This window comes from Triticum aestivum, chromosome 3A (assembly GCF_018294505.1).
Source record: "Triticum aestivum cultivar Chinese Spring chromosome 3A, IWGSC CS RefSeq v2.1, whole genome shotgun sequence".
Taxonomy (NCBI): domain Eukaryota; kingdom Viridiplantae; phylum Streptophyta; class Magnoliopsida; order Poales; family Poaceae; genus Triticum; species Triticum aestivum.
The window spans coordinates 91,450,773-91,522,512 of record NC_057800.1 but is presented as its reverse complement, the minus strand read 5'-3'; the positions used below and the strand labels follow the sequence as shown (position 1 = coordinate 91,522,512).

Genomic DNA, 71,740 nt, shown 5'->3' with positions numbered 1-71,740 from the left:
AGGACGAACCCACCACGACAGCAGGGGGTGCGTCCGAGACAACCTTGCCGGACCCGGCAACTGTTCTCCAGAGCAGCCCCCAGCGTAAGCATATGGTTCGCTTTCCGCTGTTAGGCGCGCATGGATACTCTTTCTTTGCTGACATTTGACTGTTGGTTTGTGTAGGAGCAGAGCAGCCTCACCAGGAGCGCCCGAAGGCCGCCCCCGAAATGCCAAGGGAGAGTCCTCCGGCAAGGGAGTGTTCTCCGGCAAGGGACAGCACCGGCGTCCCCCCGGCGGCGGAGACTATGACTGCCGAACCCAGTACAGGTAATCTTCTCTTCAAAGCTTCCCTTGGGTTCTTCTTCTTTTTGGGTATTTGCTTGACTTTTCTCACTTTTCCGGCCATCAGACCCATCTGCTGCGGAGCCGATGGAGAACGAGGTTGCTGCCGACGACGCCGCTGCCACTGAAGAAGCAGCCGGCGCTGATGACCCCGCCGGCGACGAGGCCGCCAAAGCTGCCGCCGCAGCAGCTGGCGAGGGGTCTGGCGATCGCACTGACAGCCCTGACGCCGCAGGAGCGCCAGGTGCTTTGTCGATCGCCGACCCGTCCGCCGCTGCCGCAGTGCGAAACTCCGAAGAGCCCCAGCCAGGCTTCTACTTGAAGGCCGGCGATGGCATCTTCATCAACCTCCCCTGGGCGTCAAGCTCCAGGGCGCCGGTCGAGGGAGAGAACTTTGATGGAGAGGTGCTCGCCTCCGCTGGGCTGACGCTAGTTGATGCGCCGAGCAGCAGCAGCGGCGAGCTTGAGGAGGAGCGGCTGCTGCGGAAGCTGTTGTCGCTCTATCGCGCGTGGCAAGCCAAGCTGGAATCCCGCGAGGCGCTTGTCGCGAAGGCGGGAGCAGACATCGAGAATCGCGCGGAGGAGCTTCGCGGTCTCAACCAGGAAGCTCTCCGGTCCCTGGCAGAGGAGCGGGAGCAACTCGCCGAAGAGCAGAAGGCCTTCCTCCTCGAGAAGGCCGAAGTTGAAGGGCAACAGCGGCTTGCCGCTGAGAAGCTGTCTGCGCAGGAGGGCGAGCTGGTGCAGCGGAAAGTTGACCTCGACAGCCACGAGGAGGAGCTTGCCGTGCGTGAACAAAAATTCGGCGGAGCCCTTAAGCAAGCAGAGGATGCTGCCGCAGTTGCCGAGGCCGCCAAGAAGGAGCTGGAGACGAAGGTGGCGCGGCTGGAGGCCGATCTCAAGGCGAGTGGTGAAGAGCTTGCCGCGCTCAAGCGTGAGCGGGAGAAGGACGCCCACAGCAACTCAGAGCTGCAAGTTCATCTCGCCGAGAAGGGCAAAGAGCTTAGCGCCACCAAGGACTCCAACGCAGATCTTGAGTTGAAGTTGACCACTTTGACCAAGAGGCTGGACGGCGCCAGGGAGCAGGAGGTGGCCTTGAAGGAGGAGATCAAGGCCGACAAGGCGCTGCTGGCGAGTGCTGCCGCCGCCCAGAATGCTTTTAGGGAGAATGTGGAGCACTGAACGGAGGGTCTCGTGAATGCTGCCGCAGATATCGTCAGGGAGCTGGCGCAGCTAGGGGTGGAGGATCTCGGGTATCCCTCTGATGAGAACCTCCAACCCAGCGCCAAGCTCACCTTGTTCTTCAGAGGTGTGGCGACGGCCCTCCAGCGGCTCCGGGAGAAGATCCCAAAGCAGCTGGCCGACGAGTCGCGCAAGATCTGCGCGGGAGCTCTTCAAAAGGTGTTGGTGAAGGTGGCCTTCCGCAACCCGGGCCTCAACCTCACCAACGTCCTCAAGACCCTGCCGCCGGATGCTAATCTGGAGGCGCTCAAGACCCTTGTCGCACCCATTGTGGACAAGGTGAGCGGGATCAAGAGGATTGAGGGCGATCGCGTAGACTAGGCCGCCCGTTTTCTTCTTTTCTTGTCACTGTTGGTCATGTTATGAGAACAATCTGTTAGAGCCGCGACAAGCTACCTTGTAATATAACTCTATTCCGGGTAATGATTGCAGTGTTATTCCCTTTACTTGATTCCTCCCTTTGTATGTTTTTGCCCTACGCTTTTAGGGAACTTGCCGGTGCAGGCACCATAGCCGCGAGCGCTGAGTGCGGGACGTCAGCAGCCTGCTGGCGGTGCCGCTACCGACAAGAAACCTTGTCGCAACTAGTCGCAGCTCACTTAAGTTGTTGAGCGGACTCGAAACAAAGTAAGGGCGCAACTAGCTACGAGTTGGTTCCTCCGCGCACAGGTTTTCCATACAAAGTGCGGTCGTTCAAGGGAGATAACTTAAAAAATAAAAAATCTAATTGCTCAAACTTTGGCAACTTAGCTTTTCTGTTGTTTGCTTCCCGGTAAGGCGAAACTTTCTTGAACGACGCCTGGTCCATACCATTATCTTCTCCTCCCCCCCCCCCCCGGCAAACTTGTGGGAGAGGGAACCTTCCTCTCCTTGAGAAAAAAGAAAGAGGAGAAAATAAAGATATGGAGCCTTACGGCTCGTCATTGCTTACCGGGGAGTAGGTGCTGCACAAAGTGTCAGATCACATATGCAAAAAATAGAAAGCATGAAATTGACAAGATGTGCGGAGCATATGAGCTTTACTTATGCACGGGGTTTGCGCCCCGCTTTGTACAAAGGATTACATGCAACAGCGGCAAGACTTGTACAAAAGGTGGTTGCCGGAACAGGTTCCGGCAACCGCGCCTTACGGGTAAAACTTACGAAGATGCTCAATGTTCCAGGAATTGCTCACCGGAATGCTATCTTCGGTCTCAAGGCGGACAGCGCCAGGCCTAGTGACTCGTTTCACCCGGTAAGGGCCTTCCCACTTCGGCGTCAACTTGTTGGAATTCTTGGCGGACTGAACACGCCGAAGAACAAGGTCGCCTTCCTCGAGACTTCTGGCGTTAACTTTGCGGCTATGGTAGTGGCGCAAAGCTTGCTGGTAGCGAGCAGCTCGTACAGCAGCCTGAAGACGGTCTTCCTCAAGGAGTAGCGCGTCATCTTGTCACAGCTGCTCTTGCTCAAGCTCATCATAAGCGAGCACTCGAGGTGACCCGTATACGAGTTCTGTGGGGATAACTGCCTCTGCTCCATAGACTAGAGCGAAAGGTGTCTGGCCAGTGGCTCGATTTGGCATTGTCCTGATCGACCAAAGAACCACCGGCAGCTCCTCGATCCAGTTTCTTCCGCACTTGTGCAGCCTGTCGAAAGTCCTGGTCTTGAGCCCACGCAGCACTTCAGCATTTGCCCTCTCCGATTGACCGTTGCTTCTCGGGTGAGCAACAGAAGCGAAGCAGACCTTGGCGCCAATGTCTTGGACGTACTACATGAAGGTGCGGCTCGTGAATTGCGTACCGTTGTCGGTGATTATCCTGTTAGGGATCCCGAAGCGGCAAACAATCGACCTGAAGAACTTGACTACTAACTGTGTTGTCACCTTCCTCACTGCTTCCACTTCCGGCCACTTTGTGAACTTGTCGATTGCAACGTACAAGTACTCAAAGCCCCCGACTGCTCGGGGAAAGGGGCCGAGGATGTCGAGCCCCTAGACCGAAAATGGCCAGGATAAAGGGATCGTCTGGAGAGCTTGAGCTGGTTGGTGTATCTGCTTGGAATGGAACTGGCACGCTTCACACTTGGTTACTTGTGCAGTTGCATCCTGGAGGGTTGTCGGCCAAAAGAAACCTTGCCGGAATGCTTTCCCGGCAAGTGCTCTTGCGCCAATGTGGTGACCACATATGCCTCCATGTATCTCTGCCAACAGCTTTTGTCCGTCTTCCCGGTGAATACACTTCAATTTCACACCGTTGAGTCTTCTTCTGTATAGTGTGTTGTCGACAAACTGGTACATACTTGACTGTCGGGCTACTCTTTCCGCTTCTTCTTGCTCTTCGGGAAGTTCTCCTGTCTGAAGGAAACGGACAATCTGCTGTGTCCACGCTGGAGCTTGTGGCTCGACAACAAGGACTAAAGGCAAAGCTGCTGCTACGGGAACATCCGCTTCTACGGTGAGAACCTGCGGCTCTGCCGGAGCTTGACGTTCCCCGGCAAGCTTGCCGGAGCAAAACTTGACGGGAGCTTCTGCTTCAACGGAACAAACCCTAGGGCTTGCCAGAGCAGATTGCTCCTCAGCGCAAGGCAAATCTGTTGCTGCGGGAACGTCCGCTTCTACGGCGAGAACCTGCGGCTCTGCCGGAGCTTGACGTTCCCCGGCAAGCTTGCTGGAGCAAAACTTGTCGGGAGCTTCTGCTTCAACGGAACAAACCCTAGGGCTTGCCGGAGCAGATTGATCCTCAGCGCAAGGCAAATCTGTTGCTGCGGGAACGTCCGCTTCTACAGCGAGAACCTGCGGCTCTGCCGGAGCTTGACGTTCCCCAGCAAGCTTGCCGGAGCAAAACTTGTCGGGAGCTTCTGCTTCAACAGAACAAACCCTAGGGTTTGCCGGAGCAGACTGCTCCTCAGAGCTCTTGGCGTTGATCTTGGGGACCTTCTTGGCGGCGGTTTTGGGAAGCTCTGCCGGAAAATAGGCACCAGAAATCAACTTCCTCTTCTTGCTCTGTCCAGTTGATGGCGTTACAAACGGTTGAGTCAGCTTGAGCACAAAGATCCCTGGTTCCACAGGTAACTTAAGTGCGGCGCACTTTGATAGGCCATCGGCAATGGCGTTCTGAGCTCTTGGAACATGCTCCATCTGTAGGCCGTCAAAGTGCTCTTCTAGCTTTCTCACTTCGTCGACGTAGGTTTCCATCAACGGACTCTGATAGCTCTTGTTCACTTGGCGGACAACAAGCTGCGAGTCACCCCTGACAATGAGCTTCTTGATCCCAAGGTCTGCCGCGATCCTGAGACCGGCAAGCAAGCCTTCATACTCTGCAGTATTGTTTGTTGCTTGCTCCTTGGGAAAGTGCATCTGGACTACGTACTTGAGGTGCTCTCCGGTGGGTGCGACAAGCAGCACGCCAGCGCCGGCGCCTTGCGGAGAAAAGGCACCATCAAAGTACATCAGCCACTCTTTGCTTGCTTCCTCGACGGGGATGCTCGTTTCTGGAATTTCTTCATCTAGTGTTGGCGTCCATTCTGCTATGAATTCTGCCAATGCTCTGCTTTGGATAGTTGAAGTACTCTCAAACTTGAGGCCAAAGCTTGACAGTTCCAGTGCCCACTCAACAATCCTGCCTGTCGCTTCTGGATTCTGTAGTATCCTCTTCAGCGGAAAACGAGTGACAACTGTGATCTCATGTGCTTGGAAGTAATGGCGCAGCTTTCTCGAGGCCATGAGAAGGCCATGAGAAGGTTTCCTAAGCGGAAAGTCGTAGGTTCGTCCCCTACCTGGCGCGCCAAAGATTTCGGGGGACTAATCCACGAGCACCTATGGGACCGGTGGGCCGAGTCCCTTTCGGTTCGGCGGGGGCGAGGGTCGCACGAAGAGCGGATCGAGGCGAAGCACACGAGCAGTTTACCCAGGTTCGGGCTGCACGGATGCGTAAAACCCTACTCCTGCTTTGTGGTTTGTATTGAGTTCTTGCTCGGGAGCGCGGAGTGCTACAGTACACCCCAGCAGCTAACGAGACCGAGCGTGAGTGTTCTCTCTCTTTTCTCCTTTACGTTGCGCATGGGCCTCCTTTTATATGCTCAAGGGGTCACCGACAGGCGGCAACGTAGACAAGGGTAAAAATGGAAAGGTGTTGCGGTTGGTAAAGCTACCTGCTACAGTGTATCATACCTAACCCTGACGGCAGGGGACAAGGGAATTAAATGCCCGTCTGTGTCGCCTAAATAGTGCAAAAGGGACCGTCAGGGACACCACCGCTCGCCACGATGGCAATCTTGTCAGCGCCGCTTGCCACCGCGCGCCGCTGGCTGCACAGCCTCCCGCCACGTACGCCTGGAAGGGTCCCAGAGCGACACGTTGGTGGATGTGCTGGAGCGCGGGCACAGAGTGGTGGCTTGCCGCGGCAAGCGCCTTGCCGCGGTCGTTGTCTTGTCGCGTCTGGGAGCTTGTCGCTCACCGGGCCCTGCCGGGACGCGTGGCGCGTCGCGGCAAGTTCCTTGAGATGCCTTGGTTGGCCTTCCCGGCAAGCTCCTCTTGCCGGGGTCTTGGATGCCTTGGTTGGCCTTCCTGGCAAGCTCCTCTTGTCGGGGTCTTGGATACTTTGTCCTTGAATGGCTCCAAAGGAACCACGGAGGACCTTGGCGGTCACCCGGCAAGCCTTGCCGCGGGATGCTGCGACTGCCCGTGCACAAGTTCGGGATACTAGGGTACCCCTACTCTAGTACACCAACACCAACGCCTCAGACGGCGAGTCTCTTTCGGCCGCAATCCTGTGCTGCTCTCTCTATAAAAGGCACAAGGATCGTTTACAAATATGACTAACATGCAGTCAACTGATTAGAAACTAAAATTACCAGCAGTCTCATGAACTCCGTCGTGACCGCGTTCTTCTCAAAAACCTTCTTCACTAGGTCCCAACGGTGCCGGGCTCTGAGGATGTCATGCTCCTGCGGAACAGTGAACTCCGCCAAGGGGTCTGGGATGCCCAGACTCGCGGCTTCCGCGTCCTCCTTGGCCCATATGGACCTCTTCCCGACATAACCACGGCTTCCGAGGTGGTGGCACCCAATGTTCTTCTGTTGAAGCCCCTTCATGTACTTCAAGTTTTTTTGGCAGCTTCATCCTCGCAAGCCGCCTTGAATATTTGAAAGTGCTCTGCCGTGATTGTCGGATTGTCCTTTACAATCTTGGATTAGGGTTCCTTTTCGTTGACGATCCGATATTTCACCCTTGATTTCCTGGCGGCCAACGCGTCGCTAAACTTGCTCATGGCGTGTTTGTTTATCTTCTTCATTGTCGGGTCATTATCTGGATCTTTATAATACTTTTCATCTCGGCCCGGGAACAAGAATATCTGGTGCAGCTTCTTTAGGAGGGAGGGCCTCATATTATCTATCTTGTTTAGTTTCTCATCGTTGATGGTGGCGGTTGTTCGTATGATGCAGCCTATTTGATTGCCTTAGCACGCGCGTGCTTCCTCGGGCGCGTTTGGCTCAAATTTGCCGTCGTCCACCTCCATGACCACCAGTCTAGTAGTCCTGAGCTTGTTAGGAAGTTGTCGCCTCTTTTCTTTTGATTCTATACCGGCTCCGCTAGTCTCGGTGTTGGTCTCAGTCTCAGCGCCGATCTCGATGCCGGTCTCAGTCTCAGTGCCGGTCTCGATGCCGGTCTCAGTCTCAACGCCGGTCTCAGTCTCAGCGCCGGTCTCAGTCTCAGTGTCGGTCTCGATGTCGGTCTCAGTCTCCGATGTGATAGGTGGACCCAGCAACATCAACTGTTGATCATCGGCTTCTGAAAGGATCGAGAAGAGGTGTCTAGAGGGGGGTGATTAGACACTAAGTGCCAAAAGTTGCAGTTTTTAATATTCTTAAGTTTAAGTGGAGTTTAAGCACAAGTTTAACAAACACAATACATATCAAGCAAGCATGCAATGAGTATATGAGCAGCGGAAAGTAAAGCATGCAACTTGCAAGAATGTAAAGAGAAGGGTTTGGAGAATTCAAACGCAATTGGAGACACGGATGTTTTTGTCTGATAGGTGGTGCTATCGTACATCCACGTTGATGGAGACTTCAACCCACGGAGGTTAGCGGTTGCGCGAGTCCACGGAGGGCTCCACCCACGAAGGGTCCACGAAGAAGCAGCCTTGTCTATTCCATCATGGCCGTCGCCCACGAAGGACTTGCCTCACTAGCGGTAGATCTTCATGAAGTAGGCGATCTCCTTGCCCTTACAAACTCCTTGGTTCAACTCCACAATCTTGTTAGAGGCTCCCAAGTGACACCTAGCCAATCTAGGAGACACCACTCTCCAAGAAGTAACAAATGATGTGTTGATGATGAACTCCTTGCTCTTGTGCTTCAAATGATAGTCTCCCCAACACTCAACTCTCTCTCACAGGATTTGGTTTTGGTGGAAAGAAGATTTGAGTGGAAACCAACTTGGGGAAGGCTAGAGATCAAGATTCATATGGTTGGAATGGAATATCTTGACCTCAACACAAGTGTAGGTGGTTCTCTCTCAGAAAATGTGTATTGGAAGTGTAGGTATGTTCTGATGGATCTCTCCACGAATGAAGAGTGGGTGGAGGGGTATATATAGCCTCCACACAAAATCTAACCGTTACACACAATTTGCCAAACTCGGTGGGACCGAATGGTTAAACTCGGTTGGACCGATTCAGCAAGCCTAGTGACCGTTAGGATTTTCGGTGGGACTGAGATGCAAATCGGTAGGACCGATATGGTTAGGGTTAGGGCATAACTTAATCTCGGTGTGACCGATTACACAAACTCGGTGGGACCGATTTTGGTAATAAGCTAACCAGAGAGTTGGTCAGGCAAACTCGGTGAGACCGATTACACAAACTCGGTGGGACCGATTTTGGTAATAAGCTAACCAGAGGGTCTGCATTGTAATATCGGTAGTACCGATTGCTCAAACTTGGTGAGACCGATTTTGGTAATGGACATACACAGAGAGATTACAATCCCATCTCGGTGAGACCGAGATCCCTATCGGTGAAACCGATTTGCTAGGGTTTGTGGCAGTGGCTATGACATTTGAAACTCGGTGGCGCCGGATAGAAAAAATCGGTGGGGCCGAGTTTGACTTTTGGTTTAGGTCATATGTGGATGTGGGAAGGTAGTTGAGGATTTTGGAGCATATCACTAAGCATTTTGAGCAAGCAAGCCATTAAGCAACACCTCATCCCCTCTTGATAGTATTGGCTTTTCCTATAGACTCAATGTGATCTTGGATCCCTAAAATAGAAAATGTAGAGTCTTGATCTTGAAGCTTGAGCCAATCCTTTGTCCTTAGCATCTTGAAGGGGTTCCACATCCTCTAATCCATGCCACTCCATTGTTGAACTTATCTTAAACATACTAGGTAAAAGTGTTACTCCAACAAGAGATATGTTGACATTAATTACCAAAACCACCCAGGGAGCACTTGTGCTTTCAATCTCCCCCTTTTTGGTAATTGATGACAACATACATCAAAGCTTTAGATAAAGATATAGAGAATAGCAAGTAAAGCTTTGGAAAGACATGTAACATGCATAGGCTCCCCCTACATGTATGCAATCATGTGAATATTGAATATAGGAGCATGTGAATGCGTAGACATGACAGAGTAAGCAATGTGTTACATGTATCTTGGCTATATGCATCAGAGCAAATGATGTGAATGTGAGAAATGTACCTTCATGCTCATGAGTCCTTCTTGCAAACAGTGTGTACATCAGCAAGAATTTCTCATTCACATGACTATGATGCATATACTTACCTTGTGGTATTGAGTTGGCTTAGGATGGGATGAACCTGCGCAAACAAGGTTAAATAACACAGATACACCTACTGACCAGAGCAAGCAAGAGAAACCACAAGAGAACCAAGACTGGGATGACATGTAGAGTGAGTACTAAGTACCACACTGGATATAGACATGTCCCCAAAGGTAAAGATATGCAATAAAATTAGAGATTTCCTTCCCTTAGATATCTTGCTCCCCCTGAATTTGCATGGGATATTGGGAGAAGATATGGAACAGAAAATCAGAGCAACAAAAAAGAAAACAACAGAGCTTGAGCTAAAGCAAGCAACCAAACATGTCTTTCCCCTCTTAAAGACATGTGACATCTCTCCTCTTGAACACCAAGCATGTGGGGTCTTTGATGATATTACTTTCTCCTAGTTGAGAAACTCTCTCCCCCTAAGTATTGTCTCTTTCTCCCCCTATAGGAAGGATTAAGATTTGATGTGATCTCTCTCTCCCCCTTTGACATCAATTTCCAAGAAGGGCTCTTCTGGACATGTGATACAAATGGGTTGGTCCTCGAGTCACAGAGCAAAGCAGCATGCCTAATATGATGCTGGTAGAGGACAAGAATCACTGAGTGGAGCTGGAGCAAACAGAAATCAGGAATAAGTGGCAAGTTCGTTTTCCTGTGGTGGAATCGGTGATTCCGAGTTGTGTGCTTCGGTTGCACCGAAAGATTTTGGTTGGGCCGAAGAGAACAAACCGGTGTGACCGAGTTCATTAGAGTGAAACCACTTGTCACCTCAGCTCACTAGACAAGTAAAATCTCACAAGGATATGCAAGGAATTTACTGGAAGATTTGCAATGAATTGGATGCAGAAAATGCAGAACAAAAAAGGAAAGAAAAGAAACTAAAAGTTCTAGATGAAGTTTTTTTTTTGAAAGGGGAAACAAATATGCAAGAGACAAAAGCACGGAGAGACACACGAGAACTTCATCTAGAGATGGTCGGCGATAAAGTCACCTATGTTAGAGTATATTGACTTAGGAGTCACATGAGTGCACTTGATCATAGGTCATACTCATCATTTAAGTTCAAAATGGGGTTATCATTTTTCGTTTAAGCCTTTTGATGTATTCACATCTTGTCGAGTTGCTTTGACTCATGACTTGGAGTAAAGCTTCTCTAAGATGGAATAACATACCTTGGGTGGTGGTGTTGATCTTGCTCATGTGGTTGAACTTGTGCGGGTTGCTCAAGGTTGATGTAGTTCATCAAGGGTTGGGAGCACCACTTGGAGTTTGAGTTCATCTACCTACATGGGTTAGCTTTGCAAGGAAGAGCACTTGTGTATCCAAAATGACAATCATGAGACTCAACATAGAATTTGCCAAAGGATGTGTTTGAATGGTTTCGTGCTTCCTTGTCTTCAACCACCATTGTGTAGAGACTTGGTGATGTAGAGATTGCTCAAGATGTGAGTGAGTTGCAATCTCATAGATTTAGATTCAACCAAGTACCTACACGGGTTAGATAACATGCAAGGTACAAATATATCCAAGACATATGAATAGCATCATAAGAGAAATATCGAGGATTAGTCATAGGCTCATGCCCCGCATGTATCAAATGGAGTTCCTACTCCAAGTTTGAAGCGTCAATGATGTTCAATTCACCTCTCAACCTGCAAAACACTTTCTCATCAAGTGGTTTAGTGAATATATCCGCCAATTGCTTATCGGTACGAACATGCTTAAGGTTAATGTCCCCTTTTGCAACATGATCTCGAATGAAATGATGACGAACTTCAATATGCTTAGTTCGAGAATGTTGCACGGGATTGTGAGCAATCTTAATAGAACTTTCATTGTCACATAGCAATGGAACATGTTTCACATATATCCCATAATCTTTAAGAGTTTGGGTCATCCAAAGTAATTGAGCACAACATGAACCAGCGACAATGTATTCCGCTTTGGCGGTGGATAAGGATACCGAGTTTTGTTTCTTAGAAGACCAAGACACAAGAGATCTACCAAGGAATTGACAAGTACTCGAAGTGGATTTTCTATCAACCTTGTCTCCTGCATAGTCCGAATCGGAGTAGCCAACAAGATCAAAAGAGGACCTCTTAGGATACCAAATGCCAAAATTTGGTGTATGGATTAGGTATCTCACTATCCTTTTCACAGCCTTAAGATGACACTCTTTAGGAGCAGCTTGATATCGTGCACACATGCACACACTTAGCATAATATCGGGACGAGAGGCACATAGATATAACAATGAACCAATCATAGAGCGATAAACCTTTTGATCAACCGGTTCACCATCTTTGGTCAAATCAAGATGTCCACTAGTAGGCATGGGTGTAGTCATACCTTTGCATTCTTGTATATTGAACTTCTTGAATAAGTCCTTGGTGTACTTCGTTTGAGAGACAAAGGTACCTTCCTTAGTTTGCTTGATTTGCAAACCGAGAAAGAATTTGAGTTCACTCATCATAGACATCTCAAACTTCTCCGACATTAGCTTTCCAAACTTCTCACTAAAATGAGGGTTAGTTGAACCAAATATGATATCATCAACATAAATTTGGCACACAAATAGTTCTCCATTAACCCTTTTAGTAAAAAGAGTAGAATCAATTTTACCAATTTCAAAGCCTTTTTCAATAAGGAACTTGGTCAAGCATTTATACCATGCTCTAGGAGCTTGTTTAAGACCATAAAGGGCTTTGTGAAGTTTGTAAACATGATTAGGTTTCTTAGGATTGACGAAGCCAGGAGGTTGCTTAACATAAACTTCCTCCTCGATTTTGCCATTTAGAAAAGCACTTTTAATGTCCATTTGGTACAAGGTGATATCATGGTGATTAGCATAAGCAAGTAAGATGCGAATGGACTCAAGTCTAGCAACGGGAGCATATGTCTCACCATAGTCCATACCTTCAACTTGTGTGTAGCCTTGGGCGACAAGACGTGCTTTGTTGTAAACCACTTGTCCATCTTCATCTTGCTTGTTGCGAAACACCCATTTGGTACCAATGATGTTGTGGTTGTTGTCGGGCTTCTCGACCAATGTCCACACTTGATTTCTCTCAAACTTGTGTAGCTCTTCATGCATAGTGTTTATCCAGTCCGGATTCTCCAATGCTTCTTCAACCTTCATAGGTTCGATGCTAGAGATGAATGAGTAATGTTCACAAAAGTTAGCTAAACGAGTTTTAGAGCGAGTGATTCTCCCGGTTTGGATATCATTGTAGATTTGCTCGATGGGATGATCCTTAGCAATTCTTGCTCGAACTCGTGAAAGCTTTTGCTTGGGTCGGGGTGGAACATCCTCTTCATCTTATGCTTCTTCTTGGCCTTCTTCATTGTTGACGTTGTCATTCTCTTGTCGTGGTGGAGAAGGAGGTTGTTGATGTTCATCTTGGTGTGTCCCACTTGTGGATGCTTCCATATCAACTCTTGGTTCACCTTGTAGCGAGGTAGAAGCTTCCACTTGGACGGACGAGGTACTCTCCTTCACTTCCGTTGGACGAATCTTGCCAATGGACAAGTCTTGAATTGCTTCCGAAGGGTCTTTGTCTCCTACATCAATTGGCAATTGCTCTACTTGCGAGCCATTAGATTCATCAAACTTCACATCTACCATCTCTTCAACCTTTCAGGTGAAATTGTTGTAGACACGGTAAGTGTGAGAGTTTGAGCCATAACCAAGTAGGAAACCTTCATGAGATTTAGGAGCAAATTTAGAACGACGATGCTTATTAAGAATGCAGCACTTTGAGCCAAATACTCGAAAGTATCCAACTTGGGGTTTGTTACCGGTGAGGAGCTCGTATGCCATCTTGCCGAGTAGCTTGTGAAGATACAAGCGATTTGTTGCATGACAAGCTGTCTCAACCACTTCCGCCCAAAAGTGCTTTGGCGTTTTGTACTCATCAAGCATCGTTCTTGCCATCTCGATAAGAGTCTAGTTCTTCCTTTCAACAACTCCATTTTGTTGAGGTGTGTACGTAGCTGAGAACTCGTGTGAAATCCCTTCTTCGTCAAGAAAGGTGTCCACATTTGCGTTCTTGAACTCCGTTCCGTTGTCGCTCTGAACCTTCTTGATCTTCACGTCAAACTGATTTTGGGCCTTCCTAGCAAAGTTTTTGAAGATCTTTTGGACCTGCAATTTGTCATCAAGAAAGAACACCCACGTAAATCTTGAAAAATCATCAACTATGACTAGACCAAATGAGTTACCACCGAGACTCTTGTAGGCATTTGGACCAAAGAGATCCATGTGAAGTAGCTCGAGTGGTCTTCTTGTGGTCATGATGTTCTTTGCGCGGTGACTTCCTCCAACTTGTTTCCCTGCTTGACAAGCACTACAAAGTCTATCCTTGTCAAATATGACATCTTTTATTCCAAGGATATGATCACCTTTAATAAGCTTATCAAGATTTCGCATACCAACATGACCTAGTCTTCTATGCCACAACCAGCCTTTAGAAGATTTGGTAATTAAGAAAGTTCTACGCTGAGCCTTTTTAGTGAAATAAACAATGTAAAGATCTCCTCTGCGTATACCGGTAAAGACCATTTTATGATTGTCTCTACGAAACACTTGGCAATCTACTTCAGTGAATAAGACATTGAAACCGAAATCCGCAAGTCTACAAACTGAAAGTAAATTGTATCTAAGGGATTCAACGAGCATGACATTTTATATGGAGCTATCATTTGAGATGGCCACCTTACCAAGGCCAACCACCTTACCCTTTGAATTATCACCAAAAGTGACATATTTTTGAGGGTCGTCATTTTCAGCAAGCTCACGCAACATATCTTTATCTCCGGTCATATGATCAGTACATCCACTATCAAGGACCCATTCCTTTCCTCCAGCCATGTAGCCGCGAAGATTTGCCATAAGACCAAAATGCCTCATTGCATCGTCAAGATCATAGTCACTATCATCATCTTCATCATAGTATCCATGTTCAACATCATCTTGTGATTGATCAATTCCTAGAGAGGGTAATTCATTAGATAAATGATCATCACAATGTTTACCTTTATGAATTCTAATAGCTTCAGATATGATATCGCTAATGATTCCAACATTTCCTTTAGCACGCATGAGATTGTTAAGCTCAAATAGACAATCACCAAAGCTAGGATCACTAGAGTTCATCTTACTCAAGGCAATAGACTTATGGAGAATTTCGTCTAATTTTTTCAAGGAATAATCTGGAAATCGTTCCTCAAGAAATCTCCATATGGTGTAGGCACATTTGAGAGTAGGCAAACATCTAATCAAGTTTCTAGGCAAGCCTCTAATGATGAGCTCAATAGTTCTAAGATTGTGAATCATGTCAATATCTTCATCTAGGGTAGGGTGCAAAGGATCAACATGAGGTGCACAAGGGCTAGTAATGTACTTGTTCAAATGATATTCATGGAAAATCTCAAGCATTTCATTTTTCCACTCATGAAAATACTCTCCATCAAGAATAGACACTCTATGTCTAAGACTCCCCAAAGTAGACACATCCATCTTCCTCCAATGGTGTTTAAACCAAGGCAATGGAGACCAAAGCTCTGATACCAATTGAAAGGATCGAGAAGAGGTGTCTAGAGGGGGGTGATTAGACACTAAGTGCCAAAAGTTGCAGTTTTTAATATTCTTAAGTTTAAGTGGAGTTTAAGCACAAGTTTAACAAACACAATACATATCAAGCAAGCATGCAATGAGTATATGAGCAGCGGAAAGTAAAGCATGCAACTTGCAAGAATGTAAAGAGAAGGGTTTGGAGAATTCAAACGCAATTGGAGACACGGATGTTTTTGTCGTGGTTCCGATAGGTGGTGCTATCGTACATCCACGTTGATGGAGACTTCAACCCACGGAAGGTAACGGTTGCGTGAGTCCACAGAGGGCTCCACCCACGAAGGGTCCACGAAGAAGCAACCTTGTCTATTCCATCACAGCCGTCGCCCACGAAGGACTTGCCTCACTAGCGGTAGATCTTCACGAAGTAGGCGATCTCCTTTCCCTTACAAACTCCTTGGTTCAACTCCACAATCTTGTTGGAGGCTCCCAAGTGAAACCTAGCCAATCTAGGAGATACCACTCTCCAAGAAGTAACAAATGGTGTGTTGATGATGAACTCCTTGCTCTTGTGCTTCAAATGATAGTCTCCCCAACACTCAACTCTCTTTCACAGGATTTGGATTTGGTGGAAAGAAGATTTGAGTGGAAAGCAACTTGGGGAAGGCTAGAGATCAAGATTCATATGGTTGGAATGGAATATCTTGACCTCAACACAAGTGTAGGTGGTTCTCTCTCAGAAAATGTGTATTGGAAGTGTAGGTATGTTCTGATGGCTCTCTCCACGAATGAAGAGTGGGTGGAGGGGTATATATAGCCTCCACACAAAATCTAACCGTTACACACAATTTGCCAAACTTGGTCAGAGCGAATGGTTAAACTCGGTCGGACCGATTCAGCAAGCCTAGTGGCCGTTAGGATTTTCGGTGGGACTGAGATGCAACTCGGTAGGACCGATATGGTTAGGGTTAGGGCATAACGTAATCTCGGTGTGACCGATTACACAAACTCGGTGGGACCGATTTTGGTAATAAGCTAACCAGAGAGTTGGTCAAGCAAACTCGGTGAGACCGATTACACAAACTCGGTGGGACCGATTTTAGTAATAAGCTAACCAGAGGGTCTGCATTGTAATCTCGGTAGTACCGATTGCTCAAACTCGGTGAGACCGATTTTGGTAATGGACATACACAGAGAGATTACAATCCCATCTCGGTGAGACCGAGATCCCTATCGGTGAAACCGATTTGCTAGGGTTTGTGGCAGTGGCTATGACATTTGAAACTCGGTGGCGCCGGATAGAAAGAATCGGTGGGGCCGAGTTTGACTTTTGGTTTAGGTCATATGTGGATGTGGGAAGGTAGTTGGGGATTTTGGAGCATATCACTAAGTATTTTGAGCAAGCAAGCCATTAAGTAACACCTCATCCCCTCTTGATAGTATTGGCTTTTCCTATAGACTCAATGTGATATTGGATCACTAAAATAGAAAATGTAGAGTCTTGATCTTGAAGCTTGAGCCAATCCTTTGTCCTTAGCATCTTGAAGGGGTTCCACATCCTCTAGTCCATGCCACTCCATTGTTGAACTTATCTGAAACATACTAGGTAAAAGTGTTAGTCCAACAAGAGATATGTTGACATTAATTACCAAAAACCACCCAGGGAGCACTTGTCCTTTCAACTTCCCTCAAAAATTCCTCTACCGCCAGGTAAACGTTGTCGCGGTCACCAGAACCCTGTCCTTCATCGTTGCTAGCCATGTTTCCTATGGTTAAATCTAGTCAATCAATTCTAGACATAATAAAATGAATAATGACATAAAAAAGGCCTATGCTTTGCAGTAGCGTTGACTCCTTCCCGGTGCGGCAAATCTCGGGCACTCGATATGTCCTAGTTTGTAGCACAAGTCATGCCGAGATTCACGGAAAATTTCGGCATGACTTTTGCTAAAAAGTGGACAAATCGAGAACCTGAAATTTGCCGGAACAGAAATGAATCAACATTCCGGCATAACATAGGCCACTCGGCTTCATTCCCTGGAAACAACAAAGCCACTTCGGCACAATCGAAACATGTGCAAACACAATTGAGGAATTTGCATATATCCTGACCACTTCAAATTTGCATCTCCTAGTGTTTGACACTTCAAGAAAATCTACACAAATCTCATGCTCTCTCAAACAAAATTCAAAAACCAAATATAGATTATATTTAGTTAACTACTGAACTAAACTTTACTCTAAACTAAACCCTACTTCCCTAATTAACATCTAGTTAAACAAACTCAATTCAAAAACTAAACCCTATTGAACTAATTAACATCTACATTATCTACTACTTAACATCTATTATTACCCTAACTAAAAAACATCTACTATTAACCATACTGCCCTAGTTAACTAGTACCATCACTACTACTAATTAACATCTACTACTACTACTAAAAATCATTATCTATGAACCCTAGTACTAATTAACATCTACTACTACTGCTAATTAACATAGCAGAGGAAGAAAAAGCAGAGAGAGGGGGTGGAGGCTTACAAAGAGGGGAGAGACGGTGGTGAGGAGGTGCTCGGCGACGGAGGTAGGGGCAGCAAGGGCAGCCTAGGGATCGGAAGGCGACGGTCCTGGGCGGGCTCGGGCGGCGGCGGTGAGGTCGAGGGCGGCAACGGTGAGGTCGAGAGCGGCGCCGGTGAGGGCAGGCTCGGGCTCGGGCGGCAGCGGTGAGGGCAGGCTCGGGCTCGGGCGGCAGCGGTGAGGGCAGGCTCGGGCTCGGGCGGCGGCGACAACCCATGGGTGGTTAAGTCGAACTAGCAGTAGCACTTTTTCGGAAACACACTATAGCTAACTTAGCTATATCGCTTTTTCGGAAACACACTATAGCTAAGTTAGCTATAGCGCATTTTAGCAAAACACGCTACTGCTATAGGAAGCAGTTATTTCTTTTGTTTATCCTTACATTTCATTTTTTTCATTTATCTGTTTCCTACTTCTTCATTTTCATTTACTTTTCTATTTTTTATTTTTCTTTTCTTTCTTAGCAGTAGCGCTCTACGCAGGAAACGCGCTGCAACAACGACCATAGTGGTAGCGCGCTTTGCGCGGAACCGCTACTACTATTCCTAGCCTACCGCCAACACGATGGGATTTATAGTGGTAGCGCTTTTTGTTGCACACGCGCTACTGCTATAGTTGTAGCTATAGCATGCTTTCCTGGAACGCGCTACTATAAAGTAGCAATAGAGCCCTATTTTAACCAGCGCTACTGCTATACCTCTGTGTATAGGCTTTTCCCTAGTAGTGTCAAGTGGATGACTTAAGGTTTATCAATCCATGGGAGGCGTAGGATGAAGATGGTCTCTCTCAAACAACCCTGCAACCAAATAACAAAGAGTCTCTTGTGTCCCCAACACACCCAATACAATGGTAAATTGTATAGGTGCACTAGTTCGGTGAAGAGATGGTGATACAAGTGCAGTATGGATGGTAGATAAAGGTTTTTGTAATCTGAAAATATAAAAACAGCAAGGTAACTAATGACAAAAGTAAGCGAAAATGGTATTGCAATGCTTCGAAACAAGGCCTAGGGTCCATACTTTCACTAGTGCAAGTTCTCTCAACAATAATAACATAATTGGATCATATAACAATCCCTCAACATGCAACAAAGAGTCACTCCAAAGTCACTAATAGCGGAGAACAAACGAAGAGATTATTGTAGGGTACGAAACCACCTCAAAGTTATCCTTTCTGATCGATCTATTCAAGAGTCTGTAGTAAAATAACACGAAGCTATTCTTTTCGTTCAATCTATCCTAGAGTTCGTACTAGAATAACACCTTAAGACACAAATCAACCAAAACCCTAATGTCACCTAGGTACTCCAATACCACCTCAAGTATCTGTGGGTATGAGTATACGATATGCATCACAGAATCTCATATTCATCTATTCAACCAACACAAAGAACTTCAAAGAGTTCCTCAAAGTTTCTACCAGAGAGTCAAGACGAAAACGTGGGCCAACCCCTATGCATAAGTTCACGAGGTCACGGAACTCGCAAGTTGATCACCAAAACATACATCAAGTGGATCACGTGATATCCCATTGTCACCACAGATAAGCACATGCAAGACATACATCAAGTGTTCTCAAATCCTTAAAGACTCAATCCGATAAGATAACTTCAAAGGGAAAACTCAATTTATCACAAGAAAGTAGAGGGGGACAAACATCATAAGATCCAACTATAATAGCAAAGCTTGCGATACATCAAGATCGTTCCGAATCAAGAACACGAGAGAGAGAGAGAGAGAGAGAGAGAGAGAGAGAGAGAGATCAAACACATAGCTACTGGTACATACCCTCAGCCCCGAGGGTGAACTACTCCCTCCTCGTCATGGAGAGCGCCGGCATGATGAAGATGGCCACCGGAGAGGGATTCCCCCCTCCGGCAGGGTGCTGGAACGGGTCTAGATTGGTTTTCGGTGGATACAGAGGTTTGCGGCGGCGGAACTCCCGATCTAGGTTATGTTCTGGAAGTTTGGGTATATATAATAGGTGTTGGCGTCGGGAACAAGTCAGGGGGCCTCCGAGGCAGCCACGAGGTAGGGGGCGTGCCCAGGGGGTAGGGCGCGCGCCCCACCCTCGTGGGTGCCTCGGGACTCTTCTGGCCCATCTCTGATACTCCATGGGCTTGTTCTGGTCCAAAAATAATCTCCGTGAAATTTCAGGTCATTGGACTTTGTTTGGTTTTCCTTTTCTGCGATACTCAAAAACAAGGAAAAAACAGAAATTGGCACTGGGCTCTAGGTTAATAGGTTAGTCCCAAAAATCATATAAAATACATATAAAACATCCTAGATGGATAATATAATAGCATGGAATTATCAAAATTTATAGATACGTTGGAGACGTATCAGCATCCTATAGGATTGCACCCATAAGGACGATCAGTTATCTCCCAAGTTTCATACGCCAAGATGGAATTCATATCACTACGAACTGCTTCCTTCCAATAGTCAGCATCGTCAGATGCATAGGCCTCTGAAATAGAACTAGGAGTGTCATATATGAGATACACAAGAAAATCGTCACAAAAGGACTTTGAAGTCCTCTATCTCTTGCTCCTAGTAGGAACTTTATTGTTCTCCTCCACAGGATTTTCAAAGTGTTCCATCGAAATGGCAGGTTCGGTAATTGTAATTGGTTCCTGATTCGATGAACTAGGCATCTCCTGATTAGATGAGGTAGCCATATCCTTCGTTGGAAACATATCTTCAAAGAAAGTCGCATCATTCGACTCCATGATCGTACCGACATGTATGTCAGGTACCTCAGATTTTACAACCAAGAATCTATAACTAATGCTATGAAAAGCATATCCCAGGAAAACACAATCCACGGTCTTTGGTCCAAGCTTGCGCTTCTTTGGAATTGGCACATTGACTTTCGCCAAACAACCCAGCTTCATAGATAAGAGAGTTTTAATCTTTTCTTCTCCCATTTCTCAAATGGAGTTATCTCTTTATTCTTTGTGGGAACTCGGTTTAGGACATGACATGCAGTCAATATCGCCTCCCCCCACCATGCCTTGGAGAGACCTGATGTGTCTAACATGGCATTAACCAAATCTGTTAGAGTATGGTTCTTTCTTTCGGCCACCCCATTTGACTGAGGTGACTAGGGAGGCGTCCTCTCATGGATTATACCATGTTCCACACAAAAAGCATCAAATTCATTGGAAAAATACTCTCCACCACGGTCGGACCTAAGCCTCTTGATTTTCCGATCAAGTTGATTTTCCACTTCAGCTTTATAGATCTTGGAAAAGTTCAAAGCCGCATCCTTATATTTCAGAAGATAAACACGACAGTATCTAGTGGAGTCGTCAATTAACATCATGAAATATTTCTTTCCACATTTTGTCAAAACACCATTCATTTCACATAGATCTGAATGTATGAGTTCTAGTGGTGCAAGATTTCTCATTTCTGCAATCGTGTGAGACTTACGAGGTTGCTTAGCTTGCACACAAACTTGCCACTTAGATCCCTTGACAGCGGTGAAACTAGGGATTAAGTTCAATTTGGCTAGTCGTGACATGCAACCAAAGTTAACATGACAAAGACGTGAATGCCACACATTTGATTTACTATTGTTCCAAATATGATTAACAACTTTATTGCAAACGCCTGATAAGGATAAACGAAACAGGCCTCCTGACTCATAGCCTTTACCAAAAAAGGCTCCATACTAGGATATTACAAATTTATTCGATTCAAAGACAAGCTTGTAGCCATCTCTACACAGAAGAGATCTGCTAACAAGATTTTTATTGACGGAGGGGACATAATGCACGTTCTTCAACCGCACGATCTTCCCCGGAGTAAACTTCAGATCGACCATGCCAACACCATGAACAGAAGCACTTGAACCATTGCCCATTGATACGTTTCCAACGTATCAATAATTTTTGATTGCTCCATGCTATATTATCTACTGTTTTGGGCAATATTGGGCTTTATTATCCACTTTTATATTATTTTTGGGACTAACCTATTAACCAGAGGCCCAGCCCAGATTTGCTGTTTTATGCCTATTTTAGTATTTTGAAGAAAAGGAATATCAGACGGAGTCGAAACGGAATGAAATCAACTGGAGAAGTTATTTTTGGAAGGAAACACACCTGATGAACTTGGACCCCACGTCAGGGGAGACACGAGGTGCTCATGAGGGTGGGGGCGCCCCTCTAGGGCGCGCCCCCTGTCTCGTGGGACCCCCGTGGCTCCTCCGACATCCTCCCTGCACCCATATATACCCACGTGACCTAAAACTTCCAGAACGCAACATAGATCGGGAGTTCCGCCGCCAGAAGCCTCCGTAGCCACAACCAATCTAGACCCGTTCCAGCACCCTGCCGGAGGGGGGAACCCTCACCGGTGGCCATCTTCATCATCCCGGTTCTCTCCATGACGAGGAGGGAGTAGTTCTCCCTCGGGGCTGAGGGTATGTACCAGTAGCTATGTGTTTGATCTCTCTCTCATGTTCTTGAGATGATACGATCTTGATGTATCGCGAGCTTTGCTACTATATTTGGATCCTATGATGTTTCTTCCCCCCTCTACTCTCTTGTAATAAATCGAGTTTCCCCTTTGAAGTAATCTTATCGGATTGAGTCTTTAAAGACTTGAGAACACTTGATGTATGTCTTGCCGTGGATATTTGTGGTGTCAATGGGATCCGCGTGCCACTTGATGTATGTTAAGGTGACCAACTTGCGGGTTCATGAACCTATGCATAGGGGTTGGCACACGTTTTCGTCGTGATTCTCTGGTAGATCTTTGGGGCACTCTTTGAGGTCCTTTGTGTTGGTTGAATAGATGAATCTGAGATTGTGTGACGCATATCGTATAATCATACTCACGGATACTTGAGGTGACATTGGAGTATCTAGGTGACATTAGGGTTTTGGTTGATTTGTGTCTTAAGGTGTTATTCTAGTACGAACTCTAGGGCTGTTTGTGACACTTATAGGAATAGCCCAACGGATTGATTGGAAAGAATAACTTTGAGGTGGTTTCGTACCCTACCATAATCTCTTTGTTCGTTCTCCGCTATTAGTGACTTTGGAGTGACTCTTTGTTGCATGTTAAGGGATAGTTATGTGATCCAATTATGTTATCATTGTTGAGGGAACTTACACTAGTGAAAGTATGAACCCTAGGCCTTATTTCCACGCATTGCAATACCATTTACGCTCACTTTTATCACTTGCTACCTTGCTGTTTTTATTATTTCAGATTACAAAAACTATTATATATCATCCATATACCACTTGTTTCACCATCTCTTCGCCGAACTAGTGCACCTATACAATTTACCATTGTATTGGGTGTGTTGGGGACACAAGAGACTCTTTATTATTTGGTTGCAGGGTTGCTTGAGAGAGACCATCTTCATCCTACGCCTCCTACGGATTGATAAACCTTAGGTCATCCACTTGAGGGAAATTTTCTACTGTCCTACAAACCTCTGCACTTGGAGGCCCAACAACGTCTACAAGAAGAAGGTTGTGTAGTACACATCAAGCCCTTTTCTGGCGCAGTTGCCGGGGAGGTGAGTGCTTGAAGGTATATCTTTAGATCTTGCAATCGAGTCTTTTAGTTTCTTGTTTTATCACTAGTTTTGTTTATAAAATAAAATTACAAAAAAATGGAATTAAGTTTGTCTCATATGCTTCACCTTTTTAATATCTTTCGTAAGTATGATGGAAAGGATAATTGTGCTCAAGTGCTAGAAGAAGAAATCTATAAAATGTTTGGCACTAAATATTTGAATGATGAGCATGATTTCAATGTTGTTAGTATGAATTCTTTGAATATCCATGATGCTAATGATGATTGCACTAGTTATGATGAAAATGCCTCCTATAAACATGTCAATTTTTGTGGAGTAGATTGGGTTTGCAAGCACACACCAAATAGGGAAGATAGATATTGCAAGAGGCATAAGTGTTTAGAAACTAAATTGTTGCAAGAAGAGCTAGATGAATGTGCTGAAAGATTCAATATTTTTTGTGCTCCTTGTGAACTTTGCAATGAACATGGTCATTTAAAGCTGCAATGCTATTTGTTTCATGATCAAGTCGTGTCCAAATATTGTGATAATTTGATTACCCTTGAGCATCATAAAGAGCTTAGCCTTCTTTTGGGTTATGAAGAAATGAAACGTATAACTAAGGATATTCCAAAATTTGCCCTTGATAAAGTTCTTGATTTTGATCTAGAAAAAATTTATATGTATTGTGCGGTGAATTGCATTGATAATCCTTATATTGCCAACTACATAAAGAAAAGAAAACAATTAGAATATGAAGAGAATACTAATGAAAGGGAAGAGACTTCCCGATATCCTCCTATTATTTCTTATGATGAATCAGGCAATGAGGAGGAGCCTCCTATTCAACCAATCTCATTAATAAGGAGCTCCAAAAATAGGATTGAACCCACACATGATGTGGTGAAGAAGAAGAAAAGAAAAAGGAAGAGAGGTAAAAAGGTATCTCTCCCAAATAAAGTTGCTCCTATTACTATTGTGACTCATGAAAATATAATTGTAGAAGATAATGATACTTCTTATGATCTTGAAAATCTTTTTGGCACTTGCTTAGAAGAATATAATAATTGCTATACTATTGGTGCTATCCATACTATTAATTATGAGAGTGATTATGCTTATGATATGAAAAGGCCCAAGCTTGGGGAAGCTATGTTTGATGAGGATGACATATTTGAAAATATATTTTCTGCAATTAATGTTTGTCCCAAGCTTGGGGAAGCTATGATTAATGAAGATGATATTTTTAGTCTCCCAAGTTTTGATATGCATGTTTATAATGATGATAGCATGCCTCCTACTTATGATAATTATTGTGATGATACATATGCTATAAAAAGTAGTGATTATATTTATAAAACTTGCCATGATTATGATCACCCCTTCTCTGAACATTACTCTTTTAATGTGGAACCAATTTATAGTATCCAAGTCTTTTATGATACTTCCACTATCCCGAATGAGAAGAATTTTGCTTATATGGAGAGTAATAAAATTTCTATGCTTGTAGATCATGAAAAGAATGCTTTAGGTGCTGGTTATATTGTTGAATTCATTCTTGATGCTACTGAAAATTATTATGAGGGAGGAACATATGCTTGTAGGAATTGTAATAATATCAAGTTTCCTCTCTATGTGCTTAAAATTTTGAAGTTGTGCTTGTTTTACCTTCCTATGCAAGTTGATCATTGTTCCCACAAGTTGTTTGCTCACAAAATCCCTATGCATAGGAAGTGTGTTATACTTAATGTGCTAGTAATATTCTTCATGATGATCTCTTTATGTTTGAATTCTTATCCTTTATGTGAGCATCATTGAAATCATCAAGCCTAGCTAGGGGCATTAAACGATAGCGCTTGTTGGGAGGCAACCCAACTTTATTTTTATTCCTTGATTTTTGTTCCAGTTTAGTAATAAATAATTCATGTAGCCTCTGTTTAGATGTGGTTTTATGTGTTTAATTAGTGTTTGTTCCAAGTAGAACCTTTGGGAAGACTTGGGGGAAGTCTTGTTGATCATGCTGTCAAAAACAGAAACTTTACCGCTCACGAGAATTGCTGCCATTTTTTATTGGAGAGTGCTATTTAGTTAATTATTTTCGCAGATGATTAATAGATAAATTCCTCAGGTCCAGCAATTTATTTGAGAATTTTATGAGTTCCAGAAGTATACATTTGATCCAGATTACTACAGACTGTTCTGTTTTTGACAGATTCTGTTTTTCATGTGTTGTTTACTTATTTTGATGAATCTATGGCTAGTAAAATTGTTTATAAACCATAGAGAAGTTGGAATACAGTAGGTTTAAAACCAATATAAATAAATAATGAGTTCATTACAGTACCTTGAAGTGGTGATTTATTTTCTTATACTAACGGAGCTCACGAGTTTTCTACTTTAAGTTTTGTGTTGTGAAGTTTTCAAGTTTTGGGTAAGGATTCGATGGACTATGGAATAAGGAATGGCAAGAGCCTAAGCTTGGGGATGCCCAAGGCACCCCAAGGTAATATTCAAGGATAACCAAGCGTCTAAGCTTGGGGATGCCCCGGGTGGCATCCCCTCTTTCGTCTTCGTTCATCGGTAACTTTACTTGGAGCTATATTTTTATTCGCCACATGATATGTGTTTTGCTTGGAGCGTCATGTCATTTTCTTTTGCTTTGCTTGCTGTCTGAATAAAATACCAAGATCTGAAATTATTAAATGTTAGAGAGTCTTCACATAGTTGCATAATTATTCAACTACTCATTGATCTTCACTTATATCTTTCGGAGTAGTTTGTCGTTTGCTCTAGTGCTTCACTTATATCTTTTAGAGCATGGTGGTAGTTTTATTTTGAAGAAATAGATGAACTATCATGCTTCACTTATATTATTTTGAGAGTCTTAAATAGCATGGTAATTTGCTTAAAATCCTAATATGCTAGGTATTCAAGAATAATAAAATTCTCTTAGAGTGTGTTGAATACTATGAGAAGTTTGATGCTTGATGATTGTTTTGAGATATAGAGATGGTGATATTAGAGTCATGCTAGTTGAGTGGTTATGAATTTGAGAAATACTTGTGTTGAAGTTTGTGATTCCCGTAGCATGCACGTATGGTGAACCGTTATGTGATGAAGTCGGAGCATGATTTATTTATTGATTGTCCTCCTTATGAGTGGCGGTCGGGGACGAGCGATGGTCTTTTCCTACCAATCTATCCCCCTAGGAGCATGCGCGTAGTACTTTGTTTCGATAACTAATAGATTTTTGCAATAAGTATGTGAGTTCTTTATGACTAATGTTGAGTCCATGGATTATACGCACTCTCACCCTTCCATCATTGCTAGCCTCTCTAGTACCGCGCAAATTTCGCTGGTACCATAAACCCACCATATACCTTCCTCAAAACAGCCACCATACCTACCTATTATGGCATTTCCATAGCCATTCCGAGATATATTACCATGCAACTTTCCACCGTTCCGTTTATGACACACTCCATCATTGTCATATTGCTTAGCATGATCATGTAGTTGACATCGTATTTGTGGCAAAGCCACCATTCATAATTCTTTCATACATGTCACTCATGAGTCATTGCATATCCCGGTACACCGCCAGAGGCATTCATATAGAGTCATATCTTCTTCTAAGTATCGAGTTGTAATTCTTGAGTTGTAAGTAAATAAAAGTGTGATGATCATCATTATTAGAGCATTGTCCTAGTGAGGAAAGGATGATGGAGACTATGATTCCCCCACAAGTCGGGATGATACTCCGGATGAAAATAAATAAATAAATAAAAGAGTCCAAAGAAGCCCAAATAAAAAAAGAGAAAAGAGGCCATAAAAAGAGAAGGCCCAAATAAAAAAATGAGAGAAAAAGAGAGAAGGGACAATGCTACTATCCTTTTACCACACTTGTGCTTCAAAGTAGCACCATGATCTTCATGATAGAGAGTCTCCTATGTTGTCACTTTCATATACTAGTGGGAATCTTTCATTATAGAACTTGGCTTGTATATTCCAATGATGTGCTTCCTCAAAATGCCCTAGGTCTTCGTGAGCAAGCGAGTTGGATGCACACCCACTAGTTCCTTTTGTTGAGCTTTCATATACTTATAGCTCTAGTGCATCCGTTGCATGGCAATCCCTACTCACTCACATTGATATCTATTGATGGGCATCTCCATAGCCCGTTGATACGCCTAGTTGATGTGAGACTATCTTCTCCTTTTTTGTCTTCTCCACAACCACCACTCTATTCCACATATAGTGCTATATCCATGGCTCACGCTCATGTATTGCGTGAAGATTGAAAAAGTTTGAGAACATCAAAAGTATGAAACAATTGATTGGCTTGTCATCGGGGTTGTGCATGATTTAAATATTTTGTGTGGTGAAGATAGAGCATAGCCAGACTATATGATTTTGTAGGGATAACCTTCTTTGGCCATGTTATTTTGAGAAGACATAATTGCTTTGTTAGTATGGTTGAAGTATTATTGTTTCTATGTCAATATGAACTTTTGTCTTGAATCTTTCAGATCTGAATATTCATATCACAAGTAAGAAGAATTACATTGAAATTATGCCAACTAGCATTCCACATCAAAAATTATCTTTTTATCATTTACCTACTCGAGGACGAGCAGGAATTAAGCTTGGGGATGCTTGATACGTCTCCAACGTATCTATATTTTTTGATTGCTCCATGCTATATTATCTACTGTTTTGGGCAATATTGGGCTTTATAATCCACTTTTATATTATTTTTGGGACTAACCTATTAACCGGAGGCCCAGCCTAGATTTTCTGTTTTATGCCTATTTCGGTATTTTGAAGAAAAGGAATATCAGACGGAGTCGAAACGGAACGAAATCAACTGGAGAAGTTATTTTTGGAAGGAAACACACCTGATGGACTTGCACCCCACGTCAGGGGAGACACGAGGTGCTCACGAGGGTGCCCCCCTAGGGCGCGCCCCCCTGTCTCGTGGGACCCCTGTGGCTCCTCCGACGTCCTCCCTACACCCATATATACCCACGTGACCTAAAACTTCCAGAATGCAACATAGATCGGGAGTTCCGCCGCCAGAAGCCTCCGTAGCCACCAAAAACCAATCTAGACCCGTTTCGGCACCCTGCCGGAGGGGGGAACCCTCACCGGTGGCCATCTTCATCATCCCGGTGCTCTCCATGACGAGGAGAGAGTAGTTCTCCCTCGGGGCTGAGGGTATGTACCAGTAGCTATGTGTTTGATCTCTCTCTCTCTCGTGTTCTTGAGATGATATGATCTTGATGTATCGCGAGCTTTGCTATTATATTTGGATCCTATGATGTTTCTTCCCCCCTCTACTCTCTTGTAATGAATTGAGTTTCCCCTTTGAAGTAATCTTATCGGATTGAGTCTTTAAAGACTTGAGAACACTTGATGTATGTCTTGCCGTGGATATCTGTGGTGACAACGGGATACCGCGTGCCACTTGATGTATGTTAAGGTGACCAACTTGTGGGTTCATGAACCTATGCATAGGGGTTGGCACACGTTTTCGTCGTGATTCTCCGGTAGATCTTTGGGGCACTCTTTGAGGTTCTTTGTGTTGGTTGAATAGATGAATCTGAGATTGTGTGACACATATCGTATAATCATACCCACGGATACTTGAGGTGACATTGGAGTATCTAGGTGACATTAGGTTTTTGGTTGATTTGTGTCTTAAGGTGTTATTCTAGTACGAACTCTAGGGCTGTTCGTGACACTTATAGGAATAGCCCAACGGATTGATTGGAAAGAATAACTTTGAGGTGGTTTCGTACCCTACCATAATCTCTTCGTTCGTTCTCCGCTATTAGCGACTTTGGAGTGACTCTTTGTTGCATGTTGAGGGATAGTTATGTGATCCAATTATGTTATCATTGTTGAGGGAACTTACACTAGTTAAAGTATGAACCCTAGGCCTTATTTCCACGCATTGCAATACCGTTTACGCTCACTTTTATCACTTGCTACCTTGCTGTTTTTATTATTTTAGATTACAAAAACTATTATCTACCATCCATATCCCACTTGTTTCACCATCTCTTCGCCGAACTAGTGCACCTATACAATTTATCATTGTATTGGGTGTGTTGGGGACACAAGAGACTCTTTATTATTTGGTTGCAGGGTTGCTTGAGAGAGACCATCTTCATCCTACGCCTCCTATGGATTGATAAACCTTAGGTCATCCACTTGAGGGAAATTTGCTACTGTCCTACAAACCTCTGCACTTGGAGGCCCAACAACGTCTACAAGAATAAGGCTATGTAGTAGACATCACCCATCAGCACGGTTGAAGTCCCTGCGGTCTGATAAGACAAAAACATGGAAATATCACCGCATACATGCACATTAGCACTCGTGTCAATCAACCAATTAGGAGAATGACATACTAAAATAATAGTGGAAAATATACCATACCTAGCATCCTTCATGTTAGTGTCTCCAATGACAACATTAGCGGTCTTTCCACCTTTCCCAGGATGACGCTTGTCATAGCGATTAGGGCAACTAGGAGCCCAATGATCAGGATCCCCACACACATGACAAACACCTTTCTTTTTGTCATTCTTCTTCTTGAAGTTCTTGTGCTGCACAGCCTTGTTATTCCCATCAAACTTTGATTTACCATCAAACTTGCCCTTGTTCTTGAACTTGTGGGGCTGGAAGTTTTGCTTCTGTATCAGATTGGCACTAGATCCTCCCTCAATACCTCGAGCACGTATGTCCTTTGCTCTCGCCTTTTCTTCCACATCAAGAGTACCAATGAGATCCGGAACGGAAAACTCATGTCTCTTATGCTTCAGTAAGGTAGCAAAGTTCCTCCATGAAGGAGGAAGCTTAGTGATGATACCTCCGGCAACAAACTTGTCTGGTAGCATACAATTGAAGTGCTCAAGTTCTCTAGCAAATGACTGTATCTCATGAGCTTGCTCAACCATGGAGCGCTCTTCAGTCATCCCGTAATCATAGAATTGCTTCATGATGTACAGCTCAGTGCCAGCATCCGAGAGCCCAAACTTGGCCTCGAGTGCGTCCCACATATCTTTTCCATTGTCAATTGATGCATACGCATCAACTATGTTCTCACCAAGAACACTCAAGAGAGCAGCCTTAAACAGAGTATCCATTTTCTGAAAAGTTTGTTCCTGATGTGCATCATGCTCCCCTTCAGGTTTGCCAAGAGTGGCGTCATAGCAACTCATGGTTTGAAACCGTAAGACTGCTGTCACGCGCCACCTCTTATAGTGGATACCCTCAAACATAGGATGTCTCATGGAAGCAGCAAAACCACTTGGTGTAAATTGCCTATAATAAGGTTTTTGGATTGTTGGAAATATGAGTGCTACCTCTTGAGCACTGCGTTGGTTTTCCCTTGAAGAGGAAAGGGTGATGCAGCAAAGTAGCGTAAGTATTTCCCTCAGTTTTTGAGAACCAAGGTATCAATCCAGTAGGAGATTACACTCGAGTCCCATGCACCTACACAAACAAATAAGAACCTCGCAACCAATGCGATAAAGGGGTTGTCAATCCCTTCACGGTCACTTACGAGAGTGAGATATGATAGATATGATAAGATAATATTTTTGGTATTTTTATTATAAAGAGAAATAAAGATGCAGAGTAAAATAAACGGCAAAGGAAATAACTAAGAGTTGGAAGATTAATATGATGGAAGATAGACCCGGGGCCATAGGTTTCACTAGTGGCTTCTCTCAAGAGCATAAGTATTATGGTGGGTAAACGAATTACTGTCGAGAAATTGATAGAATTGAGCATAGTTATGAGAATATCTAGGTGATCATGTATATAGGCATCACGTCTGCGACAAATAGACCGAAACGACTCTGCATCTACTACTATTACTCCACACATCGACCGCTATCCAGCATGCATCTAGAGTATTAAGTTCATAAGAACAGAGTAATGCTTTAAGTAAGATGACATGATGTAGAGGGATAAACTCATGCAATATGATATAACCCCATTTTTTATCCTCGATGGCAACAATACAATATGTGTCAGTTCCCTTTCTGTCACTGGGATCGAGCACCGCAAGATTGAACCCAAAGCTAAGCACTTCTCCCATTGCAAGAAAGATCAATCTAGTAGGCCAAAACAAACTGATAATTCGAAGAGACTTGCAAAGATAAACCAATCATACATAAAAGAATTCAGAGGAGATTCAAATATTGTTCATAGATAAACTGGATCATAAATCCACAATTCATCAGATCTCGACAAACACACCGCAAAATAAGATTACATAGAATAGATCTCCAAGAGAATCCAGGAGAACTTTGTATTGAGATCCAAAGAGAGAGAAGAATCCATCTAGCTAATAACTATGGACCCGTAGGTCTGAAGTAAACTACTCACACATCACCAGAGAGGCCATGGAGTTGATGTAGAGGCCCTCCGTGATCAATGCCCCCTCCGGCGGAGCTCTGGAAAAGGCCCCGAGATGGGATCTCTCGGGTACAAAAGGTTGCGACGGTGGAATTAGGTTTTCGTGGTGCTCCTGGATGTTTGGGGGATACGTGGATATATATAGGAGGAAGAAGTACGTCGGTGGAGCATCGAGGGGCCCATGAGGGTGGAGGGCGCGCCCCCTGCCTCGTGGCTTCCTTGGTTGTTTCTTGACGCCCACTGCAAGTCTCCTGGATCACGTTTGTTGAGAAAATCACGTTCCCGAAGGTTTCATTCCATTTGGACTCCATTTAATATTTCTTTTCTTCGAAACCCTAAAATAGGCAAAAAAACAGCAATTTGGGCTGGGCCTCCGGTTAGTAGGTTAGTCCCAAAAATGATATAAAAGTGTAAAATAAAACCCATTAACATCCAAAATAGATAATATAATAGCGTGGAGCAATCAAAAATTATAGATACGTTGGAGACGTATCAATGAGCAATTTACCGAATGATTTTATTAACAAAAATACTAGATAAAGCACGACTCGTATAGCAGTGATTAAACAAGTCATGCGATTTGACAAAGAGAAGGTAAACAACATCTTCATATATGTACTGTAACTAAACACATCTAGAGCAGACAGTATAACAAGTTGCATATATGAAACAGAGTCTAACATATCTAGGGCAAACACTAGAACAAAAAACTGTAGCAGGGCCTCTAATAGAAAGAGGAAGAACACGTATAGGATGGCAGCAGCAGTAGCGCTGGACTTGGGGTCAGTGTCCTCGCCAGCCATGTCATCGAGGAGGTTGTCGACGCCGGGGAAGAAGTCATCGTCGGGGAAGTAGTCGTCGGAGTCCGGAGCATCCGTGACAAAGAAGTCAGTAGTCGCGCTGAGCGCTCCCCAAAAACCTTATCACCCTTCTCCCGTACGGGACTCAAAGAGGTGGAGTTTTAGAGGCCTACTGTCCCGACCTGCGGTGCACGCTGCAAGCCGGGATGGAGAAGATCGTAGTAGCAGCGTAGTGCTCAGGAACTTTGTGTCGAAAGGAAGAGGATTTTCTGGTGTGTCTCTCTAAGAGGAGCGACCTCCCTTTTATAGGTGTAAGAGAAGGAGGCGAGAGGCTACGCCGGGAACTGAAGGGAACAAGGAAGACGAAATGAACAGGCAGCAGGCGAAGAGGTGCGATGTTCGTATTCAATCTCCACTGCAGCAAAATGTTTCAGCTTCCGCGTGGCCTTTCGTATACCTGTCGTGCGTGGCAAAAATTTAGACATCGGCTCAGGTCATTCCCGTAACTCGCGGCGTGTCGTGACGAGACGTGGCGTGGCGGGGGCGGAGGAGAAGCGTGTGGATGTCTCTATTGTTTATACATGTGGAGAAAGAACCTCCCTTATAAAGAGGTCCAACTCCCTCTAAACTAGCAATGTGGGACTAAACTTTAGTTCCACCTCTTGCCTTGCACGAATGGGTTGCGTGGGCCTCTAGAATTTATTAAGAATTTCTGAAACTGCTATTGGGCTAGGCCCAAAATAAACAAAATTCTAGCAATATGTGTACGACTTTGTGATGTAATTCAGCGGTTGAACTTGCACCATCATTGCGATATATTTCTCTCTTTTCTCGATAAAGCATTGTGATATATATTCTGTACCGACTATATATATAGCATATGTATCGAGTGTACTCTTTGATATTGTCGTGGTTTTCACTCTCCAATAATTAATCTTCACCGTTATATATTTCTCTTTTTTTGTAAAGCATTGCGATATATATTTTGTACCGACTATATATATAGCATATGTATCAAGTATACTCTTCAATATTATCATGGTTTTCACTCTCCAATAATAAATCTTGGTGCTTAGCCATACATACAATTTATTTTGTATGCATCTCCATGACGTTCTAGATTTACTTATGTGCACGCTTTTATGGGGCGTCGTATTCAATGAACCCATATGTGTTGGTGCATCCATCAATCCCATCGTAGTCATTTGTTCAATCAAAGTTGTGTTTCAGCAACGGGTTGGAGTCAGTGTATGTTGCAAAAAACACGTCCGCCTTCAACATAGCTCAGCCACACGATTTCATAGAGTTGTCTATCTGCATGACGATGCTGAGAAAACCTCCTTGCACGATTTGATTTGATGCCTCTATGTGCGATGGCGGCTACCATCGCTAGCAAAGAATCCATGGCGGCTAACATAGTTAGGGACGATGAAGCTGCTTCGATGATAATCGAGGGAACATGCTTACCCTCCTCCATTTTATAATTATTGTTTGAATTTATTTAGAGTCTAACCGGCTAATGAATTACAATAGGATAACTAAGCTTATTATGAAAAGCGGCCTAATGGGGGAGTTAGTAACCCCAACCTCCGCGTCACTCCCATGAAGCAACTCGGGCAAAATTCAATCACTGGCCACCCCCGCTACCCATTCTTCCGCTTGCCTCGCCACTGCAAGATTGCATCGCCGGACAAACCCTACGCGCAGCTAGTGCCTTCATGCCTGTGGTGCGGGATCAAGGCACAAATGCATGGTTTCTGAAGGAAATATGCCCTAGAGGCAATAACAAAGTTATTATTTATTTCCTTATTTCATGATAAATGTTTATTATTCATGCTAGAATTGTATTAACCAGAAACATAATGCATGTGAATACATAGACAAACAGAGTGTCACTGGTATGCCTCTACTTGACTAGCTCGTTGATCAAAGATGGTTAAGTTTCCTAACCATAGACATGAGTTGTCATTTGATTAACGAGATCACATCATTAGGAGAATGATGTGATTGACTTGACCCATTCCGTTAGCTTAGCACTTGATCGTTTAGTTTGTTGCTATTGCTTTCTTCATGACTTATACATGTTCCTATGACTATGAGATTATGCAACTCCCGTTTATCGGAGGAACACTTTGTGTGCCACCAAACATCACAACGTAACTGGGTGATTATAAAGGTGCTCTACAGGTGTCTCCAAAGGTACTTGTTGGGTTGGCGTATTTCGAGATTAGGATTTGTCACTCCGATTGTCGGAGAGGTATCTCTGGGCCCACTCGGTAACGCACATCACTATAAGCATTGCAACTAATGAGTTAGTTGCGGGATGATGTATTACGGAACGAGTAAAGAGACTTGCCGGTAACGAGATTGAACTAGGTATTGAGATACCGCCGATCGAATCTCGGGCAAGTAACATACCGATGACAAAGGGAAGAACGTATGTTGTTATGCGGTCTGACCGATAAAGATCTTCGTAGAATATTTAGGAGCCAGTATGGGCATCCAGGCCCCGCTATTGGTTATTGACCAGAGAGGTGTCTCGGTCATGTCTACATAGTTCTCGAACCCATAGGGTCCGCACGCTTAACGTTCGTTGACGATATAGTACTATGAGTTATGTATGTTGGTGACCGAATGTTGTTCAGAGTTTTGGATGAGATCACAGATATGACGAGGAACTCCGAAATGGTCCAGAAGTAAAGATTGATATGTGGATAGTAGTGTTTGATCTCCGAAAGGGTTCCGGAATTCACCGGAAGGGGTTCCGGATGTTTCCCGAAATGTTTGGGCACGAGAACACTTTATCTGGGCCAAAGGGGAAAGCCCACGAGGCTTTTGGAAAGTGCAAAAGGAAGTTTTGCGGAGACCAGAGGCTAGACGCCAGGAAACCTGGTGTCTAGGGGGTAGACGCTGGGAACCCTGACGTCTAGCCCTGGAGTCCGAGAAGGACTCTTGCCTTTCGGGTGAAACCGACTTTGAGGAGGCTTTTACTCCAAGTTTCGACCCCGGGGCTCAACATATAAATAGAGGGGTAGGGCTAGCACCAAAGACACATCAAGAAACACCAAGCCGTGTGCCGTCTACCCCGTCTCCTCTAGTTTATCCTCTATCATAGTTTTCGTAGTGCTTAGGCGAAGCCCTGCGAAGATTGTTCTTCACCAACACCATCACCATGCCATCATGCTGCCGGAACTCATCTACTACTTCACCCCTCTTGCTGGATCGAGAAGGCGAGGACGTCACCGAGCCGAACGTGTGCAGAACTCGGAGGTGCCGTGCTTTCGGTACTTGGATCGGTCGGATCATGAAGACGTACGACTACATCAACCGCGTTGATATAACGCTTCCGCGAACGGTCTACGAGGGTACATAGACAACACTCTCCCCTCTCGTTGCTATGCATCACCATGATCTTGCGTGTGCGTAGGAAAATTTTGAAATTACTACGTTCTCCATCAGTGGCATTAGAGCCAGGTTTTATGCGTTGATGTAATATGCACGAGTAGAACACAAGTGAGTTGCAGGCGATATAAGTCATACTGCTTACCAGCATGTCATACTTTGGTTCGGTGGTATTGTTGGATGAAGCGGCCTGGACCGACATTACGCGTACGCTTACGCAAGACTGGTTCTACCGATGTGCTTTGCACACAGGTGGCTGGCGGGTGTCAGTTTCTCCAACTTTAGTTGAACCGAGTGTGGCTACGCCCGGTCCTTGCGAAGGTTAAAACAGCACCAACTTGACAAACTATCATTGTGGTTTTGATGCGTAGGTAAGAACGGTTCTTGCTAAGCCCGTAGCAGCCACGTAAAACTGGCAACAACAAAGTAGAGGATGTCTAACTTGTTTTTTGCAGGGCATGTTGTGATGTGATATGGTCAAGACATGATGCTAAATTTTATTGTATGAGATGATCATGTTTTGTAACCGAGTTATCGGCAACTGGCAGGAACCATATGGTTGTCGCTTTATTATATGCAATGCAATCGCCCTGTAATGCTTTACTTTATCACTAAGCGGTAGCGATAGTCCTGGAAGCATAAGATTGGCGAGACGACAACGATGCTATGATGGAGATCAAGGTGTCACGCCGGTGACGATGGTGATCATGAAGGTGCTTCGGAGATGGAGATCACAAGCACAAGATGATGATGGCCATATCATATCACTTATATTGATTGCATGTGATCTTTATCTTTTATGCATCTTATCTTGCTTTGATTGACGGTAGCATTATAAGATGATCTCTCACTAAATTTCAAGATAAAAGTGTTCTCCCTGAGTATGCACTGTTGCCAAAGTTCGTCGTGCCCAGACGCCACGTGATGATCGGGTGTGATAAGCTCTACGTCCATCTATAACGGGTGCAAGCCAGTTTTTGCACACGCAGAATACTCAGGTTAAACTTGACGAGCCTAGCATATGCAGATATGGCCTCGGAACACTGAGACCGAAAGGTCAAGCATGAATCATATAGTAGATATGATCAACATATTGATGTTCACCATTGAAAGCTACTCCATTTCACGTGATGATCGGTTATGGTTTAGTTGATTTGGATCACGTGATCACTTAGAAGATTAGAGGGATGTCTTTCTAAGTGGGAGTTCTTAAGTAATATGATTAATTGAACTTTAATTTATCATGAACTTAGTCCTGATAGTATTAGCATATCTATGTTGTAGATCAATAGCTCGTGTTTAGCTCCCCTGTTTTATTTTTGATATGTTCCTAGAGAAAATTAAGTTGAAATATGTTAGTAGCAATGATGCGGATTGGATCCGTGATCTGAGGATTATCCTCATTGCTGCACAGAAGAATTATGTCCTTAATGCACCGCTAGATGACAGACCTATTGAAGGAGCAGATGCAGACGTTATGAACGTTTGGCTAGCTCAATATGATGACTACTTGATATTTAGTGCACCATGCTTAAACGGCTTAGAATCGGGACTTCAAAGACGTTTTGAACGTCATGGATCATATGGATGTTCCAGGAGTTGAAGTTAATATTTCAAGCAAATACCCGAGTTGAGAGATATGAAGTCTCCAACAAGTTCTATAGCTAAAAGATGGAGGAGAATAGCTCAAGCAGTGAGCATGTGTTCAGATTGTCTGGGTACTACAATCGCTTGAATCAAGTGGGAGTTAATCTTCCAGATAAAATAGTGATTGACAGAATTCTCTAGTCACCATCACCAAGTTAGTATAACTTCGTGATGAACTATAGTATGCAAGGGATGATGAAAACGATTCCCGAGCTTTTCATGATGATGAAATTGATGAAGGTAGAAATCAATAAGGAGCATCAAGTGTTGATGATTAACAAGACCACTAGTTTCAAGAAAAGGGCAAAGGGAAAGAAAAGGGAACTTCAAGAAGAACGGCAAGCAAGTTGCTACTCAAGTGAAGAAGCCCAAGTCTGGTCCTAAGCCTGAGACTAAGTGCTTCTACTGCAAAGGGACTGGTCACTGGAAGCGGAACTGCCCCAAGTATTTGGCGGATAAGAAGGATGGCAAAATGAACAAAGGTATATTTGATATACAGATTATTGATGTGTATTTTACTAGTGTTCGTAGCAACCCCTCGGTATTTGATACTGGTTCAGTTGCTAAAGAGTAGTAACTCGAAATGGGAGTTGCAAAATAAATAGAGACTAGTTAAGGGTGAAGTGACGATGTGTGTTGGAAGTGATTCCAAGATTGATATGATCATCATCACACACTCCCTATACTTTCGGGATTAGTGTTGAACCTAAATAAATGTTATTTGGTGTTTGCGTTGAGCATAAATATGATTGGATCATGTTTATTGCAATACGGTTATTCATGTAAGTTAGAGAATAATTGTTGTTCTGTTTACATGAATAAAACCTTCTATGGTCATACACCCAATGAAAATGGTTTGTTGGATCTCGATCGTAGTGATACACATTTTCATAATATTGAAGCCAAAAGATGCAAAGTTAATAATGATAATGCGACTTATTTGTGGCACTGCCGTTTAGGTCATATTGATGTAAAGCGCATGAAGAAAATCCATGCTGATGGGCTTTTGGAATCACTTGATTATGAATCAGTTGATGCTTGCAAACCATGCCTCATGGCAAGACGACTAAAACTCTGTTCTCCGGAACAATGGAGCGAGCAATAGATTTGTTGGAAATCATACATACTGATGTATGTGGTCTGATGAATATTGAGGCTCGCAACAGGTATCATTATTTTCTGGTCTTCACAGATGATTTGAGCAGATATGAGTATATCTACTTGATGAAACACAAGTCTGAAATATTTGAAAAGTTCAAAGAATTTCAGAGTGGAGTGGAGAATCATCATAACAAAAATAAAAGTTTCTACGATATGATCGCAGAAGTAAAATATTTGAGTTATGAGTTTGGCCTTCAGTTAAAACAATGTGAAATAGTTTCACTACTCATGCCACCTGGAACACCACATCATAATGGTGTGTCCGAACATCATAACCGTACTTTATTTGATATAGTGCAATCTATGATGTCTCTTACCGATTTACCACTATCATTTTGGGGTTATGCATTAAATACAGCTGCATTCACATTAAAAAGGGCACCATCTAAATCCATTGAGACGACACCGTATGAACTATGGTTTAGCGAGAAACCTAAGATGTCGTTTCTTAAAGTGTGGGGTTGCAATGCTTATGTGAAAAAGTTTCATCTTGATAAGCTCAAACCCAAGTCGGAGAAGTGCATCTTCATAGGATACCCAAAAGTAACTATTGGGTACACCTTCTATCACAGATCCGAAGGCAAGATATTTGTTGCTGAGAATGGATCCTTTCTAGAGAAGGAGTTTCTCTCGAAAGAAGTGAGTGGGAGGAAAGTAGAACTTGATGAGGTAACTGTACCTGCTCCCTTATTGGAAAGTAGTTCATCACAGAAATCTGTTCCTGTGACTACTACACCAATTAGTGAGGAAGCTAATGATGATGATCATGTAACTGCAGATCAAGTTACTACCGAACCTCGTAGGTAAACCAGAGTGAGATCCGCACCAGAGTGGTACGGTAATCCTATTCTGGAGGTCATGTTACTTGACCATGATGAGCCTACGAACTATGAGGAAGCGATGATGAGCCCAGATTCCGCGAATTGGCTTGAGGCCATGAAGTCTGAGATGAGATCCATGTATGAGAACAAAGTATGGACTTTGATTGACTTGCCCATTCATCGGCGAGCCATTGAGATTAAATGGATCTTTAAGAGGAAGACGGACGCTAATAGTAGTGTTACTATCTACAAAGCTAGAATTGTCGCAAAAAGGTTTTCGACAAGTTCAAGGTGTTGACTACGATGAGAGTTTCTCACTCGTATCTATGCTTAAGTCTGTCTGAATCATGTTAGCAATTGCCGCATTTTATGTAATCTGGCAAATGGATAAACAAAACTACATTCCTTAATGGATTTATTAAAGAAGAGTTGTATATGATGCAACCAGAAGGTTTTATCAATCCTAAAGGTACTAACAAAATATGCAAGCTCCAGCGATCCATCTATGGACTGGTGCAAGCATCTCGGAGTTGGAATATACGCTTTGATAAGTTGATCAAAGCATATAGTTTTATACAGACTTGCGGTGAAGCATGTATTTACAAGAAAGTGAGTGGGAGCACTACATCATTTCTGATAAGTATATGTGAAAGACATATTGTTGATCGGAGATAATGTAGAATTATTCTACAAAGCATAAAGGAATGTTTGAAAGGAGTTTTTCAAAGAAAGACCTTGGTGAAGCTGCTTACATATTGAGCATCAAGATCTATAGAGATAGATCAAGACACTTGATAAGTTTTTCAATGAGTACATACCTTGACAAGATTTTGAAGTAGTTCAAAATGGAACAGTCAAAGAAGGAGTTCTTGCCTGTGTTACAAAGGTGTGAAGTTGAGTAAGACTCAAAACCCGACCACAGCAGAATATAGAGAGAGAATGAAAGTCATTCCCTATGCCTCAGCCATAGGTTCTATAAAGTATGCCATGCTGTGTACCAGACCTATTGTATACCCTGCCCTGAGTTTGGCAAGGGAGTGCAATAGTGATCTAGGAGTAGATCACTGGACATTGGTCAAAATTATCCTTACTGGAGTAAGGATATGTTTCTCGATTATGGAGGTGACAAAAGGTTCGTCGTAAAGGGTTACGACGATGCAAGTTTTAACACTGATCCAGATGACTCTAAGTCTCAATCTGGATACATATTGAAAGTGGGAGCAATTAGCTAGAGTAGCTCCGTGCAGAGCATTGTTGACATAGAAATTTGCAAAATACATACGGATCTGAATGTTGCAGACCCGCTGACTAAACTTCTCTCACAAGCAAAACATGATCATACCTTAGTACTCTTTGGGTGTTAATCACATAGCAATGTGAACTAGATTATTGACTCTAAGTAAACCCTTTGGGTGTTGGTCACATGACGATGTGAACTATGGGTGTTAATCACATGGTGATGTGAACTATTGATGTTAAATCACATGGCGATGTGATCTAGATTATTGACTCTAGTGCAAGTGGGAGACTGAAGGAAATATGCCCTAGAGGCAATAATAAAGTTATTATTTATTTCCTTATTTCATGATAAATGTTTATTATTCATGATAGAATTGTATTAACCGGAAACATAATACATGTGTGAATACATAGACAAACAGAGTGTCACTAGTATGCCTCTACTTGACTAGCTCGTTGATCAAAGATGGTTAAGTTTCCTAACCATAGATATGAGTTGTCATTTGATTAACGAGATCACATCATTAGGAGAATGATGTGATTGACTTGACCCATTCCGTTAGCTTAGCACTTGATCGTTTAGTTTGTTGCTATTGCTTTCTTCATGACTTATACATGTTCCTATGACTATGAGATTATGCAACTCCCGTTTATCGGAGGAACACTATGTGTGCCACCAAACGTCACAACGTAACTGGGTGATTATAAAGGTGCTCTACAGGTGTCTCCAAAGGTACTTGTTGGGTTGGCGTATTTCGAGATTAGGATCTGTCACTCCGATTGTCGGAGAGGTATCTCTGGGCCCACTCGATAATGCACATCACTATAAGCCTTGCAAGCATTGCAACTAATGAGTTAGTTGCGGGATGATGTATTACGGAACGAGTAAAGAGACTTGCCAGTAACGAGATTGAACTAGGTATTGAGATACCGACGATCGAATCTTGGGCAAGTAACATACCGATGACAAAGGGAACAACGTATGTTGTTATGCGGTCTAACCGATAAAGATCTTCGTAGAATATGTAGGAGCCAATATGGGCATCTAGGTCCCGCTATTGGTTATTGACCAGAGAGGTGTCTCGGTCATGTCTACATAGTTCTCGAACCTGTATGGTCCGCACGCTTAACGTTCGTTGACGATATAGTACTATGAGTTATGTATGTTGGTGACCGAATGTTGTTCGGAGTTTTGGATGAGATCACAGATATGACGAGGAACTCCGGAATGGTCCGGAAGTAAAGATTGATATGTGGATAGTAGTGTTTGATCTTCGGAAGGGTTCCAGAATTCATCGGAAGGGGTTCCGGATGTTTCCCGAAATGTTTGGGCATGAGAACACTTTATCTGGGCCAAAGGGGAAAGCCCACGAGGCTTTTGGAAAGTGCAAAAGGAAGTTTTGCGGAGACCAGAGGCTAGACGCCAGGAACCCTGGCGTCTAGGGGGTAGACGCCGGGAACTCTGGCGTCTAGCCCTCGAGTCCGAGAAGGACTCTTGCCTTTTGGGTGAAACCGACTTTGAGGAGGCTTTTACTCCAAGTTTCGACCCCAGGGCTCAACATATAAATAGAGGGGTAGGGCTAGCACCAAAGACACATCAAGAAACACCAAGCCGTGTGCCGGCTACCCCGTCTCCTCTAGTTTATCCTCCGTCATAGTTTTCGTAGTGCTTAGGCGAAGCCCTGCGAAGATTGTTCTTCACCAACACCATCACCACGCCGTCGTGCTGCCAGAACTCATCTACTACTTCGCCCCTCTTGTTGGATCGAGAAGGCGAGGACGTCACCGAGCCGAACGTATGCAGAACTCGGAGGTGCCGTGCTTTCGGTACTTGGATCGGTCGGATCGTGAAGACGTACGACTACATCAACCGCGTAGATATAACGCTTCCGCGAACAGTCTACGAGGGTACGTAGACAACACTCTCCACTTTCGTTGCTATGCATCACCATGATCTTGCGTGTGCGTAGGAAATTTTTGAAATCACTACATTCTCCATCAGTTTCTTGTGGCTGGCTTGGCGTTGTCGTGTGTGGCGACATGAGACATGCGCTTGAATGATGAGTGCATTTTGCATCATGTTTTCTGAAAGTGCGTTATATCGACTAGAGGGGGTGAATATGCGATTTTTATGAATTCTTCACTGAGGAATTTGCGGGTGAGAAAATTCCTGAGTGAAGAACTACTTGCAGCGGAATAAGTACTCAGAAGTAAACATAACAGAATAAGAGCATGGTCTTCATGATGAAATGAAAACAAGCACATAGTACAAAAAGCGTAAACACAGGATAAACAGAATGAAGACAAACAGGCTGAAGAAATTGAGCTGAGGAAATAGAGAAAGTCTTCAGCCAAAGTCTTCAAACAGATATGAACAAGCACACAACAGAGAGATGAGGAAATAGATGGGTTGAGGAATTGGAACCAGGTAGCTTGGTGAAGACAAGGATTTGGTAGACCAGTTCCAACTATTGTGGCAGTAGTACGTCTGGTTAGGGCAGCTAGGTATTTAAACCTGAGGACACACAGTCCCGGACACCTAGTCCTGAACACGCAACTCAGGACACTCAGTCCTCACCGTATTCCCCTTAAGCTAAGGTCACGCAGACCTCGCCAATCACTCATGGTAAGTCTTCAGGTGACATCCAAACCTTCACAGACTCGGTCACTCGGCGATCCACAATTTCCTCTTGGATGCTCTAGACCATGATGCCTAACCGTCTGGAAGATGCACAGTCTTCAAAGGTAACAAGTGTCAGATCCACGGATGATCAATCTCTTCAGTGATGCTTAATCACTTTGGGTTTGTAGGTGTTTGGGTTTGGGTTTTCCTCACTTGATGATTTTCACTCAAAGTCCTTGGAGGATGGGATGCTCTGAAATGACAAGTGTCAGTTTCTCTCGGAGCAGCCAACCAACTAGTGGTTGTAGGGGGCGGCTATTTATAGCCTAGGGAGCAGCCCGACATGATAAGACATAAATGCCTTTCAATGATATGACAGTTAGGTTGGTAAATATTTTGGGACAGCTGGCGCATAGCACATCAACGGTTGGAATTTTGAGTAGCAAATTTCTCAGGGCTATCACGTTCCTCACTGTGTAGGCAATCCGCACTGGCGAATTCCTAACTCCTCAGTCAGAACAAATTCCTCAGGGACCAGAAGAATTTCGTCTCCGTCACTGAAGAAATTGACTGAGCTGTATGAGATTTCCAATGACTTCACTCGAAGGGATTGGTAGATGTAGGATTTGAGTTGAGCATCACTTGGAAATTTTTCCTTAGTATTTCCTCGACCCCCTTTAACAGTACGGTGTTTTCTATGACTCAAAAAAGAGAAAATGAAATTATGAAAACAAAATTCTTCACGCTTCATGTTCCTTGAATGAATACCACGTCTTCAGGATCACACCAATTTTTTCACTTTCAAAGTTTTCAGAAAGTCTTCAGAAATCCAAAGTCTTCAGTCGAAGACTTCATTTTTAGGGGTCGACTTTCTCTGTAAATATCAAACTTCTCCTAAACTTATAGACCTGTGTATACTTACAAACGCATCAATCACTTAACCTATAAGTCTTCAATACACCAAAATCACTAAGGGGCACTAGATGCACTTACATTTTCCTTATCATTTTGCATTGTAGATGTATGATTTTTCGTATACTACAACATTCACGCGCCCCTTATTGACTAATTTCATCAGAATCCCAAAGAAGTAGGAGATTTCGAGCATTGATTTTGAAACACCTATTATTGGTGTAAAATATGCTAATTGGTCGTCATAAACCTCAATGGTGCATCGTCGGACAAAGCCTGTGCGCCACCAGTTACCCAAGCATTTAGATTTTCTGGGGAATTTGTTAAAATTTCCCATTCACCCTCTTGTGGTCGACAACTTTGATCCTACAAATTCTTTTTGTGCAACAAGAATAAAGTGATGAGAGTTTAAAAGGGGGAGTACAAAAACATGAGTATTTGCGCAAATTATTAGCATAGATTTTTCAAAGTCACCAGCTAATATGATGCGCTTTGTTGCATCATTGTTGGTGTATTCGAGAAGCAAACTTGGCATGCCATTTGTGAGTGTGGTGAATGAGATTTGTTTGTACCCAAAAAACGATCAGAAATAAAAAACAAAAATAACACAAAGCTAGTGTCGTCCCATGTGTCAAAACATTGGAAGAACTTTTGATAAATGTGTCAAAACATTGGATCAACAAAAATAAATGAACAAACAAGGTCGCCTTACCCTTCCCACGACAAATGTAAATAAACCCGATGACCCAATAAACCTAAAGAACTTCTGTCACAACACTTGCAGATAAGGCATGACATTTGCAGAAAAACAAAAAGATAGTCAGAAAATGACTATCAAACTTGGTTTGACAATGATCGCAAAAAGCAGGTCACTGAAGAAGTTTATTGCTTGGAATGCGGATTGATTTGCCATGGAAAAAACATATAAAAAAATGATGCTCAAAAGAAAATGGGTGGTACTTAGTAATGTAGTACTTGTGTAACACAAGTCTAAAACCTTCCGAAGCTCCTCTTCTGCTCCCGATTTCAAATGAGCTCGTGATGAAGGGTAAAACCCAAAAAAGAATGAAAAAACTAAAAAACTGAAGTTTTTTGTGATAAACTTTGACAAATTTTTTGACTGTTTGAAAATTTTCCTCATGCAATGACATTCGTGGAAGTCATGGCAGATTTTTTTAATTCCAAAATGCTTTAAAAAAAATACCCTCTCTGTCCGGGTTTATTTGGTCTCCTCTCATCTTGGGCTAAATTTTGATCATAGATTTAATTAATAAAATTTGAACTACATGTCACAAAAATTATACCATTGAAAGTCTCTTTCAAATACACTTTCAAAAGTATGCTTTTTTGTATCATGTAATTTACGTTTTGTTAGTAAAATAAATGGTGAAACTTGGTCTAATAAACCCAAACGGAGGAAGTAGCATTTTAGGACCATTGTTTTTTTACCACGCCTTCTACAAGTATTATTTCATGATAAATTTCTACAAGCACACAAAACATTTATCAGATCATCACCTATGTTTGAGGCCGTGTTTAGGCTTAAGTCCTCACTTGCTTACTGGGATAGGAGAGTGTGGTGATTTTCTAACCCGTTGCAACGCACAAACATATTACCTCTGTGGTAATTCGAATGCTATTATGTCAGCTGGCGGTTGTTTCGATGGACACAATAATTTCTCTCCCGTTGTAAAGCACGAACATACTCCCTTCATTTCAAAATATAATGCGCCCGCGCTTCCCGAGATCCAACTTTGACCATAAATTTAACCAACGAGATTGACTGCGGCGGGAGAAAAAATTATATAATTGAACACTTCATTTGAATACGAATTCACTGGTATAACTTTTGCTCCCGCCGTAGTCCGTCTCGTTGGTTAAATCTATGGTCAGAGTTGAAGCACGTGAATAGAGGAAACACTACATTTTGAAACATAGGAAGTATATGCTAGAAACAACAGAAAATAAACAATGAAATAGTGAACAGGGCCCACGCTCGACAGGTGGACGACTCGATCGTACCTTCGTCACCAGGTTGGCCACAACCGTGGATGCTGCTACGGCTCGATCTGAACCGTCGCAGCAACGCGACCAGAAGAAGAGAAACGCGGTGAAGTCTGGACCCGGCGAATCTCAGACTCATCTCTCCCTTCGTCTCGTCTCTCGTCACAAGAAGGGGAAAACAATCAAGCCACCGATCCCTCTGCCCAGTTTCCAGCTCGATTCCCCATTCCTTCCCACCAAATCCCCCATCCCCTCCACCGCGTCTCCCCCCTCCCCCCCCCAATAATCCTCGGTGGGGAAAAGCAGCACCGCGACCTCACCCGCCATCAATCCCCCTCTCACCCACCCGCCCGCCCGCGCCCCCGAGCCCAACCGACGCGGCGGCCCAGATCCAGATCCGGCGTCGGCGGCGGCCATGAACCCGTCGCGGTCCGCCCCGGCGTCGTTCCGGGACCGCACCAACGAGTTCCGCTCCGCCGTCGAGAGCGCACGCCGCCACGTCGCACCCTCCCCGGCCGCCGCGTCGGCCAGCGGCAGCGCCGGGCCCCTCGACGACTCGCGCTCCGCCGCGTCGGCGCACTCCGAGTTCAACCGCCGCGCCTCCAAGATCGGGCTCGGGATCCACCAGACCTCCCAGAAGCTCGCCCGCCTCGCCAAATGTATAACTAACTAGCTCCCCCCCTTTGTTGCATTTCCATTTACTCCTATACCAAACTACCTTCGTGTTTGCGTTGTGCCCCCTCCGGGCTGTTTGGTTGGGATCTCGGAACGCCCGAGGTGTAGACTGTAGAGCTCATGCTTGATTAAGTCGTAGCCTGAGGAGATGTCAACGTGCATGAATGGCCATGTATATAGTATATTGTACGAAGCATGCTTGTTTCTTACCTAGTGCTCCTATGACATTTGGATTAGATGCCTGCCATTTTTCTTAATCTTTCAGTGTTTGTGTACTTACTGAAATTGCGCTGCCATGTAGTTTGCTTTGTTGATATCCGGATGGTTGTTCTGCACCTGTTGCGATGATAGCAGTGATCACATCTGCCTCATTTTGTGCCTGTTTATGAATTACTACATCTGATATATTCTAGTACTTGCTAGTAAGATGCTTCTTTTGGCCATTACCATGTACTGAAGAATGAAGTTAGATAGAGAATAGCAGTCTCAATGGGATTATATGCATCAGCGATGTGCATGTGTATTGAATGTAAACTGGTACCTTGGTCTCTCAGTGATATATGAAATGTCTGCATATCTTCTCAAGTGCTGTGCAGTGAGGGCTCACTGATTGTTCCTTTTTTATAATCATTTGTACTAGTATGTATGCCTGTACTACTCATTCTGTTGCCACTTTTAGAGTGCTTGTCTCCGCTTTAGATGTCTTTGGTTGGTTAATACCTTCCTCAGAAGATTTGACTGCACTTTCTGCATTGCATTGCATTGGTAACACTGCATGAAGGTAGAAAATGTAGATAGATGTATGCCTACCACTGCCAAATGTGCATTGAACATAGTTTCTACTTATTTGCACCTTCTTTGTATTCATAAGCACTGGATGAAGCTTACCATTTTTTTATCAGTTTGGCCTCCCACCTAAGTAATATCTTAATAGCAGTGTGATGGCTTAGCTGCTTCCTCGCACTTTGATGCAAAGTTATTGGTTGTAAAATTTACAAGTACTATCAGTTCAAATTTTCTAAATGACCTCTTGATACTATTGACTGAGAAAGTAACATTCATAGTTATGTACTGCTTTTTTATTTCACCCGTCAGCAAGTTACCATATTGAACTATGAAGTGTTGATCTGGTAAGGTGCTGACTTGAGATCTAGTTACACTAGTACCAATTATGTCAACACTTGCTCTGTGTATATTTACAGTATAAAGTATGGATCGTTGCTGATTTTACAGCATGATTGTTTACAGTGGCAAAGAAGACATCTGTTTTTGATGACCCTACCTTAGAGATACAAGAGTTGACTGCAGTTGTTAAGAAGGATATTGGTGCTTTGAATAATGCTGTTATGGACTTACAAGTTCTGTGCAATTCACAAAATGAGAGTGGCAATCTTTCCAAGGATACAACAAATCATTCCACTACCGTTGTGGACAACCTGAAAAATCGACTGATGAGTGCAACGAAAGAATTCAAAGAAGTCCTTACAATGCGGACAGAGGTCAGATAAAAATAGTAAATGCTTTCCTGATTCAAATATATTGTCACCATGTTTCCTTTTTCTTTGGATAGTGTCTTCATTATAAATGGCACACTAAATGTGTTTCTCCCTGAATGTGCAGAATTTAAAGGTCCATGAAAACAGAAGGCAAATGTTCTCGTCCTCAGCTGCAAAAGATGCATCAAATCCATTCATTCGTCAGCGGCCCCTTGTTCCCAGAGAGGCATCCGACACTGCACCCCCAGCACCATGGGCCAGTGACTCTGCAACTACGCCATTGTTTCAGAGGTACCATTGCAAGCATTCAGTTTGATCAGTGTGTACTAACATTGTGAGCAGTTATGCACAACCACCTTAGCTTAGGCCTTCACATGCTATGCTAGTCAGAGATTGCACCGCCAAACGCTTGGTGCTTCTTATTGTTAGGTGTCTGTTTTGCAGAACATGACACTCCTAATAAATGGTATAGACGAAGTTTTGCAAAACAATTCCCTGCCCCTAATAGAGCCAGTAGTATTTTGAAATTGCACCTTTATTAATACTTATGAGTATTATGGGGTTGAGACCCTGAACCCTGATGCCCACGTGCCATGATGGAACCTTGACTGAATGGTGCCCAAGGAGAAGGAAGGTAGGAAAAGGATGTTGTCATGCAAGGGTAGCATGATAAAACAGTTATTCCATTTCTATATTAGAAATGCAATACTCCAAGGCTCATATAACTGTCTGTTAAACAATGGAATACTAAACCAACAAATATATACACGCAGATCTGACCTTAACGAACTAATGCAATCGAATTGGACTACTCTTGCGTTACTGTTGCTTAACCATATAAAGCTCTGCAAGTATTGCAGCGTGCTTCACGAGTTTGGTTTTGAATCTTCTGCTTCTGTTCACCAGGAAGAAGACTAATGGAGATCATGGAGCATCATCGTCGTCGTCGTCGTCTCCTGCTTTCATGCAGCAGCAGCAATTGGCAGTACAGCAGGATAGTTACATGCAGAGCAGAGCTGAGGCTCTTCAAAATGTGGAATCAACCATCCATGAGCTGAGCAACATCTTTACCCAGCTGGCAACCATGGTGTCTCAGCAGGGAGAGCTAGCAATCAGGTGAACTTTACGCAAACTAAGTTTGTTGTATGTATTTTCAGGAGTAGGCAATCTTAGACTTTGAGTCGTATTCATATTTCATTTTGAATAATTATTTACAGCTTCAAGATGTCGGACTTGATCACACCCTAGAGAATCCCATTATAATGCATTTTCTTAAAATAGTGATGAATCTTAGTTGTTTTGCATGATGGTCTCACTTGAGTTATCTTTAAATCAGAAGGATACATGGTACTCCCTCTGATCCATATTAGTTGTCGCTGAAATGGATGTACCTAGACATGTTTTAGTGTTAGATACATCCGCTTGAGCGCTGATTAATATGGATTGGAGGGAGTATGTAATGTTTGTGTAGGCGCTTCTCCTGATTTCTTAATTGACTACTTTAGTATGCCCCCTACCGCAGCACAAGATTCTGGTCCCTGATCTGTTGATCAAGTATTATTAAGCTAGCTAGGCATAAATATTCTTTATTATTCATGATAAAATTAGTTCAGATGGATTATCTCCAGTAGACTATGTTTTCTGTGCCAATACTCCCTCCATTCCATAATGTAGCGCATATAGATTTTCTGAAAAGTCAAACCTCATAAACTTTGACCAAATTTTGGGAGAAAAACATTTACATCTAGAATACAAAACACATATCATTAGATTCATCATAAGATGTAGTTTCATATTTTATATATTTGGTATTGTACATATAAATGGTTTTCTCTATAAACTTGGTCAAAGTTTGCAAAGTTTAACAAGTCAAAAAATCTATACGCACTACATTATGAAACGGAGGGAGTCCTTTGTTCATGGTAAAATTATCTCAGATGGAGGAGACTAGGTTTTGTGCGCCAAACTTAGTTCATGTTTTTCTTTTCTTTTATTCCAATTGGGTTAAGAGTCTTCCCTTAAATGTGTGCTCATGTGCTATGTATGGCAGAATCGATGAGAACATGGAGGAGACGGTAGCCAACGTCGAGGGAGCGCAGGGTCAACTCCTGAAGTACCTCAACAGCATCTCGTCAAACAGGTGGCTGATGATGAAGATATTCTTCGTGCTGATGGTGTTCCTCATGATCTTCATATTCTTCGTGGCATGATCCCCACCCCTTGTAACGCATGTTGTGTGCAAGTATATTCTTTAATTTTTACCGAACTACATACACCATGTACACAATTTTCACTGGGATGATGATGATGATAAGCGTCAGGCAGTCTAGTAGCCTCTGTGGTCATGTAAATTGGGAGGAGCATCCAGGATGGATCTGTTGTTACTACCGACCGGGCGGTGGTATTATATTTTTATTACAGTATGTTTTATGATACGGTCTCATGGCGTGCGGTGATATAGGTCGTGTAATCTTTGCTGAAAATGTTTGTTGCTGATAATAAAATCCTCTGTCGGTCCTGCTCTTTTGCGCTCTCTGTCTCTCTAATTCCGGCTCTCCATGTGTCGCCAAATCTGCCCCCTTGAGTCGTCCTTTTGGCTCAGAAACCTTTTCTGTTTTGGTTCAAACGATGTACTAGTATAGGCAGCGCCGGTTCTGCCTGCCGCGTCCTGTTTCGAACCCCCTTTCCACTTTCCAGTACGTCCGGTGCCAGTCGAAGAGAACGGTGGCAGATTTCCCAACAGCAGCAGCAGCTGAAACCGGTTTCACCGTGCCCTGTGCATCGGACGGAGTACACGTGCAGACGCTGCAGACCGTAACAAAAACACGAGGACGTAGGCAGGCATCCCACGACACGGCTCCGGGTCGCGCTTGCGCGTGGCCGGACGGATAGACCTCAGCTCGCTCGGTCGCTGCGGAAAGATAAGCTGGGCGGGCGGGCAGGCCACAACCCCCCTGCAGGAGCGCGGCGCAGACCAGAAACGGCTACCCGTCCGTCCGTCTCATCCCATCCCACCCCTCGCTCTCTATAAACCAGCAACAGAGCACACGCCGTTTTACCTCTCTCGACACACCACCGCAACCCAACCCAACCCCACCCCACCCCACCCCACCCTCCCGTCTCAAAACCCTAATCCCAACGCCGCCGCGGCGCCGCCGATCAAGCCGACGACAGGCAGCCCCCCTATCCGGCCGCCGCTCCGTACGCACGCCCGCCCCGGCCCGTCGCGCGCAGATCGGCGGCCGTCCACCGCGACCGTGGGCCGCCGGGGGGCTAGATTTAGATTCCGATTTCGGGGCCCCCAGCCGCCGGGATTTTCCTCGCGTCCCCGGGCAAGGTAGGAGTGAGCATGGTGGGCGGAGGCAGGAGGGGAGGCGCGGCGGACGAGGCCAAGCTCAACACCGGCAACGTGTTCGCGGCGCTCGAGACCCTCAAGAAGAAGAAGAAGGGCGACAAGTCCAAGGGGGGCTCCTCCAAGGGAGGGAAGCAGGGCGACGACCCCACGCCGCAGCAGCAGAAGGAGCTCTTCTGGGCCCCCGCCCCGCTCAACACCAAGTCGTGGGCCGACGTCGAGGACGACGACGACGACGACTACTTCGCCACCACCGCGCCCCCCGCGCCCATCTGGGGGAACGACCACGCCGCCGCCAAGACGGCCAAGGAGGAGGAGGAGGACGAGGTCGATGCTGTCCACGCCGCCCTGCCTGAGGTCTATTCTCTCTCCCTGTTACGCACGCCCATGTTTATCTGTTTGTGCTGTTCATGATCTGTTTATTTTGCTCGAGATGAGAACTGTGCTGTTGTGCAACGCCCATATGATTGCTGATTAGTTTGCATATGGTGGTAGTGTTGATATGCAGATGTTGGATTGAGTGGGGCAGGGGGCATCTGTAGACTATAAGTGTACTGATGCCTGCTGGGTTAATTGTGAACGCTAGCCACCATTGATGCACAATGTGTGCCCAGTGGACGATTGGGCTTTGAATTTTATCTGTAGTTATTATTTGAAGCAGCGAATCCGAATCCGAATCGGAAGCGGCTTAGCTGTATTCCGTATGGTGTCCGTATTGGTGTGTACTTGTTTGGTTGATTGAGGTAGGGGACAAGACTGCGGTATTATTGATAACGGTATCTCGATCGTTGTGTACCGTATGTTCAGTGACTGGGGGATTATTGATAACGGTATCTTGATTGTTGTGTGACGTATGTTCAGTGACTTTGGGATACTGGGATTATTGATAACGGTATCCCCATCGTTGTGTGACGTATGTTCAATGACTCCTGGGATTATTGATAACGGCATCCCCATCGTTGTGTAACATATGTTCAGTGACTGGGGGATTATTGATAACGGTATCCCCATCGCCATGTGACGTATGTTCAGCGGGCAAGGAGTTTCAAGTTAGGTCTTGTTATGGAAGTGGTGCGTCGTGACAAGAATTTGTACACTGTCTGTATGGTGGGAGAGTTGTCGAAGTGAGGTCAGGGGGCATCCTGTAGGCTGTGCTGTACTAATTCCTGCCAGATTAATTTTGTGAACGGTATCCCCTGTTATTTCGGAATGGATGTTCAGTGCGACAAATGGGTTATAAGTGAGTGTATTTACTTCGGCCTTTTGGTGCATTTACGGCCTGTGAATTTCTATTTGCATTGATGTGATATTACTTTTTTGTCAGTATATTATTTGTTAATTTATTATTGCACATGGTAAGTGTAGGCATGTTATGCATTAACATTGTAGCATTTCCTGTACTTATCACTCATTGATGTACTAGTGTTTTTATCCACGTTGCACACTAGATATAACAACTTTGTGACTAGTGTGTAGAGGCACATAATGCCCACAAAAAAATGCAATGAAAGACTACCTATTTGATGCCATCAGTATCTCTCACTTATTCTTTATTGACGATGTCACACTGTTCTTTTGGTAGTTTTATGGATAGTTGTTGAGAGTTTTGACATAGGTGTTTTTGGAGCAATTGAAGTCAGGGAGAGGTTATGGCCCCTGTAATTCTTTTTGAGTTCAAGCACCCCAGACACAATGAGAACATATATTCAAAATTGATTGATAGTAATTTGGTCCAAGTTTCTGTTCAGCTTGTCTAGGCAAGTCATAAGGAACTGCCTCTACTTGCTAGATTTCTACCAGAATTTATCTTGTTTGAACTTTGTTGGCCAGAGGTTCGCATGATGTTGGAACATGGCAATAGTTGTGTCTGTATGCATTGGTGATACTATTCTTAGATGCATTGCTTCTACATACTGCAGGAAATTGAAAGTGAGGATGAGGAGCATGATGATGAGGCTGAGGATGGTGCTGAGGATGAACCTGAGCTTGAAGTGGAAGCTGCTGATCCTGATGTGAAGAAAGTTGCAGCAGCACCTAAAGAGACAGAAAGGCAGCTGTCCAAAAAGGAGTTGAAAAAGAAGGAACTGGCTGAACTTGATGCTGTGTTAGCTGAGTTGGGAATTTCTGAAAACACAAGCGATGCTGCACAAGATGGAAACAACAATGGTAATGCTCCACTTTAAGCAATTCCCCCTTTTTATATTTCCCTTATGTAGCACTGTGGAGGACTAATAAAGCTGAGTACCTATATGTGGCTTCATTGCTTTTATAAACTTTGTTTCTTATACATGATAAACATTGTTGCAGCTGAGAAGAAAGGTGCGAGCCAAGCTGGTGATGGAGAGAGAAAGGAAGACGCACCTGCCCCTTCAGAGAGCAAGAATGCCAAGAAGAAGAAGAACAAGAAGGACAAGAGCGCGAAGGAGGCAAAGGAAGCTGAGGTGTCGGAGGAGGCTACCAGTGCAGAACCCGAGGAAGACACGGCTGTGGATGTCAAGGAGCGCCTAAAGAAGATGGCGTCGATGAAGAAGAAGAAGTCGGGCAAGGAGACGGACACAGCTGCAAAGATCGCCGCGGCAGAGGCGGCAGCCAGGACCGCGAGGCTCGCGGCGGCAAAGAAGAAGGAGAAGAGCCATTACAACCAGCAACCCGTGCGGTAAAAAGGGGCCGGGCCGCCCAAGTTTTGAGATGCTCTGAGTTTCGATAATGAATGATCCCCTTGTTCGTTTTGGACCCGTCGCAATAAACTTTTCCCCCGTCCCGTCCTCCCCAGAGTTGTGTATTTATGGTGACCATGGAGCGCCTTTCTGATATTCGGTTTCGGAATTCTGGAAGGCCTTCGTGGTCACCAGAACGGTCGTTGTAATTGTGTTTTGAATTGTGTTGATCCGGTTGAACTTATGATAGACAACAACATGGCCAACAGGGCCTCTTGGGTACTTTCTCTGTCTCTCTGTGGATGATGCTTCATGGTTGTCTTTAGGTTTCCGATGCCTTCTTTGGTAGGAGTATCTTTGTTATTTTGCCCTCTGAAAAACATTCATTCCATATGCTGCTGGTAGGCCATTTTTTGTACGAAAAAGAGAAGTGAAAGAATAAGCTTGTCTTGTCTTTCGCTTTCGTCACAAAGAGGAGGCGAGACAAGAAGAGGCGAAGGGAAGACAAATCATCTGCGGCAAATCCAAAAAGAAGCGAGCACGGCAAGTAGGCAACGACCCCAGCGAGAGGCAAGCATCTCTCCCCGTCCATCTCTCTCTCTCGGCCCGCCCACTGCCGGTGACTACTACTCCACCCACCCATCCCATCTCTCTTCCTCCCGCCGCACGCAAATGGTCACCTAGGCGGCCAGGCCCGGCGCAATGTCGCACTGCCTCCGCGTCTCGCCCTTCCTCGCGCCGCCGCCTCTCCTCCTCCGCCGGCCCCGCCGCGCGCGCTGCCGCCGCCACGTCCCGAGGCCCGTCCTAACCCTCGCTCGCCTCGACCCGCCCCCGCTGCTCCGCCTCAGGGTCTCCGACTCGAGCAACTGCCTCCCCAGCCACGGCCACGAACACCGCCCGCCGCCGCTGCGGGCCCTGATCGGCTCCCTGGCCTCCGTATGGCGGGAGGGCCTCTTCCTCGTGCGCTGCTCCGCCTTCGCCGCCGTGCTCTCCGTCGCCGCCGCGCTCTCCTGGTACGCGCAGCACCGCGCGCGGGCCTTCGTCGAGGCGCGCCTCCTCCCCGCCGCCTGCGCCGCGCTCGGGGACTACCTCCAGCGGGAGGTCCGCGTCGGCGGCGCGCGCAGCGTCTCGCCGCTCGGGATCACGCTCCACACCTGCTCCGTCGGCCCGCGCGCCGACGAGTTCTCCTGCGCCGAGGTGCCCGTCATGAAGATCAGGGTCAGGCCCTTCGCCAGCCTCAGGCGGGGGCGGGTCGTCGTCGACGCCCTGCTCTCCGACCCCACCGCGCTCGTCGCGCAGAGGAAGGATTTCTCCTGGCTGGGCATCCCCGCGCCGTCCGAGGAGGGGAAGCCCAAGAGGAATTCGGCGGAGGAGGGCATTGACTACCGTACCAAGACCAGGAGGCTCGCCAGGGAGAAGGCTGGGGGGCAGTGGGACGAGGAGAGGGACAAAGCTGCTCGGGAGTCTGCTCAAAGGGGATACATAGTTCCCAGTGGCCAATCCACTTCACGTTCGGCTGACGAGATGCTGGAGGATGATGGGCCTGTGGGAAATGGGAAATCCAGTAGCCCGCCCCTCTGTGCTGATGAGATGCACAGGAACGATCGACACATGGATCCAGGCATTATTGACTCTAGCTCAAAGCATGCGGATTTGGAGAAATCGTTCGGTGTGAAATCGCGTATCCCGGGCATCAACTTCTGGTCTAGGATGATCCCGAACCCTACCAAGCGAAGGTACAGGAGAAAAGGTCACAGCAAGGTGGTATCGGGCATCGACAATTCCTCTCAGGAAAGGATCCTTCGGCGTAGTGCACAGGCTGCTGTGGCATATTTTGAAAACATGGATGGTGGTAATCCTGATAACTCATCCCCTGGTTCTGGGAATAATAATTCATTTAACGGAGGAGGTCATGCAAATGCTGGTTCTGGCAAAGCCACTTCAAATGATGCACCAATTGTCAGCTCTGATACGGCACCAGAGAATTCTGGTGAATTGCCACCAAATAGTAGTCGTTGTCTGGACTGTCTAGGTGAAGGCAAATCTGCAAGTGCAATGCCAATCATCGATGCAAATGATGTGTATGCGGAGCATTCTCATAATCAACAACCTAGACAGCATAGTTTGCATCACTCCGATAACAAAATGTTGGTATGCAACCATTTGGAAGATGTGCAGCATCGCAAGGGCAACTTGTACCAAGGGCACATGTTGGAGGAATTTGAGAGTCTTTCTGAAGATAATATTGGTCAGTCATTTTGGCCTTTGCAGGCAAAGGGCTCCCGTGTTAACTTCAATGCACCATATGCTTCTCTGGGTGTTGAAATTCAAAAGTTGAAGTCGCGATTTGCTATCGGTCTTGAAGACGCCCCTGCTGGACTCGTAGAAGGGGTTGACCAGATAAATCCTGGTGGGGCTCAGCATATGCTTCCTATCACACTGGATTCTGTTTATTTCAGTGGAGGGAACTTGATGCTTCTAGGATACGGTGATCAGGAACCAAGGTTTGACCTCATCATTTGCCATTTCTATTGCAAATATATGCTCTTCTGTCCTTTCTTGTGCATTTTCAAAATGTATTAGACTATTAGTGTATCACTGTTGGAACTTATATTGGGGTATTTTTGTGATCATCTGTCCCTTCCCATGAATTTACTGCATTCCCCAACAATTAAATTTCTGTGAACAATAAATATTCTCATAACCGGTGTTCGGATTTATATTGTTAATTCTTATTTTCAGGAGTTATATTGTCAAGTAAATTACTGTAATGAGGGTACAGTATATTTCAACTTATCTTACTCGTATTATTCAGTGCATTATTATAGGCTCTTTCAAAAGGGGGTTGCGGTGCAACTGCGGCATTATAAATGAACGTCAACTAAGTTTGTAGTCGTTGCCTTACTATTGTAGGGAAATGAAACAGGCTAATGGACACGTCAAGTTCAAAAACTCTTATAATCGTGTACATGTGCATGTCACTGGGAACTGCATGGAGTGGAGACAAGATCAAACTTCTCAAGGAGGGGGTTATCTTTCTACAGATGTCTTTGTTGACATAGCGGAGCAAACATGGCATGCTAATCTAAATGTAGTCAATGCTTTTGCCCCGGTAATGCACCTACTTTTATTATGTATACAAGATGCTACAGTTCTTAGTTCTTGTGTTGAAGGACAATTTTCATGTGCAGCTGTTTGAGCGTATCCTAGAAATACCAGTTGTCTGGCACAAAGGAAGAGCAACTGGTGAGGTGCTTTTCTAAACTTAATCTCTTACATGTTCAATTTCACTATTAATATCAGCCACTTGTGCATACAATTTAGACAATACCTGGACATGACTTCCACATGCACTTAATGAATAACTGAACTTGCCACAAGGTTCATGCTACATTGCTACATCTAGAGTTCTAGACATACATGCCTCATGAGAACTGCTATTTTTCATGCTTGGAGATACTAAATGCAGACATCAATATTTCTCCTTTTCCTTCTCCAGGTGCATATCTGTATGTCGAAAGGTGATAGCTTTCCGAGCATTCATGGCCAGCTTGATGTGAAAAGCCTAGGTTTTCAGATATTAGATGCTCCCTCATCATTTTCGGTATACTTATGCCTTACCTCATTTGTTTTTCCAATTCTGCATGTTTGTAATAAGTAGGGTCTTGCAAGGAATCAGTTTTCATAGGCACAAGACAGATTAACATGGCTTTAATGCCTTCTTGTTGATTTGCCATTAACCTGAGCTACCAATATTCTCGTAGGTCATTGACCCCTTACTTTACCAAACTAGAGTGTTGTGTTGCGGGTGAAAAATGAGTGCCTAGTTACTTCTTTAAAAGTAAACACAATTGGTCGCTGGTGAATATTGTTGAAATGACTAGAATCAGGGGTATAGCTAGAAATTCATGAGGGTTTCCAGGAATAATAGATGAATCATCAGGTGGGCCAGTTTCATTATTGTTGATTTTCCTGGAAAGAACTTCTATACTATGTGGGTTTGCCTAGAATTTACTAAAACGTGAAAATTTTATCGACTACCCAAAATTTGGATTTTGATGTGCAACAATTGGCCATACTTCATTATAACCAACATTTATACTTATGGTTTCCAGTATTGACAAATGATATCCATTGGGTTGAGCTTCGTGCACTAACCAACAAAACCAAAAGTCCAAACTGATGGAAAGGGCTAGGCAATCCACATATACCACACTTCAACACATGTATGCTGGATGCACAAGTTTCTGGCATAATGTAGCTAAGGGAGAAAGAGACTGAAGAATGAGGTGTTGGCGAAGCGATATTGTCATATTAGTGGCTGCTATATAGCGTGTTCTCAGGGCACCTCAGGGTGGGTGCTGTTGATCTGCAGTGTAGTAAGAAACAGATCAGTCATTGGCATTTCAAATTAAGCATCTATTTCAGACGCTGACATTTAGCTCTGATGTGAAAACTAGGCCACATGTGCTCAGATGTCTTCCGAATTTCCGTACTTTGATATGCAAATAGTAACTACTTTCCAAATATTGCTGCTGCAAACATTCCAAGTGATTATAGTTTTTAATGGAAGCCTCAACATATTCAGGAAATAGTGGCAACTCTGTCATTCCGTGGTCAAAGAGTATTTCTGCATAATGCAAGTGGTTGGTTTGGTGATGTTCCGGTTGAAACTTCTGGCGATTTTGGTTTAAATCCTGAGGATGGAGAGTTCCATCTAATGTGCCAGGTATCTTTAAGTTGCTAATTACATTGTATATACATGTAGTCCCCTAAAAAGCAACTCATACATTTACTTGATATCTTTTTTTTTCCAGGTTCCATCTGTTGAAGTTAACGCGCTTATGAAGTCAGTGAAAATGAAGCCTCTGATGTTTCCGGTTCGACATACTTGACTTATTTGGAAATACTAGATTCCTGCATGCAGCGAAAAACAATAGACTCTGTTTTGTACAGCCGATTCAATGTGATGATCCATCTGAACTCATATCTGGAGTTAGCTATACTGAAACTGCATATATGGCACAACACGAAAAATAAGTTTGACTTTAATATAAAATGCACTGCACAACCTGACTTTTGTATGTAGGTGTATGATAGATGGTTTATTCCACTCATCTGAATTGCCCGACAATGACACTTGTGATTTATCTTAAAATACCAGTTATCATGGTTCTTAGCATTAAAAATCAACTTCTTGATGAAGCAAAATGACCACTCGTGTGGATAGTGATAATCCCGTTTGTCTGACCAGCTTAATATTACCATTTCTTTTTTCTGTAGCTATTTACTGCAGTAACAACAACAACAACAACAACAAAGCCTTTAGTCCCAAACAAGTTGGGGTAGGCTAGAGGTGAAACCCATAAGATCTCGCAACCAACTCATGGCTCTGGCACATGGATAGCAAGCTTCCACGCACCCTGTCCATAGCTAGCTCTTTGGTGATACTCCAATCCTTCAGGTCTCTCTTAACGGATCTCCCATGTCAAATTCGGTCTACCCCCCTCTCTTGACATTCTCCGCACGCTTTAGCCGTCCGCTATGCACTGGAGCTTCTGGAGGCCTGCGCTGAATATGCCCAAACCATCTCAGACGATGTTGGACAAGCTTCTCCTCAATTGGTGCTACCCCAACTCTATCTCGTATATCATCATTCCGGACTCGATCCTTCCTCGTGTGGCCACACATCCATCTCAACATACGCATCTCCGCCACACCTAACTGTTGAGCATGTCGCCTTTTAGTCGGCCAACACTCCGCGCCATACAACATTGCGGGTCGAACCGCCGTCCTGTAGAACTTGCCTTTTAGCTTTTGTGGCACTCTCTTGTCACAGAGAATGCCAGAAGCTTGGCGCCACTTCATCCATCCGGCTTTGATTCGATGGTTCACATCTTCATCAATACCCCCATCCTCCTGCAACATTGACCCCAAATACCGAAAGGTGTCCTTCCGAGGTACCACCTGGCCATCAAGGCTAACCTCCTCCTCACACCTAGTAGTACTGAAACCGCACATCATGTTCTCGGTTTTAGTTCTACTAAGCCTAAACCCTTTCGATTCCAAGGTTTGTCTCTATAACTCTAACTTCCTATTTACCCCCATCCGACTATCGTCAACTAGCACCACATCATCCGCAAAGAGCATACACCATGGGATATCTCCTTGTATATCCCTTGTGACCTCATCCATCACCAATGCAAAAAGATAAGGGCTCAAAGCTGACCCCTGATGCAGTCCTATCTTAATCGGGAAGTCATCGGTGTCGACATCACTTGTTCGAACACTTGTCACAACATTATCGTACATGTCCTTGATGAGGGTAATGTACTTTGCTGGGACTTTGTGTTTCTCCAAGGCCCACCACATGACATTCCGCGGTATCTTATCATAGGCCTTCTCCAAGTCAATGAACACCATATGCAAGTCCTTCTTTTGCTCCCTATATCTCTCCATAAGTTGTCGTACCAAGAAAATGGCTTCCATGGTCGACCTCCCAGGCATGAAACCAAACTGATTTTTGGTCACGCTTGTCATTCTTCTTAAGCGAGCTATTTACTGCAGTACATATAAAATATTAAAATATGATCACACATCGCAGTTCAGCAACCGCAAATTGTGCCTGAAATACCATTTAAGCAGTTCTGTCTCATTTGTTTCTTAGCAATAGCTTAGGATGATCTCTATCAGTGATCTATGTGCTTAGAAAAATCTTTTGGCTAAATTTTGATGTTCATCCTTTAAGACTTAACTGCTGGTACACTTCTTATCTTATTTAGGTGGCTGGTGCTGTTACTGCTGTATTTAATTGTCAAGGACCTCTTGATGCTCCTGTTTTTGTTGGAAGTGGTATTGTCTCAAGGAAGTCCCTTTCAGTATCTGGTATGCCTCCATCTGCAGCTTCTGAAGCTGTGATTCAAAACAAGGAGGCTGGTGCAGTTGCTGCGTTTGATCATATTCCTTTCTCTCATGTATCAGCGAATTTCACTTTCAACCTTGACAACTGTGTGAGTAGAAATAGAGCCACTATTTTTTTTCCATTATTGAAATTTGTGAAATTCGAACAACTAATTTCTCTTTGTTATCACTGGCTACAGGTTGCAGACTTATATGGTATTAGAGCATGCCTTTTGGATGGTGGAGAAATTCGAGGGGCTGGTAATGCATGGATTTGCCCAGAGGTATTGTGATTATTGATTATTTGATTACACTTCCACCCAGTCATCTTTTCATGTTTGCGCTAATTTTCAGCCAACTTTTTTCTACATCTATAGTCATCCAAGCATTTGTTCTCTCTGTATCATTATCAAGAATAAGATGGAAGATCTCAGATCACAATGATATTCGAAAACGTAGAGTAGACATCAGGACTTCGTAAATTGAAAATACATATGGAAACGAACTATGCAAATGCATTCATGAAGAACCTTCCAAACTCTTAGGTCTATTATTCACAACTTTGGCCATGATAATTACATCCTAGCTAAACCATTTGTTTGTTTATTTCTCTGGGCTTACAGTGAATGTCTACTATTGAGCCCCTGGAACATTGGAAATAGCAACTACTCCCTCCGTCCCAACATAAGTGTCCTTTGTACTAAATCAGCGGCACTTATTTTGGGACGGAGGGTGTATAACTTATCAGTCTGTACTCTACCGAAATAAATGGAATACTCGCAGCGTATTCCTAAGAGCTTACACACAAATTTGCTGTACCAGCTGTACAAATCCAATAGATACTCTGCTGTTCTTATGATGCAAAATAAATTTACCACCTTATGCAAGTATAATACATATTTAGATCTCTGCAGGGGGAAGGTGACGATTCTGCTATGGATATTAATTTATCTGGGAGCATTTTACTTGATAAGGTTTTGCATCGGTACATACCTGGAGGCATTCAGCTGATCCCACTGAAGATTGGGGAGCTCAACGGAGAGACTAGACTTTCTGGCCCCCTTATTAGACCGTGAGTATCTTACATCTATCATCTGGAGTCCTAATGGCCAAGTAAGCTATGTATTTTCTGGTATTCTAATGACAACAAAAACTTATGACAGGAAATTTGATATCAAATGGGCTGCACCAAATGCAGAAGATTCCTTTTCTGATGCACGGGGCAATATTGTTATTGCACATGATTATATCATGGTTAACTCATCATCAGTTTCCTTTGACTTAAATACTCGTATTCAAACATCATATATTGATGACTACTCGCTGTACAAGGAGATGTATCAAATGAAAAAGATTATGCCACTAGTTGTGGAGAGTGTTGATTTGGATTTACGTATGCGAGGCTTCGAATTTGCTCATATAGCTTCTTCAATACCTTTTGATACACCAAGGCCATTACATTTGAAAGCATCTGGAAGGGTCAAATTTCAAGGAAAAGTGGTGAAACCTAGCCAGGTAGTTGAGGACAAGATTTATGGTGCTTTACAAAGTATCATGGACCAAAGTAAGCTTGAGAGTGATGTGTCAAGGCTTGTTGGGGAGATTTCTCTGTCAGGAATAAAACTTAACCAACTCATGTTGGCACCTCAGTCTACTGGTTTTCTTTCCTTGTCACAAGATTCTGTGATGGTAAGTTGCTGTTTTGTTGTTTCGTCCTCTGAATTTGACTTGCATTGCTTGTATGTGATTTTATAGCCTAATTCAATTTGTTTGTACATGCCTCGGTTGTGTGCACTAAGTGCTATAATTTGGATCATCAATAGTAACATGCACAGAGACAGATCTCAACAGTCTGTAAAGTGGAATTTTGGATTTAAACACTTCCCGTCTTTTACTTATTCAAATTACTAAAATGTGTGCCCATTACCTTGCAATACAAAACGAGAACCAAATAAAAATAGAAAGAATGGATGTCTACTTAATACATTCACTATTTTTTCCAAGGCTTGAGGGCCATTCGTCCACTTAAAGGTACACTTTGCTATCCAAATTGATTCACTTCTGTTACCATTTTATGCTGCTTAACAGATTGCATTGCAATAATAGCATACTCTGACAAACTATAGCAATTTTTCACCCAAGTAAATTATTGTGGCAGCAACTATTTCAGTAACTTTAACTCTTTAAGAGGCTTTAATTCTAACTCCACGTTCGACACGATATAAAGATTTTCTCCTTGGATATATATGATGTGATGATTTTCTATGTCAAGCGTACCTTCCAAATAATTGAAGAGAGTGCTGTATGCATTTGGTATTTATGTTGATTTTTATTATTTTCATCTTCCTCTTACTATCTCTATTCCCCTGCAACATAGTTAAATGCTACCGGCAGGCCTGATGAAAAGATTTCCATAGAAGTGAACGGGCCATTATTTTTTGGTACAAATGAGGCCATTCAAGATGAAAGGCTTCTATCAATTTTCCTCCAAAAGGGGCAGCTGAAGTCTAATATATGTTATCATCCTGAAAGTTTGACTAATTTGGAGGTACTCTACTACTGTTAGTGTTGTGTTAGTGTGTGTATTTTCCTTGCCAGCAATCTTTCTTGAACATTATAAGACTTGTAGAGTCCATTTCGATATTGTTGATACTTTTCTTCTGGTCGTAAAGGTTCGGAATTTGCCACTTGACGAGCTGGAGCTTGCTTCATTACGTGGATTTGTTCAGAAGGTAATATTTTCCTAGATGAGAGTATGGTATACTCCGTGTTTTTTTGGTTAGGTAATCTGTTTTCAGGTTCTGTATTGTTGGTAGCTCTGGTTGGTTGATTCTATGTCTCATACACGTGAGTTGTAATTAGTCATGATGCTTGCATACCGTCAGATAGTAAAGCACTTCTGCAATTTAAATTTCGCAGGAGAGATGTTAGTTCAATTAACTACATGATGCAGTCTAATAAAATGTTATATTATGCTGATGTTAAGTTAATGGAGTTTTTGGATTGAAAATGTGCATCAGTCATTTTCTGTGCTGCACCTTCTGTTGTTCTGCTATTTAATGCTATGCTATTTGTCCATAGCTTATGTATTCTGTGCCGTATAAATTTTCTGTAATTGATGTAAACTTTTTTGAACTACAACGTGGTCTTCTGCTCCTAAAGTAACAACTAAGTAGTCATACTATTTTCCTTTTTTTTTCTTTCATTTCATGAGAAGTTGTATATATCGAATGTGGAGGCTCCAATTCTGCTCAAAAAATAAATAAATGTGGAGGCTCCATTCTCCAGTATTTGTTGTAAATCAATTGTGATCAATTGCTAAATGGAGAATCCACCAATGATGTCTAATGTAACAGATCTTTTGTTGTTACAGGCAGAAGTTCAGCTTAATTTCCAGAAAAGAAGAGGTCATGGTTTGTTATCAGTGGTCCGTCCCAAATTTAGTGGTGTGTTTGGTGAAGCACTTGATATAGCTGCTCGATGGAGTGGTGATGTTGTGAGTTTTTTTTCTCCCACATATATTTTCTTGTTTTGTGTGGTTGAAGCCACATCTCATGTGTTACCTTTAGCAGGCGTTTGGTATTACTTGTAATCAAGAATTTTGCCACCTCTTTGGTAGTTTAGTAGAATTTTTGGAGTAAGGAAACTTCAAACACTGTTATAACTCAGTTTCATGGTTCCTAGCATCCCCCATGTTAGCCTTTCCCAGATGACAAACATAAAACAGTTGATGTATAGCATGCTTTGGTTGTTTTTCTTGACACTAGTTATACATTCCAGTGAGGTTCTTATCTTATTTTTAATAGCTAGTTGTGAGTCCTCGCTGTGTTGACTTACTAGCTATTCTTTGTATTTTCAATACCCAGATTACAATGGAAAAGTCAGTCCTAGAGCAACCTAATAGCAAGTATGAGCTTCAAGGGGAGTATGTGTTTCCAGGAACACGTGATAGATTTCCTATGGAAAATCATGGTAATGGATTCATACAGAAAGCAATGGGAGGGCATCTTGGTAGCATTATGTCTTCAATGGGCAGGTGGAGGATGAGACTAGAAGTTCCAGATGCTGAAGTAGCTGAAATACTTCCCCTGGCAAGACTTCTTTCACGAAGTACAGATCCAGTTATTCGTTCTAGATCGAAGGTGTGCAGTTTGTTCTGTATTTGTGATTCTATCTTTCTTTTCCTTTGTTGGATATAATATTCGTTGGTGTTTATGGTCTGCTAGATGGTAGCAGCCATTTGATCCTATATTTGTTTGCAGGAACTTTTCATGCAATGCTTGCATTCTGTTGGGTTCAATGCTGAAAGCCTACGTGACCAGATAAAGGTACTAAAGATAGTGAGTTTAGAATATTGTATCACAGGCATAGAGTTATGGTTTCCCTTATTAGCGGGTTCCCTTGTTATTATGACATGCTACTTATATTAACTTCATCCCATTCCTTGCAACAGGCAGTTGAAATGTATCACGACTGGTTGGATGATGATACAATTGAAGATATAACTCTTCCGGCCTTAGCTGAACTGAGAGGTTACTGGCGTGGTTCTCTTGATGCCAGTGGAGGAGGGAATGGAGATACTATGGTGAGCATGTTCAAATATTAACTCTATCAGACTTTTGCCCCGGTAATTATTGATGAACTCCTAATAGTGGTCTTTACACTAACACTTCTAGCATTTTGGTCGAGCTTCACTGACCCCCCCCCCCCCGCCCCATCCCCCCATTTGCACCATGTTTATTTCCTTCAACCTTGTTTTGTACTGTATTTGTGTTAGCGGTTTATTTCCACTACATCTTTTGGTATGTTGGAAGAAATATTTACAGAAGCTTGACTTTGTAAATGGCACTATCAGCAAGACAATCTTCTCTGAATTATATGTAAACATGATTCCTAATGGCTTTATTTATACAGGCTGATTTTGATTTCAATGGTGAAGATTGGGAGTGGGGCACATACAAGACACAGCGTGTTCTGGCATCTGGTTCTTATAGCAATAATGATGGCCTGCGTCTTGATAAGTTATTTATTCAGAAGGATAATGCCACCCTTCATGCTGACGGATCAATTCTTGGCCCGCTAACAAATCTTCACTTTGCTGTGCTTAATTTCCCAGTTGGTCTTATACCAGCTCTAGTTCAGGCTCTAGAATCATCAACTACAGATTCAATTCACTTTCTGAGGCAATGGGTGACACCAATAAAAGGTATTTTACACATGGAGGGAGATTTGAGAGGCACTCTAGCAAAACCAGAATGTGATGTTCAAATTAGACTTCTTGATGGCACCATTGGAGGCATTGATCTGGGAAGAGCTGAAGTATTGGCTTCTGTAACCCCAACAAGCCGTTTTGTTTTTGATGCAAATTTCGAACCAACTATACAAAGTGGACATGTAAACATTCAAGGTAGTATTCCTGTGACTTACGTCGACAGCAGCTCCACGGACGAAAATTTGGAAGCTGGAGATGGTAAACAGGGTATTATAAGAATCCCTGTTTGGGCGAAAGACAGAGGATCATCTAATGATATCAGTGAAACAAGAATCGTGAGGGACAAGCCAGAGGATGGTTGGGAATTTCAGTTAGCTGAAAGTCTAAAAGGTTTAAGTTGGAATTTGCTAGAACCAGGTGAAGTGAGGGTAAATGCAGACATAAAGGATGGTGGCATGATGTTGATAACTGCACTTAGTCCTTATGCAAACTGGCTTCAAGGCTATGCTGATGTGCTCCTTCAGGTGGCCCATCCTTTTTTAATTCCCATAATTCCACTAAGGACAACGTAACATATTGCTCTTTTTTCATACATTTTTTCATAGATTAACTGTGATTGATGAAAATATCTGTTGATTTAAACTATGAAGCATAAATGTTGTGTTTTATAGGTAGTTCTTTGTTCCACCTGTGCAATCCACAGTTTTTTATTTTATTTTGGATATAACATGAAGCAGTTGATTAACATTTTCCTCTTGTTTTGTTTGCCATTTGGATGGAAGGTTAAAGGCACTGTTGATCAGCCTGTTGTTGATGGGTCTGCATCATTTCACCGAGCAACTGTGACTTCTCCTTTCCTTCGGACGCCACTTACGAATTTCGCTGGTAATGTTAATGTTATATCCAACAGACTATTCATCAATTCCATGGAAAGCAGGGTTGGGAGGAAAGGAAAATTGTCAATGAAAGGGACTCTACCTCTGCAAAATAGTGAGCCATCAGCTAGTGATAAGATTGAGTTGAAATGTGAAGTTCTGGATATACGAGCAAAAAATGTTTTAAGGTAATTATTTCCACTTTATCCTTTTAGATTTCTGTACTATATGTAGAAGCTTAATTTCTGACTAGCGGCTTCTGAGTGATGTAAAGCACCCCACGATCTGGTTGATTGTCTTCTAAAGCTGGTTTTTGGAAACAGTTAACAGTACTGTGCCAAAACCTGAAAAGCATCTCATAAAATCATATTGAACATGCAATATGTAGGATCCCAAATTATGTCTTCTTATCATTTGCTAAACTGTTTTTGTTTTGATTTGTACAGTGGCCAAGTAGACAGCCAGCTGCAGGTTACAGGCTCAATATTGCGGCCAGATGTCTCTGGGATGATCCGGTTAAGCCATGGTGAAGCATATTTGCCTCATGATAAAGGCAATGGTGCTGTGGCGACTAGGTTGGCTTCAAACAAGTCCAGCTATCTTCTTGCTGGTTTTGGTCAAACAACTACTTCGCAGGATGTCTCACGTTTCCTGGGTGCATTGTCAACTTCGCAAGATAGTACGTATTCCATTAATTTGACATTGGCTAATATCGGTCAAGTGTTCTTGACCGATACATATAGCTTAACTAGTTAACTGGTTACATGTGACAATTCGTTACGTTTGATGTGAATATCTAAAAGAAGCGTATGCTTCTCCCTCTCTCTGTCCTGCTGTTTTTCTAATTTTCTTTATGGGCTTACTGGAGCTTTCAATTTTTTGCATCGTTGGTCAACAAACAGAAACAGAAAGGACTCTTGAGAATGGAAGTTTTAAGCCAAACATTGATGCCCGACTCAATGACTTGAAGCTCACACTGGGACCAGAATTAAGAATTGTTTATCCCTTAATTCTGAACTTTGCTGTCAGTGGTGACCTTGAGCTTAATGGCATGGTACATCCAAAGTACATAAGACCAAAGGGTATATTAACATTTGAAAACGGTGAGGTCAACTTGGTAGCTACTCAGGTAAGCTTTATAGCGTGACCCTTGTTTGGCACAAGTTCTTTTTTCTTTTCCAGTTTGAAAATGGTTTATAATGGGTTGTTTCACATTTCTGTACCTGATTGCAGGTTAGACTTAAAAGTGATCATTTAAATGTAGCAAAGTTTGAGCCTGATCTTGGTTTAGATCCTGTTCTGGATCTCGTCCTTGTTGGATCTGAATGGCAATTCAAAATCATGAGTCGAGCCAGCATGTGGCAAGATAATCTGGTTGTAACCTCGACTCGCTCCGTGGACCAGGATGTTCTGTCACCTAGTGAGGTAAGATACATCTACAAATGAGTTACAGCTTAACTTTGTTGTAGTCCTGATAATCTCATGATTTAGTTTCTTGTCTTAAAAATTGAACAGTTTTTATGATTAGCTAAAATCTGCCTTTGCCTGGTGAACCTTTTGCTGGTTGCTTGCCAGTTCTCTACTCAAGAGTGGAATAAGGAGATTAAAACATTGACTTAACTGAGCCTGAGTTATTTTGTTTTTCTAATTATGTGTAACTCTTGCAACTCTGGTTTCTTGCTGTGGTATAGGCGGCAAAGGTTTTTGAGTCGCAGCTTGCGGAATCGCTATTGGAAGGTGACGGACAGCTTGCATTCAAGAAACTCGCAACTGCAACACTAGAAACTTTGATGCCAAGAATCGAAGGCAAGGGTGAGTTTGGACAAGCAAGGTGGCGGATGGTTTATGCTCCGCAGATTCCGAGTTTGTTGTCCGTAGATCCAACGGTTGATCCACTCAAATCACTGGCAAACAATATCTCTTTTGCTACGGAGGTCGAAGTGCAGCTTGGAAAACGTGTTCAGGTATGGTTCTTTTATGTCTTCCTGAAAGCTTAATAAACAATTTGAGCCGAACTGCGCGGTGTGCTGCATGAATAGAAACTGATCTGAATTACCACCGTCGTTATGCAGGCCTCTGTTGTGAGGCAAATGAAAGATTCAGAAATGGCGATGCAGTGGTCGCTGATATACCAGCTAACCAGTAGACTCCGCGTCATCTTCCAATCCACACCGTCCAATCGGCTTCTCTTCGAGTACTCGGCAACGTCGCAGGATTGATCAATTTTCTGTCATTGCACAGAGCTAGGGCTGCTGTTTTAGCCAAAAGGTTTCGTTGTCCCGATCAATTGTTTCTGTAGATAAAGCAAGTATGGCAAGCTACAGTTGCTGCGTTTTTGCTCTTTGTCGGTAGCTACTCCCTCCGTCCCATAATGTATGACGTTTCTTACATTACATTATGAGACAGAGGGAGTATATTCTTTCTCTCGGAAACAAAGTTTCTGAGGTTGTACATACGTAGCAAGTTGAGCTCTCTCTTAGCGTCAGAGATGTAAATTAACACCAGTATAAAGGACAGAGTTATGGTTGCGTGGAATTCTCTTATGTGGCTAACAAATGCACTCCCCTTGTAACGTTTATGTTAGTTTACAGAGGGAGTAGCACTCTAGCAATGTTGACTGTCACAGGCAGAGGAAATCGGTTGACAATTTGCACATTTGAAGTTCGAAGCTCCATTCGTACGATTTAATCTATACAGAACTTGTGCCAAACAAGGGTCACGGTATAAAGCATTATCAGAGTCCTAAAACGCTTGAACTTGTGCCAACTCCCATAAATATATCAAAAACGTTTGGAGTTGCAATGTGTTCGTGCCACATGTGTGGCACATATTAGGGTCCTAAAAGAAAAGGAATAATTAATTTTATGTCCTTCGTTGTGTCCCACTCGGCAGTTTTACCTCTAATTTCTAGAAAAAGCTCAGTTCTGTCCAAGCCACTTTGTTCCTCTTATTCATTTGCCATTTGATCGTTTGACCGTCACTGTCAAAACTTCATAACAAAGTCATACTAACTCAGAAAAATTCAAATAAGATACCAAAATGTTCAGAAAAACATCACCTGTATGTGCATGTCATTAGCATTCATGGCAAAACTGTTGGAAAGTGACCATCTAAGTTTGAGCTCCTATGATCTTAGCATGAACAGTAATATTTTAAAAAAATTCTAAAAAAATAATTGTGGCAAACATGAGCCCCAACTCCAAGCAAGGAGGCCTTCAAATAGTATGTGGGGATTTTTACATTAATGGAACCTCCTATTGGGCATCTTAGGCGCCGGTTGAGTTTCTTGGTGCCCACACACATAATCAACTGGGCCGGCCTATGTAGAAGGCGAGCAATCGATCGCATTTCACCAGTCAACCATTGACTTTTGAAAATAATGCAAAAATGTAAAACACGAAGAAAATTCCAAAAAAATTCACGGATTTAGGGAAAAAAGTTCACAAATTTGAGAAAAAAATTCATCAATTTTGAAAAAAATAGTTCATCAAATTTTAAAAAAGTTCATCAAATTTTTAAAAGTTCATGGATTTTTAAAAATATCTCATGAATTTAAAAATCACCATTTAAAAAAATCAGGAAATTTGAAGATAGTTCAATGGATTTGGAAAAAAAGTTCATGGATTTGAGAAAGGTCGTTGATTTTGATTAAAAAAAAGTTCATGCATTTTGAATAGAAGAAATAAGGAAGAAGAAAAAAAGCAAAAGAAAGAAGAAAATAGTAAAAAGGATGTAACTAATCACATCGGAGTGTGTGTTTGGTTGACTACTTAGCTAAACTAGACGCGGAGGTCGTGGGTTCGAATCATACCTAGTGCCCTTTTTGGGGTTAAAAACAGAAGAAAAAAAGGAGTAGATGGACCAGCCCGGAGCGAAGGGGGTGTGCGCCAAGTATGAAATACACTTTAATTGGTGCTTAACACGCCGTATATGAAATGCCCTCATTAATGGACTACAACTCACCTCCAAGCCCAACTAGAGGCCTTCAAAGGACACAAAATGACCTAGCTCTCTACCCACCCACCTCCTCTTTTTAAGGGTAGCCATGATCATTTGTCGGGTACGCCTAGACTATATAAGCTCCCCATATAGACATGTAATTCACGCTGAATATCAAGTGGTGGAATGTCTGAATTGGGGACCTCCCTTTGGAACAGTCATTGAGATTGATATGGATTCAATTGGTAGTGAATTTGTTAGGGTGATGTCGTGGGAGCAAGTCTGACAGTAAGAATAGGGGGTACGTAGGAGGAGGCAAGGCCCTAGCTACGACAAGGTTGTGCACGCAAGATTTACGAGTTCATGCCCTTCTCGGAGGAAGTAATAGCCCTACCTCTCGGTGCTCGGAGGCTTTGTCGACTGGATTATGCGTGAGAGTTACAGGGGGTGTGAACCCTTGTGCCAGAGGAGGCGGGTGGCTTATATAGAGCATACCAAACCTCTCCAGCTCTCAGTTACACATGGTTCAATGTACATTAAGGCAGGGGCGTTACTGGTAACAC

General features: G+C 43.6%; 3 protein-coding genes across 3 annotated transcripts; all 3 read left to right on the top strand.

Annotated features, from left to right (window-relative positions):
• The first annotated feature begins 46,274 nt into the window (after nt 1–46,274).
• Nucleotides 46,275–50,677, top strand: LOC123060461 (syntaxin-32). Its single transcript, XM_044483190.1, has 5 exons — nt 46,275–46,730; nt 47,995–48,245; nt 48,367–48,533; nt 49,149–49,358; nt 50,293–50,677. Exons 1-5 carry the CDS (start codon nt 46,487–46,489, stop codon nt 50,450–50,452), a joined length of 1,032 nt encoding a protein of 343 aa, XP_044339125.1. The 5' UTR covers nt 46,275–46,486; the 3' UTR covers nt 50,453–50,677.
• Nucleotides 50,678–51,313: 636 nt separating this feature from the next.
• On the top strand, nt 51,314–54,533 carry LOC123060462 (nuclear ubiquitous casein and cyclin-dependent kinase substrate 1). Its single transcript, XM_044483191.1, has 3 exons — nt 51,314–51,951; nt 53,514–53,760; nt 53,902–54,533. Exons 1-3 carry the CDS (start codon nt 51,592–51,594, stop codon nt 54,252–54,254), a joined length of 960 nt encoding a protein of 319 aa, XP_044339126.1. The 5' UTR covers nt 51,314–51,591; the 3' UTR covers nt 54,255–54,533.
• Nucleotides 54,534–54,762: 229 nt separating this feature from the next.
• Nucleotides 54,763–69,773, top strand: LOC123060460 (protein SUBSTANDARD STARCH GRAIN 4, chloroplastic). The gene is made up of 23 exons (XM_044483189.1): nt 54,763–56,755; nt 57,165–57,363; nt 57,443–57,502; nt 57,751–57,855; nt 58,840–58,980; nt 59,069–59,131; nt 61,034–61,261; nt 61,352–61,435; nt 62,066–62,223; nt 62,315–62,840; nt 63,529–63,699; nt 63,824–63,883; nt 64,525–64,647; nt 65,018–65,293; nt 65,414–65,479; nt 65,605–65,736; nt 66,066–66,887; nt 67,146–67,426; nt 67,685–67,917; nt 68,141–68,367; nt 68,472–68,663; nt 68,930–69,202; nt 69,311–69,773. Exons 1-23 carry the CDS (start codon nt 54,954–54,956, stop codon nt 69,455–69,457), a joined length of 6,369 nt encoding a protein of 2,122 aa, XP_044339124.1. The 5' UTR covers nt 54,763–54,953; the 3' UTR covers nt 69,458–69,773.
• Nucleotides 69,774–71,740: the final 1,967 nt, after the last annotated feature.

What these genes read in the sequence shown, in the direction of transcription:
- LOC123060460 (XM_044483189.1), top strand. Translation starts at nt 54,954, where the DNA reads ATGTCGCACTGCCTCCGCGTCTCGCCCTTCCTCGCGCCGCCGCCTCTC. An exon ending in ATGCTCCCTCATCATTTTCG is followed by an intron (nt 57,856 to 58,839) that starts GTATACTTATGC and finishes CAACATATTCAG; the next exon opens with GAAATAGTGGCAACTCTGTC. An exon ending in TCAACTTGGTAGCTACTCAG is followed by an intron (nt 68,368 to 68,471) that starts GTAAGCTTTATA and finishes ACCTGATTGCAG; the next exon opens with GTTAGACTTAAAAGTGATCA.
- LOC123060462 (XM_044483191.1), top strand. Translation starts at nt 51,592, where the DNA reads ATGGTGGGCGGAGGCAGGAGGGGAGGCGCGGCGGACGAGGCCAAGCTC. An exon ending in TCCACGCCGCCCTGCCTGAG is followed by an intron (nt 51,952 to 53,513) that starts GTCTATTCTCTC and finishes TACATACTGCAG; the next exon opens with GAAATTGAAAGTGAGGATGA. An exon ending in ACAAGATGGAAACAACAATG is followed by an intron (nt 53,761 to 53,901) that starts GTAATGCTCCAC and finishes ACATTGTTGCAG; the next exon opens with CTGAGAAGAAAGGTGCGAGC.
- LOC123060461 (XM_044483190.1), top strand. Translation starts at nt 46,487, where the DNA reads ATGAACCCGTCGCGGTCCGCCCCGGCGTCGTTCCGGGACCGCACCAAC. An exon ending in GCTCGCCCGCCTCGCCAAAT is followed by an intron (nt 46,731 to 47,994) that starts GTATAACTAACT and finishes GATTGTTTACAG; the next exon opens with TGGCAAAGAAGACATCTGTT. An exon ending in CAGGGAGAGCTAGCAATCAG is followed by an intron (nt 49,359 to 50,292) that starts GTGAACTTTACG and finishes TATGTATGGCAG; the next exon opens with AATCGATGAGAACATGGAGG.